Source organism: Pseudorca crassidens, chromosome 5 (assembly GCF_039906515.1).
Source record: "Pseudorca crassidens isolate mPseCra1 chromosome 5, mPseCra1.hap1, whole genome shotgun sequence".
Lineage (NCBI taxonomy): Eukaryota > Metazoa > Chordata > Mammalia > Artiodactyla > Delphinidae > Pseudorca > Pseudorca crassidens.
The window spans coordinates 2,330,366-2,402,454 of NC_090300.1; positions in this window are offsets into that span (position 1 = coordinate 2,330,366).

Genomic DNA, 72,089 nt, shown 5'->3' on the forward strand with positions numbered 1-72,089 from the left:
TCACTAATACACGGAATGTAAACTTGGCTACACAGGAACTGAATTCCAAAAGAGAACAGGGTCTCAAATTTAGAAAACCAACTTATGCTTGCTTAAGGGTAAAGGTGAGTTGGGGTGCTGCATAAAACCAGAGATTGAAATGAGCACAGATAAAGTTCCTTAAGCCAAATATGGAATAGACAAGAGCTACTCCTTGCTCAACGAAATGGACTCAACACCCCATATTAAACGCCTAAGAATGTACCTGACTAGTAAGTATCTTAAAACCTATGGATTGCTATGTCTCCGAAAGAGAATCAAGTGTGTGTACAGGGGCATAAACGCAGCAGTGATAGGATTGGAGAGGTTCGGTGAGCAAATGAAGACCCTTTGAAGTCATATTGCATGGTACCCATTACACGGGTCTCAACTCTCCAGGTTTAAGGTATTCTTCCTTCAGCTAAAACATGCATGTGGAACCCAGAGTATGATCAACTGTGTGAACGGGAGACGTGTTCAAATATGTCTCAGGTTTCCTCCCCTGGTACTCGGGTGCAACATTCCAGACGCTTTACTAACACTCTCCCCACTTGGAGAGTCAGCGCCTTTAACCTCCTGTTTGGCCCAGTTTGCAATTTCTGCGGAAGATGAACAGGAATAGCGAGAACAAATGAGAGACTAGCTGGAGGTGTCTGGACGGGCAAATTTAACTCTCATTTCCCACCAGGAAGTGGAATTAACCAAAGGCTCAGCGTGCCGTGCCGGAACCAGATTAGGGCCTGAAGCCATCCAGCGGTGTTGCGGCCAGGTCACAAGAAAGCGAGTTGAAGAAAGGAGCTCAGGGGCACTGTAATTCACAAACCTGCAGAGTTATAAATGACAGCTATCGTCCAAAAATATACTGAAGTAAGGCTGCCAAGAGGACTTGAAAACGGGGCAGAATTGCAGGAAACCGATTTCAGGAGGTAGACTGGAATTGCATTGAAAGCATAGGAAAAGAGGCAGAACGTCCACCATGATGCACTTGGCCAAAAAGGGCGTATGCGTTTTTTCCTGAATATATTCAGGAAAAAACACATACGCGCTTTTTGGCCAACCAAGCAAGCTTGCAAAGGAAATCTGCACTACAATGAAGTCTCACTTCCCTCCGGTCAAAAGGGCCATCTGAAAAAGTGTAAAATCCAGAAAGGCAGGACAGGCCATGGAGAACTGGGAGCCTTGTTATGCTGATGGGCGGGATGTAAATTGCCAACAGACACTCGGGAGAAGTGTATGGTGTTTCCTGAAACATCTAAAAAACAAAGCAACAGAGACTAGGGCACTTCCACTTATGGTCCTATAGATTAGGGAAATTAAAATCAAAACGACACAGCCACCCCCAAAGTTTGGGACGCCTCTGTTTACAAGAACCTCGTTTACAGTACAAGTTCAACATCGCAGAAAGTGAAAAATGGATAAAGAAGTTGTGGTATTTACTTACAAAGCAATATCACTCAGCAATGAAATCTATGTCATCAGACCCTTAGCAGCACAATGAGTGGATTCAGGTATGATGATTCTAACTGAAATAAGTCACACAGAAAAAGAAACATCATAAGATATCACTAATACACGCAATGTAAACTTGGCTACACAGGAACTGAAATACAGAACAGAACAGGGTCTCAAATTTAGAAAACCAACTTATGCTTGCTTAAGGGTAAAGGTGAGTTGGGGTGCTGCATAAAACCAGAGATTGAAATGAGCGCAGATAAAGTTCCTTAAGCCAAATATGGAATAGACAAGAGCTACTCCTTGCTCAACGAAATGGACTCAACACCGCATATTAAACGCCTAAGAATGTACCTGACTAGTAAGTATCTTAAAACCTATGGATTGCTATGTCTCTGAAAGAGAATCAAGCATGTGTACAGGGGCATAAACGCAGCAGTGATAGGATTGGAGAGGTTCGGTGAGCAAATGAAGACCCTTTGAAGTCATATTGCATGGTACCCATTCCACGGGTTTCAACTACCCAGGTTGAAGGTATTCTTCCTTCAGCTAAAACATGCATGTGGAACCTAGAGTATGATCAACCATGTGATCGGGAGACGTGTTCAAATATGTCTCAGTTTTCGTACCCTGGTACTGGGGTGCAACATTCCAGACGCTTTACTAACACTCTCCCGACTTGGAGAGTCAGTCCCTCTAACCTCCTGTTTGACCCAGTTTGCAATTTCTGCGGAAGATGAACAGGAATAGCGAGAACCAATGAGAGACTAGCTGGAGGTGTCTGGACGGGCAAATTTAACTCTCATTTCCCACCAGGAAGAGGAATTAACCAAACGCTCAGCGTGCCGTGCAGGAACCAGATTACGGCCTGAAGCCATCCTACGGTGTTGCGGCCAGGTCACAAGAAAGCGAGTTGAAGAAAGGAGCTCAGGGGCACTGTAATTCACAAACATGCAGAGTTATAAATGACAGCTATCGTCCAAAAATATACTGAAGTAAGGCTGCCAAGAGGACTTGAAAGCGGGGCAGAATTGCAGGAAACCGATTTCAGGAGGTAGACTGGAATTGCATTGAAAACATAGGAAAAGAGGCAGAACGTCCACCATGATGCACTTGGCCAAAAAGGGCGTATGCGTTTTTTCCTGAATATATTCAGGAAAAAACGCATACGCGCTTTTTGCCCAACCAAGCAAGCTTGCAAAGGAAATCTGCACTACAATGAAGTCTCACTTCCCCCTTGTCAAAAGGGCCATCTGAAAAAACTGTAAAATCCAGAAAGGCAGGACAGGCCATGGAGAACTGGGAGCCTTGTTATGCTGATGGGCGGGATGTAAATTGCCAACAGACACTCGGGAGAAGTGTATGGTGTTTCCTGAAACATCTAAAAAACAAAGCAACAGAGCCTAGGGCACTTCCACTTATGGTCCTATAGCTTAGGGAAATTAAAATCAAAAAGACACAGCCACCCCAAAGTTTGGGACGCCTCTGTTTACAAGAACCTCGTTTACCGTACAAGTTCAATATCACAGAAAGTGAAAAATGGATAAAGAACTTGTGGTACTTACGTACAATGCAGTATCACTCAGCAATGAAATCTATGTCATCAGGCCCGTAGCAGCATAATGAGTGGATTCAGGTAGGATGATTCTAACTGAAATAAGTCACACAGAAAAAGAAACATCATAAGATATCAGTAATACACGGAATGTAATCTTGGCTACACAGGAACTGAATTCCAAAACAGAACAGGGTCTCAAATTTAGAAAACCAACTTATGCTTGCTTAAGGGGAAAGGTGAGTTGGGGTGCTGCATAAAACCAGAGATTGAAATGAGCACAGATAAAGTTCCTTAAGCCAAATATGGAATAGACAAGAGCTACTCCTTGCTCAACGAAATGGACTCATCACCCCATATTAAACGCCTAAGAATGTACCTGACTAGTAAGTATCTTAAAACCTATGGATTGCTATGTCTCCGAAAGAGAATCAAGCGTGTGTACAGGGGCATAAACGCAGCAGTGATAGGATTGGAGAGGTTCGGTGAGCAAATGAAGACCCTTTGAAGTCATATTGCATGGTACCCATTCCACGGGTCTCAACTCTCCAGGTTTAAGGTATTCTTCCTTCAGCTAAAACATGCATGTGGAACCCAGAGTATGATCAACCATGTGAACGGGAGACGTGTTCAAATATGTCTCAGTTTTCGTACCCTGGTACTCGTGTGCAACATTCCAGACGCTTTACTAACACTCTCCCCACTTGGAGAGTCAGCGCCTTTAACCTCCTGTTTGGCCCAGTTTGCAATTTCTGCGGAAGATGAACAGGAATAGGGAGAACCAATGAGAGACTAGCTGGAGGTGTCTGGACGGGCAAATTTAACTCTCATTTCCCACCAGGAAGAGGAAATAACCAAAGGCTCAGCGTGCCGTCCCGGAACCAGATTAGGGCCTGAAGCCATCCTGCGGTGTTGCGGCCAGGTCACAAGAAAGCGAATTGAAGAAAGGAGCTCAGGGGCACTGTAATTCACAAACCTGCAGAGTTATAAATGACAGCTATCATCCAAAAATATACTGAAGTAAGGCTGCCAAGAGGACTTGAAAGCGGGGCAGAATTGCAGGAAACCGATTTCAGGAGGTAGACTGGAATTGCATTGAAAACATAGGAAAAGAGGCAGAACGTCCACAATGATGCACTTGGCCAAAAAGGGCGTATGCGTTTTTTCCTGAATATATTCAGGAAAAAACGCATACGCCCTTTTTGGCCAACCAAGCAAGCTTGCAAAGGAAATCTGCACTACAATGAAGTCTCACTTCCCCCCGGTCAAAAGGGCCACCTGAAAAAAGTGTAAAATCCAGAAAGGCAGGACAGGCCATGGAGAACTGGGAGCCTTGTTATGCTGTTGGGCGGGATGTAAATTGCTAACAGACACTCGGGAGAAGTGTATGGTGTTTCCTGAAACATCTAAAAAACAAAGCAACAGAGCCTAGGGCACTTCCACTTATGGTCCTATAGCTTAGGGAAATTAAAATCAAAAAGACACAGCCACCCCAAAGTTTGGGACGCCTCTGTTTACAAGAACCTCGTTTACTGTACAAGTTCAATATCACAGAAAGTGAAAAATGGATAAAGAACTTGTGGTACTTACGTACAATGCAGTATCACTCAGCAATGAAATCTATGTCATCAGGCCCGTAGCAGCATAATGAGTGGATTCAGGTACGATGATTCTAACTGAAATAAGTCACACAGAAAAAGAAACATCATAAGATATCAGTAATACACGGAATATAAACTTGGCTACACAGGAACTGAATTCCAAAACAGAACAGGGTCTCAAATTTAGAAAACCAACTTATGCTTGCTTAAGGGGAAAGGTGAGTTGGGGTGCTGCATAAAACCAGAGATTGAAATGAGCACAGATAAAGTTCCTTAAGCCAAATATGGAATAGACAAGAGCTACTCCTTGCTCAACGAAATGGACTCAACACCGCATATTAAACACCTAAGAATGTACCTGACTAGTAAGTATCTTAAAACCTATGGATTGCTATGTCTCCAAAAGAGAATCAAGCGTGTGTACAGGGGCATAAACGCAGCAGTGATAGGATTGGAGAGGTTCGGTGAGCAAATGAAGACCCTTGGAAGTCATATTGCATGGTACCCATTACACGGGTCTCAACTCTCCAGGTTTAAGGTATTCTTCCTTCAGCTAAAACATGAATGTGGAACCCAGAGTATGATCAACCGTGTGAACGGGAGACATGTTCAAATATGTCTCAGTTTTCCTCCCCTGGTACTCGGGTGCAACATTCCAGACACTTTACTAACACTCTCCCCACTTGGAGAGTCAGCGCCTTTAACTTCCTGTTTGGCCCAGTTTGCAATTTCTGCGGAAGATGAATAGGAATAGGGAGAACCAATGAGAGACTAGCTGGAGGTGTCTGGACGGGCAAATTTAACTCTCAATTCCCACCAGGAAGAGGAAATAACCAAAGGCTCAGTGTGCCGTGCCGGAACCAGATTAGGGCCTGAAGCCATCCTGCGGTGTTGCGGCCAGCTCAAAAGAAAGCGAGTTGAAGAAAGGAGCTCAGGGGCACTGTAATTCACAAACCTGCAGAGTTATAAATGACAGCTATCGTCCAAAAATATACTGAAGTAAGGCTGCCAAGAGGACTTGAAAGCGGGGCAGAATTGCAGGAAACCGATTTCAGGAGGTAGACTGGAATTGCATTGAAAGCATAGGAAAAGAGGCAGAACGTCCACAATGATGCACTTGGCCAAAAAGGGCGTATGCGTTTTTTCCTGAATATATTCAGGAAAAAACGCATACGCACTTTTTGGCCAACCAGGCAAGCTTGCAAAGGAAATCTGCACTACACTGAAGTCTCACTTCCCCCCGGTCAAAAGGGCCATCTGAAAAAAGTGTAAAATCCAGAAAGGCAGGACAGGCCATGGAGAACTGGGAGCCTTGTTATGCTGATGGGCGGGATGTAAATTGCCAACAGACACTCGGGAGAAGTGTATGGTGTTTCCTGAAACATCTAAAAAACAAAGCAACAGAGCCTAGGGCACTTCCACTTATGGTCCTATAGCTTAGGGAAATTAAAATCAAAAAGACACAGCCACCCCAAGTTTGGGACACCTCTGTTTACAAGAACCTCATTTACAGTACAAGTTCAACATCGCAGAAAGTGAAAAATGGATAAAGAACTTGTGGTATTTACTTACAAAGCAATATCACTCAGCAATGAAATCTATGTCATCAGGCCGATAGCAGCACAATGAGTGGATTCAGGTATGATGATTCTAACTGAAATAAGTCACACAGAAAAAGAAACATCATAAGATATCAGTAATACACGGAATGTAAACTTGGCTACACAGGAACTGAATTACAGAACAGAACAGGGTCTCAAAGTTAGAAAACCAACTTATGCTTGCTTAGGGGTAAAGGTGAGTTGGGGTGCTGCATAAAACCAGAGATTGAAATGAGCACAGATAATGTTCCTTAAGCCAAATATGGAATAGACAAGAGCTACTCCTTGCTCAACGAAATGGACTCAACACCGCATATTAAACGCCTAAGAATGTACCTGACTAGTAAGTATCTTAAAACCTATGGATTGCTATGTCTCCGAAAGAGAATCAAGCATGTTTACAGGGGCATAAACGCAGCAGTGATAGGATTGGAGAGGTTCGGTGAGCAAATGAAGACCCTTTGAAGTCATATTGCATGGTACCCATTCCACGGGTTTCAACTACCCAGGTTGAAGGTATTCTTCCTTCAGCTAAAACATGCATGTGGAACCTAGAGTATGATCAACCATGTGATCGGGAGACGTGTTCAAATATGTCTCAGTTTTCGTACCCTGGTACTCGTGTGCAACATTCCAGACGCTTTACTAACACTCTCCTGACTTGGAGAGTCAGTCCCTTTAACCTCCTGTTTGGCCCAGTGTGCAATTTCTGCGGAAGATGAACAGGAATAGCGAGAACCAATGAGAGACTAGCTGGAGGTGTCTGGACGGGCAAATTTAACTCTCATTTCCCACCAGGAAGAGGAATCAACCAAAGGCTCAGAGTGCCGTGCCGGAACCAGATTAGGGCCTGAAGCCATCCTGCGGTGTTGCGGCCAGGTCACAAGAAAGCGAGTTGAAGAAAGGAGCTCAGGGGCACTGTAATTCACAAACCTGCAGAGTTATAAATGACAGCTATCATCCAAAAATATACTGAAGTAAGGATGCCAAGAGGACTTGAAAGCGGGGCAGAATTGCAGGAAACCGATTTCAGGAGGTAGACTGGAATTGCATTGAAAGCATAGGAAAAGAGGCAGAACGTCCACAATGATGCACTTGGCCAAAAAGGGCGTATGCGTTTTTTCCTGAATATATTCAGGAAAAAACGCATACGCCCTTTTTGGCCAACCAAGCAAGCTTGCAAAGGAAATCTGCACTACAATGAAGTCTCACTTCCCCCCGGTCAAAAGGGCCATCTGAAAAAAGTGTAAAATCCAGAAAGGCAGGACAGGCCATGGAGAACTGGGAGCCTTGTTATGCTGATGGGCGGGATGTAAATTGCCAAAAGACACTCGGGAGAAGTGTATGGTGTTTCCTGAAACATCTAAAAAACAAAGCAACAGAGCCTAGGGCACTTCCACTTATGGTCCTATAGCTTAGGGAAATTAAAATCAAAAAGACACAGCCACCCCAAAGTTTGGGACGCCTCTGTTTACAAGAACCTCGTTTACCGTACAAGTTCAATATCACAGAAAGTGAAAAATGGATAAAGAACTTGTGGTACTTACGTACAATGCAGTATCACTCAGCAATGAAATCTATGTCATCAGGCCCGTAGCAGCATAAAGAGTGGATTCAGGTACGATGATTCTAACTGAAATAAGTCACACAGAAAAAGAAACATCATAAGATATCAGTAATACACGGAATGTAAACTTGGCTACACAGGAACTGAATTCCAAAACAGAACAGGGTCTCAAATTTAGAAAACCAACTTATGCTTGCTTAAGGGGAAAGGTGAGTTGGGGTGCTGCATAAAACCAGAGATTGAAATGAGCACAGATAAAGTTCCTTAAGCCAAATATGGAATAGACAAGAGCTACTCCTTGCTCAACGAAATGGACTCATCACCCCATATTAAACGCCTAAGAATGTACCTGACTAGTAAGTATCTTAAAACCTATGGATTGCTATGTCTCCGAAAGAGAATCAAGCGTGTGTACAGGGGCATAAACGCAGCAGTGATAGGATTGGAGAGGTTCGGTGAGCAAATGAAGACCCTTTGAAGTCATATTGCATGGTACCCATTCCACGGGTCTCAACTCTCCAGGTTTAAGGTATTCTTCCTTCAGCTAAAACATGCATGTGGAACCCAGAGTATGATCAACCGTGTGAACGGGAGACGTGTTCAAATATGTCTCAGTTTTCGTACCCTGGTACTCGGGTGCAACATTCCAGACGCTTTACTAACACTCTCCCCACTTGGAGAGTCAGCGCCTTTAACCTCCTGTTTGGCCCAGTTTGCAATTTCTGCGGAAGATGAACAGGAATAGGGAGAACCAATGAGAGACTAGCTGGAGGTGTCTGGACGGGCAAATTTAACTCTCATTTCCCACCAGGAAGAGGAAATAACCAAAGGCTCAGCGTGCCGTCCCGGAACCAGATTAGGGCCTGAAGCCATCCTGCGGTGTTGCGGCCAGGTCACAAGAAAGCGAGTTGAAGAAAGGAGCTCAGGGGCACTGTAATTCACAAACCTGCAGAGTTATAAATGACAGCTATCATCCAAAAATATACTGAAGTAAGGGTGCCAAGAGGACTTGAAAGCGGGGCAGAATTGCAGGAAACCGATTTCAGGAGGTAGACTGGAATTGCATTGAAAACATAGGAAAAGAGGCAGAACGTCCACAATGATGCACTTGGCCAAAAAGGGCGTATGCGTTTTTTCCTGAATATATTCAGGAAAAAACGCATACGCCCTTTTTGGCCAACCAGGCAAGCTTGCAAAGGAAATCTGCACTACACTGAAGTCTCACTTCCCCCCGGTCAAAAGGGCCATCTGAAAAAAGTGTAAAATCCAGAAAGGCAGGACAGGCCATGGAGAACTGGGAGCCTTGTTATGCTGATGGGCGGGATGTAAATTGCCAACAGACACTCGGGAGAAGTGTATGGTGTTTCCTGAAACATCTAAAAAACAAAGCAACAGAGCCTAGGGCACTTCCACTTATGGTCCTATAGCTTAGGGAAATTATAATCAAAAAGACACAGCCACCCCAAAGTTTGGGACACCTCTGTTTACAAGAACCTCATTTACAGTACAAGTTCAACATCGCAGAAAGTGAAAAATGGATAAAGAACTTGTGGTATTTACTTACAAAGCAATATCACTCAGCAATGAAATCTATGTCATCAGGCCGATAGCAGCACAATGAGTGGATTCAGGTATGATGATTCTAACTGAAATAAGTCACACAGAAAAAGAAACATCATAAGATATCAGTAATACACGGAATGTAAACTTGGCTACACAGGAACTGAATTACAGAACAGAACAGGGTCTCAAAGTTAGAAAACCAACTTATGCTTGCTTAGGGGTAAAGGTGAGTTGGGGTGCTGCATAAAACCAGAGATTGAAATGAGCACAGATAAAGTTCCTTAAGCCAAATATGGAATAGACAAGAGCTACTCCTTGCTCAACGAAATGGACTCAACACCGCATATTAAACGCCTAAGAATGTACCTGACTAGTAAGTATCTTAAAACCTATGGATTGCTATGTCTCCAAAAGAGAATCAAGCGTGTGTACAGGGGCATAAACGCAGCAGTGATAGGATTGGAGAGGTTCGGTGAGCAAATGAAGACCCTTGGAAGTCATATTGCATGGTACCCATTACACGGGTCTCAACTCTCCAGGTTTAAGGTATTCTTCCTTCAGCTAAAACATGAATGTGGAACCCAGAGTATGATCAACCGTGTGAACGGGAGACATGTTCAAATATGTCTCAGTTTTCCTCCCCTGGTACTCGGGTGCAACATTCCAGACACTTTACTAACACTCTCCCCACTTGGAGAGTCAGCGCCTTTAACTTCCTGTTTGGCCCAGTTTGCAATTTCTGCGGAAGATGAATAGGAATAGGGAGAACCAATGAGAGACTAGCTGGAGGTGTCTGGACGGGCAAATTTAACTCTCAATTCCCACCAGGAAGAGGAAATAACCAAAGGCTCAGTGTGCCGTGCCGGAACCAGATTAGGGCCTGAAGCCATCCTGCGGTGTTGCGGCCAGCTCAAAAGAAAGCGAGTTGAAGAAAGGAGCTCAGGGGCACTGTAATTCACAAACCTGCAGAGTTATAAATGACAGCTATCGTCCAAAAATATACTGAAGTAAGGCTGCCAAGAGGACTTGAAAGCGGGGCAGAATTGCAGGAAACCGATTTCAGGAGGTAGACTGGAATTGCATTGAAAGCATAGGAAAAGAGGCAGAACGTCCACAATGATGCACTTGGCCAAAAAGGGCGTATGCGTTTTTTCCTGAATATATTCAGGAAAAAACGCATACGCACTTTTTGGCCAACCAGGCAAGCTTGCAAAGGAAATCTGCACTACACTGAAGTCTCACTTCCCCCCGGTCAAAAGGGCCATCTGAAAAAAGTGTAAAATCCAGAAAGGCAGGACAGGCCATGGAGAACTGGGAGCCTTGTTATGCTGATGGGCGGGATGTAAATTGCCAACAGACACTCGGGAGAAGTGTATGGTGTTTCCTGAAACATCTAAAAAACAAAGCAACAGAGCCTAGGGCACTTCCACTTATGGTCCTATAGCTTAGGGAAATTAAAATCAAAAAGACACAGCCACCCCAAGTTTGGGACACCTCTGTTTACAAGAACCTCATTTACAGTACAAGTTCAACATCGCAGAAAGTGAAAAATGGATAAAGAACTTGTGGTATTTACTTACAAAGCAATATCACTCAGCAATGAAATCTATGTCATCAGGCCGATAGCAGCACAATGAGTGGATTCAGGTATGATGATTCTAACTGAAATAAGTCACACAGAAAAAGAAACATCATAAGATATCAGTAATACACGGAATGTAAACTTGGCTACACAGGAACTGAATTACAGAACAGAACAGGGTCTCAAAGTTAGAAAACCAACTTATGCTTGCTTAGGGGTAAAGGTGAGTTGGGGTGCTGCATAAAACCAGAGATTGAAATGAGCACAGATAATGTTCCTTAAGCCAAATATGGAATAGACAAGAGCTACTCCTTGCTCAACGAAATGGACTCAACACCGCATATTAAACGCCTAAGAATGTACCTGACTAGTAAGTATCTTAAAACCTATGGATTGCTATGTCTCCGAAAGAGAATCAAGCATGTTTACAGGGGCATAAACGCAGCAGTGATAGGATTGGAGAGGTTCGGTGAGCAAATGAAGACCCTTTGAAGTCATATTGCATGGTACCCATTCCACGGGTCTCAACTCTCCAGGTTTAAGGTATTCTTCCTTCAGCTAAAACATGCATGTGGAACCCAGAGTATGATCAACCGTGTGAACGGGAGACGTGTTCAAATATGTCTCAGTTTTCGTACCCTGGTACTCGGGTGCAACATTCCAGACGCTTTACTAACACTCTCCCCACTTGGAGAGTCAGCGCCTTTAACCTCCTGTTTGGCCCAGTTTGCAATTTCTGCGGAAGATGAACAGGAATAGGGAGAACCAATGAGAGACTAGCTGGAGGTGTCTGGACGGGCAAATTTAACTCTCATTTCCCACCAGGAAGAGGAAATAACCAAAGGCTCAGCGTGCCGTCCCGGAACCAGATTAGGGCCTGAAGCCATCCTGCGGTGTTGCGGCCAGGTCACAAGAAAGCGAGTTGAAGAAAGGAGCTCAGGGGCACTGTAATTCACAAACCTGCAGAGTTATAAATGACAGCTATCATCCAAAAATATACTGAAGTAAGGGTGCCAAGAGGACTTGAAAGCGGGGCAGAATTGCAGGAAACCGATTTCAGGAGGTAGACTGGAATTGCATTGAAAACATAGGAAAAGAGGCAGAACGTCCACAATGATGCACTTGGCCAAAAAGGGCGTATGCGTTTTTTCCTGAATATATTCAGGAAAAAACGCATACGCCCTTTTTGGCCAACCAGGCAAGCTTGCAAAGGAAATCTGCACTACAATGAAGTCTCACTTCCCCCCGGTCAAAAGGGCCACCTGAAAAAAGTGTAAAATCCAGAAAGGCAGGACAGGCCATGGAGAACTGGGAGCCTTGTTATGCTGTTGGGCGGGATGTAAATTGCCAACAGACACTCGGGAGAAGTGTATGGTGTTTCCTGAAACATCTAAAAAACAAAGCAACAGAGCCTAGGGCACTTCCACTTATGGTCCTACAGCTTAGGGAAATTAAAATCAAAAAGACACAGCCACCCCAAAGTTTGGGACGCCTCTGTTTACAAGAACCTCGTTTACTGTACAAGTTCAATATCACAGAAAGTGAAAAATGGATAAAGAACTTGTGGTACTTACGTACAATGCAGTATCACTCAGCAATGAAATCTATGTCATCAGGCCCGTAGCAGCATAATGAGTGGATTCAGGTACGATGATTCTAACTGAAATAAGTCACACAGAAAAAGAAACATCATAAGATATCAGTAATACACGGAATGTAAACTTGGCTACACAGGAACTGAATTCCAAAACAGAACAGGGTCTCAAATTTAGAAAACCAACTTATGCTTGCTTAAGGGGAAAGGTGAGTTGGGGTGCTGCATAAAACCAGAGATTGAAATGAGCACAGATAAAGTTCCTTAAGCCAAATATGGAATAGACAAGAGCTACTCCTTGCTCAACGAAATGGACTCAACACCGCATATTAAATGCCTAAGAATGTACCTGACTAGTAAGTATCTTAAAACCTATGGATTGCTATGTCTCCAAAAGAGAATCAAGCGTGTGTACAGGGGCATAAATGCAGCAGTGATAGGATTGGAGAGGTTCGGTGAGCAAATGAAGACCCTTGGAAGTCATATTGCATGGTACCCATTACACGGGTCTCAACTCTCTAGGTTTAAGGTATTCTTCCTTCAGCTAAAACATGAATGTGGAACCCAGAGTATGATCAACCGTGTGAACGGGAGACATGTTCAAATATGTCTCAGTTTTCCTCCCCTGGTACTCGGGTGCAACATTCCAGACACTTTACTAACACTCTCCCCACTTGGAGAGTCAGCGCCTTTAACTTCCTGTTTGGCCCAGTTTGCAATTTCTGCGGAAGATGAATAGTAATAGGGAGAACCAATGAGAGACTAGCTGGAGGTGTCTGGACGGGCAAATTTAACTCTCATTTCCCACCAGGAAGAGGAAATAACCAAAGGCTCAGTGTGCCGTGCCGGAACCAGATTAGGGCCTGAAGCCATCCTGCGGTGTTGCGGCCAGCTCAAAAGAAAGCGAGTTGAAGAAAGGAGCTCAGGGGCACTGTAATTCACAAACATGCAGAGTTATAAATGACAGCTATCGTCCAAAAATATACTGAAGTAAGGCTGCCAAGAGGACTTGAAAGCGGGGCAGAATTGCAGGAAACCGATTTCAGGAGGTAGACTGGAATTGCATTGAAAGCATAGGAAAAGAGGCAGAACGTCCACAATGATGCACTTGGCCAAAAAGGGCGTATGCGTTTTTTCCTGAATATATTCAGGAAAAAACGCATACGCACTTTTTGGCCAACCAGGCAAGCTTGCAAAGGAAATCTGCACTACACTGAAGTCTCACTTCCCCCCGGTCAAAAGGGCCATCTGAAAAAAGTGTAAAATCCAGAAAGGCAGGACAGGCCATGGAGAACTGGGAGCCTTGTTATGCTGATGGGCGGGATGTAAATTGCCAACAGACACTCGGGAGAAGTGTATGGTGTTTCCTGAAACATCTAAAAAACAAAGCAACAGAGCCTAGGGCACTTCCACTTATGGTCCTATAGCTTAGGGAAATTATAATCAAAAAGACACAGCCACCCCAAAGTTTGGGACACCTCTGTTTACAAGAACCTCATTTACAGTACAAGTTCAACATCGCAGAAAGTGAAAAATGGATAAAGAACTTGTGGTATTTACTTACAAAGCAATATCACTCAGCAATGAAATCTATGTCATCAGGCCGATAGCAGCACAATGAGTGGATTCAGGTATGATGATTCTAACTGAAATAAGTCACACAGAAAAAGAAACATCATAAGATATCAGTAATACACGGAATGTAAACTTGGCTACACAGGAACTGAATTACAGAACAGAACAGGGTCTCAAAGTTAGAAAACCAACTTATGCTTGCTTAGGGGTAAAGGTGAGTTGGGGTGCTGCATAAAACCAGAGATTGAAATGAGCACAGATAAAGTTCCTTAAGCCAAATATGGAATAGACAAGAGCTACTCCTTGCTCAACGAAATGGACTCAACACCGCATATTAAACGCCTAAGAATGTACCTGACTAGTAAGTATCTTAAAACCTATGGATTGCTATGTCTCCGAAAGAGAATCAAGCATGTTTACAGGGGCATAAACGCAGCAGTGATAGGATTGGAGAGGTTCGGTGAGCAAATGAAGACCCTTTGAAGTCATATTGCATGGTACCCATTCCACGGGTTTCAACTACCCAGGTTGAAGGTATTCTTCCTTCAGCTAAAACATGCATGTGGAACCTAGAGTATGATCAACCATGTGATCGGGAGACGTGTTCAAATATGTCTCAGTTTTCGTACCCTGGTACTCGGGTGCAACATTCCAGACGCTTTACTAACACTCTCCCGACTTGGAGAGTCAGTCCCTTTAACCTCCTGTTTGGCCCAGTTTGCAATTTCTGCGGAAGATGAACAGGAATAGCGAGAACCAATGAGAGACTAGCTGGAGGTGTCTGGACGGGCAAATTTAACTCTCATTTCCCACCAGGAAGAGGAATTAACCAAAGGCTCAGAGTGCCGTGCCGGAACCAGATTAGGGCCTGAAGCCATCCTGCGGTGTTGCGGCCAGGTCACAAGAAAGCGAGTTGAAGAAAGGAGCTCAGGGGCACTGTAATTCACAAACCTGCAGAGTTATAAATGACAGCTATCATCCAAAAATATACTGAAGTAAGGCTGCCAAGAGGACTTGAAAGCGGGGCAGAATTGCAGGAAACTGATTTCAGGAGGTAGACTGGAATTGCATTGAAAGCATAGGAAAAGAGGCAGAACGTCCACAATGATGCACTTGGCCAAAAAGGGCGTATGCGTTTTTTCCTGAATATATTCAGGAAAAAACGCATACGCCCTTTTTGGCCAACCAAGCAAGCTTGCAAAGGAAATCTGCACTACAATGAAGTCTCACTTCCCCCCGGTCAAAAGGGCCATCTGAAAAAAGTGTAAAATCCAGAAAGGCAGAACAGGCCATGGAGAACTGGGAGCCTTGTTATGCTGATGGGCGGGATGTAAATTGCCAACAGACACTCGGGAGAAGTGTATGGTGTTTCCTGAAACATCTAAAAAACAAAGCAACAGAGCCTAGGGCACTTCCACTTATGGTCCTATAGCTTAGGGAAATTAAAATCAAAAAGACACAGCCACCCCAAAGTTTGGGACGCCTCTGTTTACAAGAACCTCGTTTACCGTACAAGTTCAATATCACAGAAAGTGAAAAATGGATAAAGAACTTGTGGTACTTACGTACAATGCAGTATCACTCAGCAATGAAATCTATGTCATCAGGCCCGTAGCAGCATAACGAGTGGATTCAGGTACGATGATTCTAACTGAAATAAGTCACACAGAAAAAGAAACATCATAAGATATCAGTAATACACGGAATGTAAACTTGGCTACACAGGAACTGAATTCCAAAACAGAACAGGGTCTCAAATTTAGAAAACCAACTTATGCTTGCTTAAGGGTAAAGGTGAGTTGGGGTGCTGCATAAAACCAGAGATTGAAATGAGCACAGATAAAGTTCCTTAAGCCAAATATGGAATAGACAAGAGCTACTCTTTGCTCAATGAAATGGATTCAACACCGCATATTAAATGCCTAAGAATGTACCTGACTAGTAAGTATCTTAAAACCTATGGATTGCTATGTCTCCGAAAGAGAATCAAGCATGTGTACAGGGGCATAAACGCAGCAGTGATAGGATTGGAGAGGTTCGGTGAGCAAATGAAGACCCTTTGAAGTCATATTGCATGGTACCCATTCCACGGGTTTCAACTACCCAGGTTGAAGGTATTCTTCCTTCAGCTAAAGCATGCATGTGGAACCCAGAGTATGATCAACCGTGTGAACGGGAGACGTGTTCAAATATGTCTCAGTTTTCCTCCCCTGGTACTCGGGTGCAACATTCCAGACCCTTTACTAACAATCTCCCCACTTGGAGAGTCAGCGCCTTTAACCTCCCGTTTGGCCCAGTTTGCAATTTCTGCGGAAGATGAACAGGAATAGGGAGAACCAATGAGAGACTAGCTGGAGGTGTCTGGACGGGCAAATTTAACTCTCATTTCCCACCAGGAAGAGGAAATAACCAAAGGCTCAGCGTGCCATGCCGGAACCAGATTAGGGCCTGAAGCTATCCTGCGGTGTTGTGGCCAGCTCAAAAGAAAGCGAATTGAAGAAAGGAGCTCAGGGGCACTCTAATTCACAAACCTGCAGAGTTATAAATGACAGCTATCGTCCAAAAATATACTGAAGTAAGGCTGCCAAGAGGACTTGAAAGCGGGGCAGAATTGCAGGAAACCGATTTCAGGAGGTAGACTGGAATTGCATTGAAAGCATAGAAAAAGAGGCAGAACGTCCACAATGATGCACTTGGGCAAAAAGGGCGTATGCGTTTTTTCCTGAATATATTCAGGAAAAAACGCATACGCCCTTTTTGGCCAACCAAGCAAGCTTGCAAAGGAAATCTGCACTACAATGAAGTCTCACTTCCCCCCGGTCAAAAGGGCCATCTGAAAAAAGTGTAAAATCCAGAAAGGCAGGACAGGCCATGGAGAACTGGGAGCCTTGTTATGCTGATGGGCGGGATGTAAATTGCCAAAAGACACTCGGGAGAAGTGTATGGTGTTTCCTGAAACATCTAAAAAACAAAGCAACAGAGCCTAGGGCACTTCCACTTATGGTCCTATAGCTTAGGGAAATTAAAATCAAAAAGACACAGCCACCCCAAAGTTTGGGACGCCTCTGTTTACAAGAACCTCGTTTACCGTACAAGTTCAATATCACAGAAAGTGAAAAATGGATAAAGAACTTGTGGTACTTACGTACAATGCAGTATCACTCAGCAATGAAATCTATGTCATCAGGCCCGTAGCAGCATAATGAGTGGATTCAGGTACGATGATTCTAACTGAAATAAGTCACACAGAAAAAGAAACATCATAAGATATCACTAATACACGGAATGCAAACTTGGCTACACAGGAACTGAATTCCAAAAGAGAACAGGGTCTCAAATTTAGAAAACCAACTTATGCTTGCTTAAGGGGAAAGGTGAGTTGGGGTGCTGCATAAAACCAGAGATTGAAATGAGCACAGATAAAGTTTCTTAAGCCAAATATGGAATAGACAAGAGCTAGTCCTTGCTCAACGAAATGGACTCAACACCCCATATTAAACGCCTAAGAATGTACCTGACTAGTAAGTATCTTAAAACCTATGGATTGCTATGTCTCCGAAAGAGAATCAAGCATGTGTACAGGGGCATAAACGCAGCAGCGATAGGATTGGAGAGGTTCGGTGAGCAAATGAAGACCCTTTGAAATCATATTGCATGGTACCCATTCCACGGGTTTCAACTACCCAGGTTTAAGGTATTCTTCCTTCAGCTAAAACATGCATGTGGAACCTAGAGTATGATCAACCATGTGATCGGGAGACGTGTTCAAATATGTCTCAGTTTTCGTACCCTGGTACTCGGGTGCAACATTCCAGACGCTTTACTAACACTCTCCCGACTTGGAGAGTCAGTCCCTTTAACCTCCTGTTTGGCCCAGTTTGCAATTTCTGCGGAAGATGAACAGGAATAGCGAGAACCAATGAGAGACTAGCTGGAGGTGTCTTGACGGGCAAATTTAACTCTCATTTCCCACCAGGAAGAGGAAATAACCAAAGGCTCAGCATGCCGTGCCGGAACCAGATTAGGGCCTGAAGCCATCCTGCGGTGTTGCGGCCAGGTCACAAGAAAGCGAGTTGAAGAAAGGAGCTCAGGAGCACTGTAATTCACAAACCTGCAGAGTTATAAATGACAGCTATCGTCCAAAAATATACTGAAGTAAGGCTGCCAAGAGGACTTGAAAGCGGGGCAGAATTGCAGGAAACCGATTTCAGGAGGTAGACTGGAATTGCATTGAAAGCATAGGAAAAGAGGCAGAGCGTCCACAATGATGCACTGGGCCAAAAAGGGCGTATGCGTTTTTTCCTGAATATATTCAGGAAAAAACGCATACGCCCTTTTTGGCCAACCAAGCAAGCTTGCAAAGGAAATCTGCACTACAATGAAGTCTCACTTCCCCCCGGTCAAAAGGGCCATCTGAAAAACGTGTAAAATCCAGAAAGGCAGGACAGGCCATGGAGAATTGGGAGCCTTGTTATGCTGATGGGTGGGATGTAAATTGCCAACAGACACTCGGGAGAAGTGTATGGTGTTTCCTGAAACATTTAAAAAACAAAGCAACAGAGCCTAGGGCACTTCCACTTATGGTCCTATAGCTTAGGGAAATTAAAATAAAAAAGACACAGCCACCCCAAAGTTTGGGACACCTCTGTTTACAAGAACCTCGTTTACCGTACAAGTTCAATATCACAGAAAGTGAAAAATGGATACAGAACTTGTGGTACTTACGTACAATGCAGTAACACTCAGCAACGAAATCTATGTCATCAGGCCCGTAGCAGCATAATGAGTGGATTCAGGTACGATGATTCTAACTGAAATAAGTCACACAGAAAAAGAAACATCATAAGATATCAGTAATACACGGAATGTAAACTTGGCTACACAGGAACTGAATTCCAAAACAGAACAGGGTCTCAAATTTAGAAAACCAACTTATGCTTGCTTAAGGGGAAAGGTGAGTTGGGGTGCTGCATAAAACCAGAGATTGAAATGAGCACAGATAAAGTTCCTTAAGCCAAATATGGAATAGACAAGAGCTAGTCCTTGCTCAACGAAATGGACTCAACACCCCATATTAAACGCCTAAGAATGTACCTGACTAGTAAGTATCTTAAAACCTGTGGATTGCTATGTCTCCGAAAGAGAATCAAGCGTGTGTACAGGGGCATAAACGCAGCAGTGATAGGATTGGAGAGGTTCGGTGAGCAAATGAAGACCCTTTGAAGTCATATTGCATGGTACCCATTACACGGGTGTCAACTCTCCAGGTTTAAGGTATTCTTCCTTCAGCTAAAACATGCATGTGGAACCTAGAGTATGATCAACCGTGTGAACAGGAGACGTGTTCAAATATGTCTCAGTTTTCCTCCCCTGGTACTCGGGTGCAACATTCCAGACGCTTTACTAACACTCTCCCCACTTGGAGAGTCAGCGCCTTTAACCTCCTGTTTGGCCCAGTTTGCAATTTCTGCGGAAGATGAACAGGAATAGCGAGAACAAATGAGAGACTAGCTGGAGGTGTCTGGACGGGCAAATTTAACTCTCATTTCCCACCAGGAAGAGGAATTAACCAAAGGCTCAGCGTGCCGTGCCGGAACCAGATTAGGGCCTGAAGCCATCCTGCGGTGTTGCGGCCAGCTCAAAAGAAAGCGAGTTGAAGAAAGGAGCTCAGGGGCACTGAAATTCACAAACCTGCAGAGTTATAAATGACAGCTATCGTCCAAAAATATACTGAAGTAAGGCTGCCAAGAGGACTTGAAAGCGGGGCAGAATTGCAGGAAACCGATTTCAGGAGGTAGACTGGAATTGCATTGAAAGCATAGGAAAAGAGGCAGAACGTCCACAATGATGCACTTGGCCAAAAAGGGCGTATGCGTTTTTTCCTGAATATATTCAGGAAAAAACGCATACGCCCTTTTTGGCCAACCAAGCAAGCTTGCAAAGGAAATCTGCACTACAATGAAGTCTCACTTCCCCCCGGTCAAAAGGGCCATCTGAAAAAAGTGTAAAATCCAGAAAGGCAGGACAGGCCATGGAGAACTGGGAGCCTTGTTATGCTGATGGGCGGGATGTAAATTGCCAACAGACACTCGGGAGAAGTGTATGGTGTTTCCTGAAACATCTAAAAAACAAAGCAACAGAGCCTAGGGCACTTCCACTTATGGTCCTATAGCTTAGGGAAATTAAAATCAAAAAGACACAGCCACCCCAAAATTTGGGACGGCTCTGTTTACAAGAACCTCGTTTACGGTACAAGTTCAACATCGCAGAAAGTAAAAAATGGATAAAGAAGTTGTGGTACTTACGTACAATGCAGTATCACTCAGCAATGAAATCTATGTCATCAGGCCCATAGCAGCATAAAGAGTGGATTCAGGTATGATGATTCTAACTGAAATAAGTCACACAGAAAAAGAAACATCATAAGATATCACTAATACACGGAATGTAAACTTGGCTACACAGGAACTGAATTCCAAAACAGAACAGGGTCTCAAATTTAGAAAACCAACTTATGCTTGCTTAAGGGTAAAGGTGAGTTGGGGTGCTGCATAAAACCAGAGATTGAAATGAGCACAGATAAAGTTCCTTAAGCCAAATATGGAATAGACAAGAGCTACTCTTTGCTCAACGAAATGGATTCAACACCGCATATTAAATGCCTAAGAATGTACCTGACTAGTAAGTATCTTAAAACCTATGGATTGCTATGTCTCCGAAAGAGAATCAAGCATGTGTACAGGGGCATAAACGCAGCAGTGATAGGATTGGAGAGGTTCGGTGAGCAAATGAAGACCCTTTGAAGTCATATTGCATGGTACCCATTCCACGGGTTTCAACTACCCAGGTTGAAGGTATTCTTCCTTCAGCTAAAGCATGCATGTGGAACCCAGAGTATGATCAACCGTGTGAACGGGAGACGTGTTCAAATATGTCTCAGTTTTCCTCCCCTGGTACTCGGGTGCAACATTCCAGACCCTTTACTAACAATCTCCCCACTTGGAGAGTCAGCGCCTTTAACCTCCCGTTTGGCCCAGTTTGCAATTTCTGCGGAAGATGAACAGGAATAGGGAGAACCAATGAGAGACTAGCTGGAGGTGTCTGGACGGGCAAATTTAACTCTCATTTCCCACCAGGAAGAGGAAATAACCAAAGGCTCAGCGTGCCATGCCGGAACCAGATTAGGGCCTGAAGCTATCCTGCGGTGTTGCGGCCAGCTCAAAAGAAAGCGAATTGAAGAAAGGAGCTCAGGGGCACTCTAATTCAGAAACCTGCAGAGTTATAAATGACAGCTATCGTCCAAAAATATACTGAAGTAAGGCTGCCAAGAGGACTTGAAAGCGGGGCAGAATTGCAGGAAACCGATTTCAGGAGGTAGACTGGAATTGCATTGAAAGCATAGGAAAAGAGGCAGAACGTCCACAATGATGCACTTGGGCAAAAAGGGCGTATGCGTTTTTTCCTGAATATATTCAGGAAAAAACGCATACGCCCTTTTTGGCCAACCAAGCAAGCTTGCAAAGGAAATCTGCACTACAATGAAGTCTCACTTCCCCCCGGTCAAAAGGGCCATCTGAAAAAAGTGTAAAATCCAGAAAGGCAGGACAGGCCATGGAGAACTGGGAGCCTTGTTATGCTGATGGGCGGGATGTAAATTGCCAACAGACACTCGGGAGAAGTGTATGGTGTTTCCTGAAACATCTAAAAAACAAAGCAACAGAGCCTAGGGCACTTCCACTTATGGTCCTATAGCTTAGGGAAATTAAAATCAAAAAGACACAGCCACCCCAAAGTTTGGGATGGCTCTGTTTACAAGAACCTCGTTTACGGTACAAGTTCAACATCGCAGAAAGTAAAAAATGGATAAAGAAGTTGTGGTACTTACGTACAATGCAGTATCACTCAGCAATGAAATCTATGTCATCAGGCCCGTAGCAGCATAATGAGTGGATTCAGGTACGATGATTCTAACTGAAATAAGTCACACAGAAAAAGAAACATCATAAGATATCACTAATACATGGAATGTAAACTTGGCTACACAGGAACTGAATTCCAAAACAGAACAGGGTCTCAAATTTAGAAAACCAACTTATGCTTGCTTAAGGGTAAAGGTGAGTTGGGGTGCTGCATAAAACCAGAGATTGAAATGAGCACAGATAAAGTTCCTTAAGCCAAATATGGAATAGACAAGAGCTACTCTTTGCTCAACGAAATGGATTCAACACCGCATATTAAATGCCTAAGAATGTACCTGACTAGTAAGTATCTTAAAACCTATGGATTGCTATGTCTCCGAAAGAGAATCAAGCATGTGTACAGGGGCATAAACGCAGCAGTGATAGGATTGGAGAGGTTCGGTGAGCAAATGAAGACCCTTTGAAGTCATATTGCATGGTACCCATTCCACGGGTTTCAACTACCCAGGTTGAAGGTATTCTTCCTTCAGCTAAAGCATGCATGTGGAACCCAGAGTATGATCAACCGTGTGAACGGGAGACGTGTTCAAATATGTCTCAGTTTTCCTCCCCTGGTACTCGGGTGCAACATTCCAGACCCTTTACTAACAATCTCCCCACTTGGAGAGTCAGCGCCTTTAACCTCCCGTTTGGCCCAGTTTGCAATTTCTGCGGAAGATGAACAGGAATAGGGAGAACCAATGAGAGACTAGCTGGAGGTGTCTGGACGGGCAAATTTAACTCTCATTTCCCACCAGGAAGAGGAAATAACCAAAGGCTCAGCGTGCCATGCCGGAACCAGATTAGGGCCTGAAGCTATCCTGCGGTGTTGTGGCCAGCTCAAAAGAAAGCGAATTGAAGAAAGGAGCTCAGGGGCACTCTAATTCACAAACCTGCAGAGTTATAAATGACAGCTATCGTCCAAAAATATACTGAAGTAAGGCTGCCAAGAGGACTTGAAAGCGGGGCAGAATTGCAGGAAACCGATTTCAGGAGGTAGACTGGAATTGCATTGAAAGCATAGAAAAAGAGGCAGAACGTCCACAATGATGCACTTGGGCAAAAAGGGCGTATGCGTTTTTTCCTGAATATATTCAGGAAAAAACGCATACGCCCTTTTTGGCCAACCAAGCAAGCTTGCAAAGGAAATCTGCACTACAATGAAGTCTCACTTCCCCCCGGTCAAAAGGGCCATCTGAAAAAAGTGTAAAATCCAGAAAGGCAGGACAGGCCATGGAGAACTGGGAGCCTTGTTATGCTGATGGGCGGGATGTAAATTGCCAAAAGACACTCGGGAGAAGTGTATGGTGTTTCCTGAAACATCTAAAAAACAAAGCAACAGAGCCTAGGGCACTTCCACTTATGGTCCTATAGCTTAGGGAAATTAAAATCAAAAAGACACAGCCACCCCAAAGTTTGGGACGCCTCTGTTTACAAGAACCTCGTTTACCGTACAAGTTCAATATCACAGAAAGTGAAAAATGGATAAAGAACTTGTGGTACTTACGTACAATGCAGTATCACTCAGCAATGAAATCTATGTCATCAGGCCCGTAGCAGCATAATGAGTGGATTCAGGTACGATGATTCTAACTGAAATAAGTCACACAGAAAAAGAAACATCATAAGATATCACTAATACACGGAATGCAAACTTGGCTACACAGGAACTGAATTCCAAAACAGAACAGGGTCTCAAATTTAGAAAACCAACTTATGCTTGCTTAAGGGGAAAGGTGAGTTGGGGTGCTGCATAAAACCAGAGATTGAAATGAGCACAGATAAAGTTCCTTAAGCCAAATATGGAATAGACAAGAGCTACTCCTTGCTCAAAGAAATGGACTCAACACCCCATATTAAACGCCTAAGAATGTACCTGACTAGTAAGTATCTTAAAACCTATGGATTGCTATGTCTCCAAAAGAGAATCAAGCGTGTGTACAGGGGCATAAACGCAGCAGTGATAGGATTGGAGAGGTTCGGTGAGCAAATGAAGACCCTTTGAAGTCATATTGCATGGTACCCATTCCACGGGTCTCAACTCTCCAGGTTTAAGGTATTCTTCCTTCAGCTAAAACATGCATGTGGAACCCAGAGTATGATCAACCGTGTGAACGGGAGACGTGTTCAAATATGTCTCAGTTTTCCTCCCCTGGTACTCGGGTGCAACATTCCAGACCCTTTACTAACACTCTCCCCACTTGGAGAGTCAGCGCCTTTAACCTCCCGTTAGGCCCAGTTTGCAATTTCTGCGGAAGATGAACAGGAATAGGGAGAACCAATGAGAGACTAGCTGGAGGTGTCTGGACGGGCAAATTTAACTCTCATTTCCCACCAGGAAGAGGAAATAACCAAAGGCTCAGCGTGTGGTGCCGGAACAAGATTAGGGCCTGAAGCCATCCTGCGGTGTTGCGGCCAGCTCAAAAGAAAGCGAATTGAAGAAAGGAGCTCAGGGGCACTCTAATTCACAAACCTGCAGAGTTATAAATGACAGCTATCGTCCAAAAATATACTGAAGTAAGGCTGCCAAGAGGACTTGAAAGCGGGGCAGAATTGCAGGAAACCGATTTCAGGAGGTAGACTGGAATTGCATTGAAAGCATAGGAAAAGAGGCAGAACGTCCACAATGATGCACTTGGCCAAAAAGGGCGTATGCGTTTTTTCCTGAATATATTCAGGAAAAAACGCATACGCCCTTTTTGGCCAACCAAGCAAGCTTGCAAAGGAAATCTGCACTACAATGAAGTCTCACTTCCCCCCGGTCAAAAGGGCCATCTGAAAAAAGTGTAAAATCCAGAAAGGCAGGACAGGCCATGGAGAACTGGGAGCCTTGTTATGCTGATGGGCGGGATGTAAATTGCCAACAGACACTCGGGAGAAGTGTATGGTGTTTCCTGAAACATCTAAAAAACAAAGCAACAGAGCCTAGGGCACTTCTACTTATGGTCCTATAGCTTAGGGAAATTAAAATCAAAAAGACACAGCCACCCCAAAATTTGGGACGGCTCTGTTTACAAGAACCTCGTTTACAGTACAAGTTCAATATCGCAGAAAGTGAAAAATGGATAAAGAAGTTGTGGTACTTACGTACAATGCAGTATCACTCAGAAATGAAATCTATGTCATCAGGCCCATAGCAGCATAATGAGTGGATTCAGGTACGATGATTCTAACTGAAATAAGTCACACAGAAAAAGAAACATCATAAGATATCAGTAATACACGGAATGCAAACTTGGCTACACAGGAACTGAATTCCAAAAGAGAACAGGGTCTCAAATTTAGAAAACCAACTTATGCTTGCTTAAGGGGAAAGGTGAGTTGGGGTGCTGCATAAAACCAGAGATTGAAATGAGCACAGATAAAGTTTCTTAAGCCAAATATGGAATAGACAAGAGCTAGTCCTTGCTCAACGAAATGGACTCAACACCCCATATTAAACGCCTAAGAATGTACCTGACTAGTAAGTATCTTAAAACCTATGGATTGCTATGTCTCCGAAAGAGAATCAAGCATGTGTACAGGGGCATAAACGCAGCAGCGATAGGATTGGAGAGGTTCGGTGAGCAAATGAAGACCCTTTGAAATCATATTGCATGGTACCCATTCCACGGGTTTCAACTACCCAGGTTTAAGGTATTCTTCCTTCAGCTAAAACATGCATGTGGAACCTAGAGTATGATCAACCATGTGATCGGGAGACGTGTTCAAATATGTCTCAGTTTTCGTACCCTGGTACTCGGGTGCAACATTCCAGACGCTTTACTAACACTCTCCCGACTTGGAGAGTCAGTCCCTTTAACCTCCTGTTTGGCCCAGTTTGCAATTTCTGCGGAAGATGAACAGGAATAGCGAGAACCAATGAGAGACTAGCTGGAGGTGTCTTGACGGGCAAATTTAACTCTCATTTCCCACCAGGAAGAGGAAATAACCAAAGGCTCAGCATGCCGTGCCGGAACCAGATTAGGGCCTGAAGCCATCCTGCGGTGTTGCGGCCAGGTCACAAGAAAGCGAGTTGAAGAAAGGAGCTCAGGAGCACTGTAATTCACAAACCTGCAGAGTTATAAATGACAGCTATCGTCCAAAAATATACTGAAGTAAGGCTGCCAAGAGGACTTGAAAGCGGGGCAGAATTGCAGGAAACCGATTTCAGGAGGTAGACTGGAATTGCATTGAAAGCATAGGAAAAGAGGCAGAGCGTCCACAATGATGCACTGGGCCAAAAAGGGCGTATGCGTTTTTTCCTGAATATATTCAGGAAAAAACGCATACGCCCTTTTTGGCCAACCAAGCAAGCTTGCAAAGGAAATCTGCACTACAATGAAGTCTCACTTCCCCCCGGTCAAAAGGGCCATCTGAAAAACGTGTAAAATCCAGAAAGGCAGGACAGGCCATGGAGAATTGGGAGCCTTGTTATGCTGATGGGTGGGATGTAAATTGCCAACAGACACTCGGGAGAAGTGTATGGTGTTTCCTGAAACATTTAAAAAACAAAGCAACAGAGCCTAGGGCACTTCCACTTATGGTCCTATAGCTTAGGGAAATTAAAATAAAAAAGACACAGCCACCCCAAAGTTTGGGACACCTCTGTTTACAAGAACCTCGTTTACCGTACAAGTTCAATATCACAGAAAGTGAAAAATGGATACAGAACTTGTGGTACTTACGTACAATGCAGTAACACTCAGCAACGAAATCTATGTCATCAGGCCCGTAGCAGCATAATGAGTGGATTCAGGTACGATGATTCTAACTGAAATAAGTCACACAGAAAAAGAAACATCATAAGATATCAGTAATACACGGAATGTAAACTTGGCTACACAGGAACTGAATTCCAAAACAGAACAGGGTCTCAAATTTAGAAAACCAACTTATGCTTGCTTAAGGGGAAAGGTGAGTTGGGGTGCTGCATAAAACCAGAGATTGAAATGAGCACAGATAAAGTTCCTTAAGCCAAATATGGAATAGACAAGAGCTAGTCCTTGCTCAACGAAATGGACTCAACACCCCATATTAAACGCCTAAGAATGTACCTGACTAGTAAGTATCTTAAAACCTGTGGATTGCTATGTCTCCGAAAGAGAATCAAGCGTGTGTACAGGGGCATAAACGCAGCAGTGATAGGATTGGAGAGGTTCGGTGAGCAAATGAAGACCCTTTGAAGTCATATTGCATGGTACCCATTACACGGGTGTCAACTCTCCAGGTTTAAGGTATTCTTCCTTCAGCTAAAACATGCATGTGGAACCTAGAGTATGATCAACCGTGTGAACGGGAGACGTGTTCAAATATGTCTCAGTTTTCCTCCCCTGGTACTCGGGTGCAACATTCCAGACGCTTTACTAACACTCTCCCCACTTGGAGAGTCAGCGCCTTTAACCTCCTGTTTGGCCCAGTTTGCAATTTCTGCGGAAGATGAACAGGAATAGCGAGAACAAATGAGAGACTAGCTGGAGGTGTCTGGACGGGCAAATTTAACTCTCATTTCCCACCAGGAAGAGGAATTAACCAAAGGCTCAGCGTGCCGTGCCGGAACCAGATTAGGGCCTGAAGCCATCCTGCGGTGTTGCGGCCAGCTCAAAAGAAAGCGAGTTGAAGAAAGGAGCTCAGGGGCACTGAAATTCACAAACCTGCAGAGTTATAAATGACAGCTATCGTCCAAAAATATACTGAAGTAAGGCTGCCAAGAGGACTTGAAAGCGGGGCAGAATTGCAGGAAACCGATTTCAGGAGGTAGACTGGAATTGCATTGAAAGCATAGGAAAAGAGGCAGAACGTCCACAATGATGCACTTGGCCAAAAAGGGCGTATGCGTTTTTTCCTGAATATATTCAGGAAAAAACGCATACGCCCTTTTTGGCCAACCAAGCAAGCTTGCAAAGGAAATCTGCACTACAATGAAGTCTCACTTCCCCCCGGTCAAAAGGGCCATCTGAAAAAAGTGTAAAATCCAGAAAGGCAGGACAGGCCATGGAGAACTGGGAGCCTTGTTATGCTGATGGGCGGGATGTAAATTGCCAACAGACACTCGGGAGAAGTGTATGGTGTTTCCTGAAACATCTAAAAAACAAAGCAACAGAGCCTAGGGCACTTCCACTTATGGTCCTATAGCTTAGGGAAATTAAAATCAAAAAGACACAGCCACCCCAAAATTTGGGACGGCTCTGTTTACAAGAACCTCGTTTACGGTACAAGTTCAACATCGCAGAAAGTAAAAAATGGATAAAGAAGTTGTGGTACTTACGTACAATGCAGTATCACTCAGCAATGAAATCTATGTCATCAGGCCCGTAGCAGCATAATGAGTGGATTCAGGTACGATGATTCTAACTGAAATAAGTCACACAGAAAAAGAAACATCATAAGATATCACTAATACATGGAATGTAAACTTGGCTACACAGGAACTGAATTCCAAAACAGAACAGGGTCTCAAATTTAGAAAACCAACTTATGCTTGCTTAAGGGTAAAGGTGAGTTGGGGTGCTGCATAAAACCAGAGATTGAAATGAGCACAGATAAAGTTCCTTAAGCCAAATATGGAGTAGACAAGAGCTACTCCTTGCTCAATGAAATGGACTCAACACCGCATATTAAATGCCTAAGAATGTACCTGACTAGTAAGTATCTTAAAACCTATGGATTGCTATGTCTCCGAAAGAGAATCAAACATGTGTACAGGGGCATAAACGCAGCAGTGATAGGATTGGAGAGGTTCGGTGAGCAAACGAAGACCCTTTGAAGTCATATTGCATGGTACCCATTCCACGGGTTTCAACTACCCAGGTTTAAGGTATTCTTCCTTCAGCTAAAACATGCATGTGGAACCTAGAGTATGATCAACCATGTGATCGGGAGACGTGTTCAAATATGTCTCAGTTTTCGTACCCTGGTACTCGGGTGCAACATTCCAGACGCTTTACTAACACTCTCCCGACTTGGAGAGTCAGTCCCTTTAACCTCCTGTTTGGCCCAGTTTGCAATTTCTGCGGAAGATGAACAGGAATAGCGAGAACCAATGAGAGACTAGCTGGAGGTGTCTTGACGGGCAAATTTAACTCTCATTTCCCACCAGGAAGAGGAAATAACCAAAGGCTCAGCATGCCGTGCCGGAACCAGATTAGGGCCTGAAGCCATCCTGCGGTGTTGCGGCCAGGTCACAAGAAAGCGAGTTGAAGAAAGGAGCTCAGGGGCACTGTAATTCACAAACCTGCAGAGTTATAAATGACAGCTATCGTCCAAAAATATACTGAAGTAAGGCTGCCAAGAGGACTTGAAAGCGGGGCAGAATTGCAGGAAACCGATTTCAGGAGGTAGACTGGAATTGCATTGAAAGCATAGGAAAAGAGGCAGAGCGTCCACAATGATGCACTGGGCCAAAAAGGGCGTATGCGTTTTTTCCTGAATATATTCAGGAAAAAACGCATACGCCCTTTTTGGCCAACCAAGCAAACTTGCAAAGGAAATCTGCACTACAATGAAGTCTCACTTCCCCCCGGTCAAAAGGGCCATCTGAAAAAAGTGTAAAATCCAGAAAGGCAGGACAGGCCATGGAGAACTGGGAGCCTTGTTATGCTGATGGGCGGGATGTAAATTGCCAACAGACACTCGGGAGAAGTGTATGGTGTTTCCTGAAACATCTAAAAAACAAAGCAACAGAGCCTAGGGCACTTCCACTTATGGTCCTATAGCTTAGGGAAATTAAAATCAAAAAGACACAGCCACCCCAAAGTTTGGGACGCCTCTGTTTACAAGAACCTCGTTTACCGTACAAGTTCAATATCACAGAAAGTGAAAAATGGATAAAGAACTTGTGGTACTTACGTACAATGCAGTATCACTCAGCAATGAAATCTATGTCATCAGGCCCGTAGCAGCATAATGAGTGGATTCAGGTACGATGATTCTAACTGAAATAAGTCACACAGAAAAAGAAACATCATAAGATATCAGTAATACACGGAATGTAAACTTGGCTACACAGGAACTGAATTCCAAAACAGAACAGGGTCTCAAATTTAGAAAACCAACTTATGCTTGCTTAAGGGGAAAGGTGAGTTGGGGTGCTGCATAAAACCAGAGATTGAAATGAGCACAGATAAAGTTCCTTAAGCCAAATATGGAATAGACAAGAGCTACTCCTTGCTCAACGAAATGGACTCAACACCCCATATTAAACGCCTAAGAATGTACCTGACTAGTAAGTATCTTAAAACCTATGGATTGCTATGTCTCCGAAAGAGAATCAAGCGTGTGTACAGGGGCATAAACGCAGCAGTGATAGGATTGGAGAGGTTCGGTGAGCAAATGAAGACCCTTTGAAGTCATATTGCATGGTACCCATTCCACGGGTCTCAACTCTCCAGGTTTAAGGTATTCTTCCTTCAGCTAAAACATGCATGTGGAACCCAGAGTATGATCAACCGTGTGAACGGGAGACGTGTTCAAATATGTCTCAGTTTTCCTCCCCTGGTACTCGGGTGCAACATTCCAGACCCTTTACTAACACTCTCCCCACTTGGAGAGTCAGCGCCTTTAACCTCCCGTTAGGCCCAGTTTGCAATTTCTGCGGAAGATGAACAGGAATAGGGAGAACCAATGAGAGACTAGCTGGAGGTGTCTGGACGGGCAAATTTAACTCTCATTTCCCACCAGGAAGAGGAAATAACCAAAGGCTCAGCGTGTGGTGCCGGAACAAGATTAGGGCCTGAAGCCATCCTGCGGTGTTGCGGCCAGCTCAAAAGAAAGCGAATTGAAGAAAGGAGCTCAGGGGCACTCTAATTCACAAACCTGCAGAGTTATAAATGACAGCTATCGTCCAAAAATATACTGAAGTAAGGCTGCCAAGAGGACTTGAAAGCGGGGCAGAATTGCAGGAAACCGATTTCAGGAGGTAGACTGGAATTGCATTGAAAGCATAGGAAAAGAGGCAGAACGTCCACAATGATGCACTTGGCCAAAAAGGGCGTATGCGTTTTTTCCTGAATATATTCAGGAAAAAACGCATACGCCCTTTTTGGCCAACCAAGCAAGCTTGCAAAGGAAATCTGCACTACAATGAAGTCTCACTTCCCCCCGGTCAAAAGGGCCATCTGAAAAAAGTGTAAAATCCAGAAAGGCAGGACAGGCCATGGAGAACTGGGAGCCTTGTTATGCTGATGGGCGGGATGTAAATTGCCAACAGACACTCGGGAGAAGTGTATGGTGTTTCCTGAAACATCTAAAAAACAAAGCAACAGAGCCTAGGGCACTTCTACTTATGGTCCTATAGCTTAGGGAAATTAAAATCAAAAAGACACAGCCACCCCAAAATTTGGGACGGCTCTGTTTACAAGAACCTCGTTTACGGTACAAGTTCAATATCGCAGAAAGTGAAAAATGGATAAAGAAGTTGTGGTACTTACGTACAATGCAGTATCACTCAGAAATGAAATCTATGTCATCAGGCCCATAGCAGCATAATGAGTGGATTCAGGTACGATGATTCTAACTGAAATAAGTCACACAGAAAAAGAAACATCATAAGATATCAGTAATACACGGAATGCAAACTTGGCTACACAGGAACTGAATTCCAAAAGAGAACAGGGTCTCAAATTTAGAAAACCAACTTATGCTTGCTTAAGGGGAAAGGTGAGTTGGGGTGCTGCATAAAACCAGAGATTGAAATGAGCACAGATAAAGTTTCTTAAGCCAAATATGGAATAGACAAGAGCTAGTCCTTGCTCAACGAAATGGACTCAACACCCCATATTAAACGCCTAAGAATGTACCTGACTAGTAAGTATCTTAAAACCTATGGATTGCTATGTCTCCGAAAGAGAATCAAGCATGTGTACAGGGGCATAAACGCAGCAGCGATAGGATTGGAGAGGTTCGGTGAGCAAATGAAGACCCTTTGAAATCATATTGCATGGTACCCATTCCACGGGTTTCAACTACCCAGGTTTAAGGTATTCTTCCTTCAGCTAAAACATGCATGTGGAACCTAGAGTATGATCAACCATGTGATCGGGAGACGTGTTCAAATATGTCTCAGTTTTCGTACCCTGGTACTCGGGTGCAACATTCCAGACGCTTTACTAACACTCTCCCGACTTGGAGAGTCAGTCCCTTTAACCTCCTGTTTGGCCCAGTTTGCAATTTCTGCGGAAGATGAACAGGAATAGCGAGAACCAATGAGAGACTAGCTGGAGGTGTCTTGACGGGCAAATTTAACTCTCATTTCCCACCAGGAAGAGGAAATAACCAAAGGCTCAGCATGCCGTGCCGGAACCAGATTAGGGCCTGAAGCCATCCTGCGGTGTTGCGGCCAGGTCACAAGAAAGCGAGTTGAAGAAAGGAGCTCAGGAGCACTGTAATTCACAAACCTGCAGAGTTATAAATGACAGCTATCGTCCAAAAATATACTGAAGTAAGGCTGCCAAGAGGACTTGAAAGCGGGGCAGAATTGCAGGAAACCGATTTCAGGAGGTAGACTGGAATTGCATTGAAAGCATAGGAAAAGAGGCAGAGCGTCCACAATGATGCACTGGGCCAAAAAGGGCGTATGCGTTTTTTCCTGAATATATTCAGGAAAAAACGCATACGCCCTTTTTGGCCAACCAAGCAAGCTTGCAAAGGAAATCTGCACTACAATGAAGTCTCACTTCCCCCCGGTCAAAAGGGCCATCTGAAAAACGTGTAAAATCCAGAAAGGCAGGACAGGCCATGGAGAATTGGGAGCCTTGTTATGCTGATGGGTGGGATGTAAATTGCCAACAGACACTCGGGAGAAGTGTATGGTGTTTCCTGAAACATTTAAAAAACAAAGCAACAGAGCCTAGGGCACTTCCACTTATGGTCCTATAGCTTAGGGAAATTAAAATAAAAAAGACACAGCCACCCCAAAGTTTGGGACACCTCTGTTTACAAGAACCTCGTTTACCGTACAAGTTCAATATCACAGAAAGTGAAAAATGGATACAGAACTTGTGGTACTTACGTACAATGCAGTAACACTCAGCAACGAAATCTATGTCATCAGGCCCGTAGCAGCATAATGAGTGGATTCAGGTACGATGATTCTAACTGAAATAAGTCACACAGAAAAAGAAACATCATAAGATATCAGTAATACACGGAATGTAAACTTGGCTACACAGGAACTGAATTCCAAAACAGAACAGGGTCTCAAATTTAGAAAACCAACTTATGCTTGCTTAAGGGGAAAGGTGAGTTGGGGTGCTGCATAAAACCAGAGATTGAAATGAGCACAGATAAAGTTCCTTAAGCCAAATATGGAATAGACAAGAGCTACTCCTTGCTCAACGAAATGGACTCAACACCCCATATTAAACGCCTAAGAATGTACCTGACTAGTAAGTATCTTAAAACCTGTGGATTGCTATGTCTCCGAAAGAGAATCAAGCGTGTGTACAGGGGCATAAACGCAGCAGTGATAGGATTGGAGAGGTTCGGTGAGCAAATGAAGACCCTTTGAAGTCATATTGCATGGTACCCATTACACGGGTGTCAACTCTCCAGGTTTAAGGTATTCTTCCTTCAGCTAAAACATGCATGTGGAACCTAGAGTATGATCAACCGTGTGAACGGGAGACGTGTTCAAATATGTCTCAGTTTTCCTCCCCTGGTACTCGGGTGCAACATTCCAGACGCTTTACTAACACTCTCCCCACTTGGAGAGTCAGCGCCTTTAACCTCCTGTTTGGCCCAGTTTGCAATTTCTGCGGAAGATGAACAGGAATAGCGAGAACAAATGAGAGACTAGCTGGAGGTGTCTGGACGGGCAAATTTAACTCTCATTTCCCACCAGGAAGAGGAATTAACCAAAGGCTCAGCGTGCCGTGCCGGAACCAGATTAGGGCCTGAAGCCATCCTGCGGTGTTGCGGCCAGCTCAAAAGAAAGCGAGTTGAAGAAAGGAGCTCAGGGGCACTGAAATTCACAAACCTGCAGAGTTATAAATGACAGCTATCGTCCAAAAATATACTGAAGTAAGGCTGCCAAGAGGACTTGAAAGCGGGGCAGAATTGCAGGAAACCGATTTCAGGAGGTAGACTGGAATTGCATTGAAAGCATAGGAAAAGAGGCAGAACGTCCACAATGATGCACTTGGCCAAAAAGGGCGTATGCGTTTTTTCCTGAATATATTCAGGAAAAAACGCATACGCCCTTTTTGGCCAACCAAGCAAGCTTGCAAAGGAAATCTGCACTACAATGAAGTCTCACTTCCCCCCGGTCAAAAGGGCCATCTGAAAAAAGTGTAAAATCCAGAAAGGCAGGACAGGCCATGGAGAACTGGGAGCCTTGTTATGCTGATGGGCGGGATGTAAATTGCCAACAGACACTCGGGAGAAGTGTATGGTGTTTCCTGAAACATCTAAAAAACAAAGCAACAGAGCCTAGGGCACTTCCACTTATGGTCCTATAGCTTAGGGAAATTAAAATCAAAAAGACACAGCCACCCCAAAATTTGGGACGGCTCTGTTTACAAGAACCTCGTTTACGGTACAAGTTCAACATCGCAGAAAGTAAAAAATGGATAAAGAAGTTGTGGTACTTACGTACAATGCAGTATCACTCAGCAATGAAATCTATGTCATCAGGCCCGTAGCAGCATAATGAGTGGATTCAGGTACGATGATTCTAACTGAAATAAGTCACACAGAAAAAGAAACATCATAAGATATCACTAATACATGGAATGTAAACTTGGCTACACAGGAACTGAATTCCAAAACAGAACAGGGTCTCAAATTTAGAAAACCAACTTATGCTTGCTTAAGGGTAAAGGTGAGTTGGGGTGCTGCATAAAACCAGAGATTGAAATGAGCACAGATAAAGTTCCTTAAGCCAAATATGGAGTAGACAAGAGCTACTCCTTGCTCAATGAAATGGACTCAACACCGCATATTAAATGCCTAAGAATGTACCTGACTAGTAAGTATCTTAAAACCTATGGATTGCTATGTCTCCGAAAGAGAATCAAACATGTGTACAGGGGCATAAACGCAGCAGTGATAGGATTGGAGAGGTTCGGTGAGCAAACGAAGACCCTTTGAAGTCATATTGCATGGTACCCATTCCACGGGTTTCAACTACCCAGGTTTAAGGTATTCTTCCTTCAGCTAAAACATGCATGTGGAACCTAGAGTATGATCAACCATGTGATCGGGAGACGTGTTCAAATATGTCTCAGTTTTTGTACCCTGGTACTCGGGTGCAACATTCCAGACGCTTTACTAACACTCTCCCGACTTGGAGAGTCAGTCCCTTTAACCTCCTGTTTGGCCCAGTTTGCAATTTCTGCGGAAGATGAACAGGAATAGCGAGAACCAATGAGAGACTAGCTGGAGGTGTCTTGACGGGCAAATTTAACTCTCATTTCCCACCAGGAAGAGGAAATAACCAAAGGCTCAGCATGCCGTGCCGGAACCAGATTAGGGCCTGAAGCCATCCTGCGGTGTTGCGGCCAGGTCACAAGAAAGCGAGTTGAAGAAAGGAGCTCAGGGGCACTGTAATTCACAAACCTGCAGAGTTATAAATGACAGCTATCGTCCAAAAATATACTGAAGTAAGGCTGCCAAGAGGACTTGAAAGCGGGGCAGAATTGCAGGAAACCGATTTCAGGAGGTAGACTGGAATTGCATTGAAAGCATAGGAAAAGAGGCAGAGCGTCCACAATGATGCACTGGGCCAAAAAGGGCGTATGCGTTTTTTCCTGAATATATTCAGGAAAAAACGCATACGCCCTTTTTGGCCAACCAAGCAAACTTGCAAAGGAAATCTGCACTACAATGAAGTCTCACTTCCCCCCGGTCAAAAGGGCCATCTGAAAAAAGTGTAAAATCCAGAAAGGCAGGACAGGCCATGGAGAACTGGGAGCCTTGTTATGCTGATGGGCGGGATGTAAATTGCCAACAGACACTCGGGAGAAGTGTATGGTGTTTCCTGAAACATCTAAAAAACAAAGCAACAGAGCCTAGGGCACTTCCACTTATGGTCCTATAGCTTAGGGAAATTAAAATCAAAAAGACACAGCCACCCCAAAGTTTGGGACGCCTCTGTTTACAAGAACCTCGTTTACCGTACAAGTTCAATATCACAGAAAGTGAAAAATGGATAAAGAACTTGTGGTACTTACGTACAATGCAGTATCACTCAGCAATGAAATCTATGTCATCAGGCCCGTAGCAGCATAATGAGTGGATTCAGGTACGATGATTCTAACTGAAATAAGTCACACAGAAAAAGAAACATCATAAGATATCAGTAATACACGGAATGTAAACTTGGCTACACAGGAACTGAATTCCAAAACAGAACAGGGTCTCAAATTTAGAAAACCAACTTATGCTTGCTTAAGGGGAAAGGTGAGTTGGGGTGCTGCATAAAACCAGAGATTGAAATGAGCACAGATAAAGTTCCTTAAGCCAAATATGGAATAGACAAGAGCTACTCCTTGCTCAACGAAATGGACTCAACACCCCATATTAAACGCCTAAGAATGTACCTGACTAGTAAGTATCTTAAAACCTATGGATTGCTATGTCTCCGAAAGAGAATCAAGCGTGTGTACAGGGGCATAAACGCAGCAGTGATAGGATTGGAGAGGTTCGGTGGGCAAATGAAGACCCTTTGAAGTCATATTGCATGGTACCCATTCCACGGGTCTCAACTCTCCAGGTTTAAGGTATTCTTCCTTCAGCTAAAACATGCATGTGGAACCCAGAGTATGATCAACCATGTGAACGGGAGACGTGTTCAAATATGTCTCAGTTTTCCTCCCCTGGTACTCGGGTGCAACATTCCAGACGCTTTACTAACACTCTCCCCACTTGGAGAGTCAGCGCCTTTAACCTCCTGTTTGGCCCAGTTTGCAATTTCTGCGGAAGATGAACAGGAATAGCGAGAACAAATGAGAGACTAGCTGGAGGTGTCTGGACGGGCAAATTTAACTCTCATTTCCCACCAGGAAGAGGAATTAACCAAAGGCTCAGCGTGCCGTGCCGGAACCAGATTAGGGCCTGAAGCCATCCTGCGGTGTTGCGGCCAGCTCAAAAGAAAGCGAGTTGAAGAAAGGAGCTCAGGGGCACTGTAATTCACAAACCTGCAGAGTTATAAATGACAGCTATCGTCCAAAAATATACTGAAGTAAGGCTGCCAAGAGGACTTGAAAGCGGGGCAGAATTGCAGGAAACCGATTTCAGGAGGTAGACTGGAATTGCATTGAAAGCATAGGAAAAGAGGCAGAACGTCCACAATGATGCACTTGGCCAAAAAGGGCGTACGCGTTTTTTCCTGAATATATTCAGGAAAAAACGCATACGCCCTTTTTGGCCAACCAAGCAAGCTTGCAAAGGAAATCTGCACTACAATGAAGTCTCACTTCCCCCTTGTCAAAAGGGCCATCTGAAAAAAGTGTAAAATCCAGAAAGGCAGGACAGGCCATGGAGAACTGGGAGCCTTGTTATGCTGATGGGCGGGATGTAAATTGCCAACAGACACTCGGGAGAAGTGTATGGTGTTTCCTGAAACATCTAAAAAACAAAGCAACAGAGCCTAGGGCACTTCCACTTATGGTCCTATAGCTTAGGGAAATTAAAATCAAAAAGACACAGCCACCCCAAAGTTTGGGACGCCTCTGTTTACAAGAACCTCGTTTACCGTACAAGTTCAATATCACAGAAAGTGAAAAATGGATAAAGAACTTGTGGTACTTACGTACAATGCAGTATCACTCAGCAATGAAATCTATGTCATCAGGCCCGTAGCAGCATAATGAGTGGATTCAGGTACGATGATTCTAACTGAAATAAGTCCCACAGAAAAAGAAACATCATAAGATATCACTAATACACGGAATGTAAATTTGGCTACACAGGAACTGAATTACAGAACAGAACAGGGTCTCAAATTTAGAAAACCAACTTATGCTTGCTTAAGGGGAAAGGTGAGTTGGGGTGCTGCATAAAACCAGAGATTGAAATGAGCACAGATAAAGTTCCTTAAGCCAAATATGGAATAGACAAGAGCTACTCCTTGCTCAACGAAATGGACTCAACACCCCATATTAAACGCCTAAGAATGTACCTGACTAGTAAGTATCTTAAAACCTATGGATTGCTATGTCGCCAAAAGAGAATCAAGCGTGTGTACAGGGGCATAAACGCAGCAGTGATAGGATTGGAGAGGTTCGGTGAGCAAATGAAGACCCTTTGAAGTCATATTGCATGGTACCCATTCCACGGGTTTCAACTACCCAGGTTTAAGGTATTCTTCCTTCAGCTAAAACATGCATGTGGAACCTAGAGTATGATCAACCATGTGATCGGGAGACGTGTTCAAATATGTCTCAGTTTTCGTACCCTGGTACTCGGGTGCAACATTCCAGACGCTTTACTAACACTCTCCCGACTTGGAGAGTCCGTCCCTTTAACCTCCTGTTTGGCCCAGTTTGCAATTTCTGCGGAAGATGAACAGGAATAGCGAGAACCAATGAGAGACTAGCTGGAGGTGTCTGGACGGGCAAATTTAACTCTCATTTCCCACCAGGAAGAGGAATTAACCAAAGGCTCAGCGTGCCGTGCCGGAACCAGATTAGGGCCTGAAGCCATCCTGCGGTGTTGCGGCCAGCTCACAAGAAAGCGAGTTGAAGAAAGGAGCTCAGGGGCACTGTAATTCACAAACCTGAAGAGTTATAAATGACAGCTATCGTCCAAAAATATACTGAAGTAAGGTTGCCAAGAGGACTTGAAAACGGGGCAGAATTGCAGGAAACCGATTTCAGGAGGTAGACTGGAATTGCATTGAAAGCATAGGAAAAGAGGCAGAACGTCCACAATGATGCACTTGGCCAAAAAGGGCGTATGCGTTTTTTCCTGAATATATTCAGGAAAAAACGCATACGCCCTTTTTGGCCAACCAAGCAAACTTGCAAAGGAACTCTGCACTACAATGAAGTCTCACTTCCCCCCCGTCAAAAGGCCCTCTGAAAAACGTGTAAAATCCAGAAAGGCAGGACATGCCATGGAGAATTGGGAGCCTTGTTTTGATGATGGGTGGGATGTAAATTGCCAACAGACACTCGGGAGAAGTGTATGGTGTTTCCTGAAACATTTAAAAAACAAAGCAACAGAGCCTAGGGCACTTCCACTTATGGTCCTATAGCATATGGAAATTAAAATAAAAAAGACACAGCCACCCCTATGTTTGGGACGCCTCTGTTTACAAGAACCTCGTTTATAGTACAAGGTCAACATCACAGAAAGTGAAAAATGGATAAAGAACTTGTGGTACTTACGTACAATGCAGTAACACTCAGCAACGAAATCTATGTCATCAGGCCCGTAGCAGCATAATGAGTGGATTCAGGTACGATGATTCTAACTGAAATAAGTCACACAGAAAAAGAAACATCATAAGATATCAGTAATACACGGAATGTAAACTTGGCTACACAGGAACTGAATTCCAAAACAGAACAGGGTCTCAAATTTAGAAAACCAACTTATGCTTGCTTAAGGGGAAAGGTGAGTTGGGGTGCTGCATAAAACCAGAGATTGAAATGAGCACAGATAAAGTTCCTTAAGCCAAATATGGAATAGACAAGAGCTAGTCCTTGCTCAACGAAATGGACTCAACACCCCATATTAAACGCCTAAGAATGTACCTGACTAGTAAGTATCTTAAAACCTGTGGATTGCTATGTCTCCGAAAGAGAATCAAGCGTGTGTACAGGGGCATAAACGCAGCAGTGATAGGATTGGAGAGGTTCGGTGAGCAAATGAAGACCCTTTGAAGTCATGTTGCATGGTACCCATTACACGGGTGTCAACTCTCCAGGTTTAAGGTATTCTTCCTTCAGCTAAAACATGCATGTGGAACCTAGAGTATGATCAACCGTGTGAACGGGAGACGTGTTCAAATATGTCTCAGTTTTCCTCCCCTGGTACTCGGGTGCAACATTCCAGACGCTTTACTAACACTCTCCCCACTTGGAGAGTCAGCGCCTTTAACCTCCTGTTTGGCCCAGTTTGCAATTTCTGCGGAAGATGAACAGGAATAGCGAGAAGCAATGAGAGACTAGCTGGAGGTGTCTGGACGGGCAAATTTAACTCTCATTTCCCACCAGGAAGAGGAATTAACCAAAGGCTCAGCGTGCCGTGCCGGAACCAGATTAGGGCCTGAAGCCATCCTGCGGTGTTGCGGCCAGCTCAAAAGAAAGCGAGTTGAAGAAAGGAGCTCAGGGGCACTGAAATTCACAAACCTGCAGAGTTATAAATGACAGCTATCGTCCAAAAATATACTGAAGTAAGGCTGCCAAGAGGACTTGAAAGCGGGGCAGAATTGCAGGAAACCGATTTCAGGAGGTAGACTGGAATTGCATTGAAAGCATAGGAAAAGAGGCAGAACGTCCAGAATGATGCACTTGGCCAAAAAGGGCGTATGCGTTTTTTCCTGAATATATTCAGGAAAAAACGCATACGCCCTTTTTGGCCAACCAAGCAAGCTTGCAAAGGAAATCTGCACTACAATGAAGTCTCACTTCCCCCCGGTCAAAAGGGCCATCTGAAAAAAGTGTAAAATCCAGAAAGGCAGGACAGGCCATGGAGAACTGGGAGCCTTGTTATGCTGATGGGCGGGATGTAAATTGCCAACAGACACTCGGGAGAAGTGTATGGTGTTTCCTGAAACATCTAAAAAACAAAGCAACAGAGCCTAGGGCACTTCCACTTATGGTCCTATAGCTTAGGGAAATTAAAATCAAAAAGACACAGCCACCCCAAAGTTTGGGACGCCTCTGTTTACAAGAACCTCGTTTACGGTACAAGTTCAACATCGCAGAAAGTAAAAAATGGATAAAGAAGTTGTGGTACTTACGTACAATGCAGTATCACTCAGCAATGAAATCTATGTCATCAGGCCCGTAGCAGCATAATGAGTGGATTCAGGTACGATGATTCTAACTGAAATAAGTCACACAGAAAAAGAAACATCATAAGATATCACTAATACATGGAATGTAAACTTGGCTACACAGGAACTGAATTCCAAAACAGAACAGGGTCTCAAATTTAGAAAACCAACTTATGCTTGCTTAAGGGTAAAGGTGAGTTGGGGTGCTGCATAAAACCAGAGATTGAAATGAGCACAGATAAAGTTCCTTAAGCCAAATATGGAGTAGACAAGAGCTACTCCTTGCTCAATGAAATGGACTCAACACCGCATATTAAATGCCTAAGAATGTACCTGACTAGTAAGTATCTTAAAACCTATGGATTGCTATGTCTCCGAAAGAGAATCAAACATGTGTACAGGGGCATAAACGCAGCAGTGATAGGATTGGAGAGGTTCGGTGAGCAAACGAAGACCCTTTGAAGTCATATTGCATGGTACCCATTCCACGGGTTTCAACTACCCAGGTTTAAGGTATTCTTCCTTCAGCTAAAACATGCATGTGGAACCTAGAGTATGATCAACCATGTGATCGGGAGACGTGTTCAAATATGTCTCAGTTTTTGTACCCTGGTACTCGGGTGCAACATTCCAGACGCTTTACTAACACTCTCCCGACTTGGAGAGTCAGTCCCTTTAACCTCCTGTTTGGCCCAGTTTGCAATTTCTGCGGAAGATGAACAGGAATAGCGAGAACCAATGAGAGACTAGCTGGAGGTGTCTTGACGGGCAAATTTAACTCTCATTTCCCACCAGGAAGAGGAAATAACCAAAGGCTCAGCATGCCGTGCCGGAACCAGATTAGGGCCTGAAGCCATCCTGCGGTGTTGCGGCCAGGTCACAAGAAAGCGAGTTGAAGAAAGGAGCTCAGGGGCACTGTAATTCACAAACCTGCAGAGTTATAAATGACAGCTATCGTCCAAAAATATACTGAAGTAAGGCTGCCAAGAGGACTTGAAAGCGGGGCAGAATTGCAGGAAACCGATTTCAGGAGGTAGACTGGAATTGCATTGAAAGCATAGGAAAAGAGGCAGAGCGTCCACAATGATGCACTGGGCCAAAAAGGGCGTATGCGTTTTTTCCTGAATATATTCAGGAAAAAACGCATACGCCCTTTTTGGCCAACCAAGCAAACTTGCAAAGGAAATCTGCACTACAATGAAGTCTCACTTCCCCCCGGTCAAAAGGGCCATCTGAAAAAAGTGTAAAATCCAGAAAGGCAGGACAGGCCATGGAGAACTGGGAGCCTTGTTATGCTGATGGGCGGGATGTAAATTGCCAACAGACACTCGGGAGAAGTGTATGGTGTTTCCTGAAACATCTAAAAAACAAAGCAACAGAGCCTAGGGCACTTCCACTTATGGTCCTATAGCTTAGGGAAATTAAAATCAAAAAGACACAGCCACCCCAATGTTTGGGACGCCTCTGTTTACAAGAACCTCGTTTACCGTACAAGTTCAATATCACAGAAAGTGAAAAATGGATAAAGAACTTGTGGTACTTACGTACAATGCAGTATCACTCAGCAATGAAATCTATGTCATCAGGCCCATAGCAGCATAATGAGTGGATTCAGGTACGATGATTCTAACTGAAATAAGTCACACAGAAAAAGAAACATCATAAGATATCAGTAATACACGGAATGTAAACTTGGCTACACAGGAACTGAATTCCAAAACAGAACAGGGTCTCAAATTTAGAAAACCAACTTATGCTTGCTTAAGGGGAAAGGTGAGTTGGGGTGCTGCATAAAACCAGAGATTGAAATGAGCACAGATAAAGTTCCTCAAGCCAAATATGGAATAGACAAGAGCTACTCTTTGCTCAACGAAATGGACTCAACACCCCATATTAAACGCCTAAGAATGTACCTGACTAGTAAGTATCTTAAAACCTATGGATTGCTATGTCTCCAAAAGAGAATCAAACATGTGTACAGGGGCATAAACGCAGCAGTGATAGGATTGGAGAGGTTCGGTGAGCAAACGAAGACCCTTTGAAGTCATATTGCATGGTACCCATTCCACGGGTTTCAACTACCCAGGTTTAAGGTATTCTTCCTTCAGCTAAAACATGCATGTGGAACCTAGAGTATGATCAACCGTGTGAACGGGAGACGTGTTCAAATATGTCTCAGTTTTCCTCCCCTGGTACTCGGGTGCAACATTCCAGACGCTTTACTAACACTCTCCCCACTTGGAGAGTCAGTGCCTTTAACCTCCTGTTTGGACCAGATTGCAATTTCTGCGGAAGATGAACAGGAATAGCGAGAACAAATGAGAGACTAGCTAGAGGTGTCTGGACGGGCAAATTTAACTCTCATTTCCCACCAGGAAGAGGAATTAACCAAAGGCTCAGCGTGCCGTGCCGGAACCAGATTAGGGCCTGAAGCCATCCTGCGGTGCTGCGGCCAGGTCACAAGAAAGCGAGTTGAAGAAAGGAGCTCAGGGGCACTGTAATTCACAAACCTGCAGAGTTATAAATGACAGCTATCGTCCAAAAATATACTGAAGTAAGGCTGCCAAGAGGACTTGAAAGCGGGGCAGAATTGCAGGAAACCGATTTCAGGAGGTAGACTGGAATTGCATTGAAAGCATAGGAAAAGAGGCAGAACGTCCACAATGATGCACTTGGCCAAAAAGGGCGTATGCGTTTTTTCCTGAATATATTCAGGAAAAAACGCATACGCCCTTTTTGGCCAACCAAGCAAACTTGCAAAGGAAATCTGCACTACAATGAAGTCTCACTTCCCCCCCGTCAAAAGGCCCTCTGAAAAACGTGTAAAATCCAGAAAGGCAGGACAGGCCATGGAGAATTGAGAGCCTTGTTTTGATGATGGGTTGGATGTAAATTGCCAACAGACACTCGGGAGAAGTGTATGGTGTTTCCTGAAACATTTAAAAAACAAAGCAACAGAGCCTAGGGCACTTCCACTTATGGTCCTATAGCATAGGGAAATTAAAATAAAAAAGACACAGCCACCCCTAAGTTTGGGACGCCTCTGTTTACAAGAACCTCGTTTATAGTACAAAGTCAACATCACAGAAAGTGAAAAATGGATAAAGAACTTGTGGTACTTACGTACAATGCAGTATCACTCAGCAATGAAATCTATGTCATCAGGCTCGTAGCAGCATAATGAGTGGATTCAGGTACGATGATTCTAACTGAAATAAGTCACACAGAAAAAGAAACATCATAAGATATCACTAATACACGGAATGTAAACTTGGCTACACAGGAACTGAATTCCAAAACAGAACAGGGTCTCAAATTTAGAAAACCAACTTATGCTTGCTTAAGGGGAAAGGTGAGTTGGGGTGCTGCATAAAACCAGAGATTGAAATGAGCACAGATAAAGTTCCTCAAGCCAAATATGGAATAGACAAGAGCTACTCTTTGCTCAACGAAATGGACTCAACACCCCATATTAAACGCCTAAGAATGTACCTGACTAGTAAGTATCTTAAAACCTATGGATTGCTATGTCTCCAAAAGAGAATCAAGCGTGTGTACAGGGGCATAAACGCAGCAGTGATAGGATTGGAGAGGTTCGGTGAGCAAATGAAGACCCTTGGAAGTCATATTGCATGGTACCCATTCCACGGGTCTCAACTCTCCAGGTTTAAGGTATTCTTCCTTCAGCTAAAACATGCATGTGGAACCCAGAGTATGATCAACCGTGTGAACGGGAGACATGTTCAAATATGTCTCAGTTTTCCTCCCCTGGTACTCGGGTGCAACATTCCAGACGCTGTACTAACACTCTCCCCACTTGGAGAGTCAGCGCCTTTAACCTCCAGGTTGGCCCAGTTTGCAATTTCTGCGGAAGATGAACAGGAATAGCGAGAACCAATGAGAGACTAGCTGGAGGTGTCTTGACGGGCAAATTTAACTCTCATTTCCCACCAGGAAGAGGAAATAACCAAAGGCTCAGCATGCCGTGTCGGAACCAGATTAGGGCCTGAAGCCATCCTGCGGTGTTGCGGCCAGGTCACAAGAAAGCGAGTTGAAGAAAGGAGCTCAGGGGCACTGTAATTCACAAACCTGCAGAGTTATAAATGACAGCTATCGTCCAAAAATATACTGAAGTAAGGCTGCCAAGAGGACTTGAAAGCGGGGCAGAATTGCAGGAAACCGATTTCAGGAGGTAGACTGGAATTGAATTGAAAGCATAGGAAAAGAGGCAGAGCGTCCACAATGATGCACTGGGCCAAAAAGGGCGTATGCGTTTTTTCCTGAATATATTCAGGAAAAAACGCATACGCCCTTTTTGGCCAACCAAGCAAACTTGCAAAGGAAATCTGCACTACAATGAAGTCTCACTTCCCCCCGGTCAAAAGGGCCATCTGAATAAAGTGTAAAATCCAGAAAGGCAGGACAGGCCATGGAGAACTGGGAGCCTTGTTATGCTGATGGGCGGGATGTAAATTGCCAACAGACACTCGGGAGAAGTGTATGGTGTTTCCTGAAACATCTAAAACACAAAGCAACAGAGCCTAAGGCATTTCCACTTATGGTCCTATAGCTTAGGGAAATTAAAATCAAAAAGACACAGCCACCCCAAAGTTTGGGACGCCTCTGTTTACAAGAACCTCGTTTACCATACAAGTTCAATATCACAGAAAGTGAAAAATGGATAAAGAACTTGTGGTACTTACGTACAATCCAGTAACACTCAGCAATGAAATCTATGTCATCAGGCCCATAGCAGCATAATGAGTGGATTCAGGTACGATGATTCTCACTGAAATAAGTCACACAGAAAAAGAAACATCATAAGATATCAGTAATAAACGGAATGTAAACTTGGCTACACAGGAACTGATTTCCAAAAGAGAACAGGGTCTCAAATTTAGAAAACCAACTTATGCTTGATTAAGGGGAAAGGTGAGTTGGGGTGCTGCATAAAACCAGAGATTGAAATGAGCACAGATAAAGTTCCTTAAGCCAAATATGGAATAGACAAGAGCTAGTCCTTGCTCATCGAAATGGACTCAACACCCCATATTAAACGCCTAAGAATGTACCTGACTAGTAAGTATCTTAAAACCTATGGATTGCTATGTCTCCGAAAGAGAATCAAGCATGTGTACAGGGGCATAAACGCAGCAGTGATAGGATTGGAGAGGTTCGGTGAGCAAATGAAGACCCTTTGAAGTCATATTGCATGGTACCCATTCCACGGGTCTCAACTCTCCAGTTTTAAGGGATTCTTCCTTCAGCTAAAACATGCATGTGGAACCCAGAGTATGATCAACCATGTGAACGGGAGACGTGTTCAAATATGTCTCAGTTTTCCTCCCCTGGTACTCGGGTGCAACATTCCAGATGCTTTACTAACACTCTCCCCACTTGGAGAGTCAGCGCCTTTAAACCCCTGTTTGGCCCAGTTTGCAATTTCTGCGGAAGATGAACAGGAATAGCGAGAACAAATGAGAGACTAGCTGGAGGTGTCTGGACGGGCAAATTTAACTCTCATTTCCCACCAGGAAGAGGAATTAACCAAAGGCTCAGGGTGCCGTGCCGGAACCAGATTAGGGCCTGAAGCCATCCTGCGGTGTTGCGGCCAGCTCAAAAGAAAGCGAGTTGAAGAAAGGAGCTCAGGGGCACTGTAATTCACAAACCTGCAGAGTTATAAATGACAGCTATCGTCCAAAAATATACTGAAGTAAGGCTGCCAAGAGGACTTGAAAGCGGGGCAGAATTGCAGGAAACCGATTTCAGGAGGTAGACTGGAATTGCATTGAAAGCATAGGAAAAGAGGCAGAACGTCCACAATGATGCACTTGGCCAAAAAGGGCGTATGTGTTTTTTCCTGAATATATTCAGGAAAAAACGCATACGCCCTTTTTGGCCAACCAAGCAAGCTTGCAAAGGAAATCTGCACTACAATGAAGTCTCACTTCCCCCCGGTCAAAAGGGCCATCTGAAAAAAGTGTAAAATCCAGAAAGGCAGGACAGGCCATGGAGAACTGGGAGCCTTGTTATGCTGATGGGCGGGATGTAAATTGCCAACAGACACTCGGGAGAAGTGTATGGTGTTTCCTGAAACATCTAAAAAACAAAGCAACAGAGCCTAGGGCACTTCCACTTATGGTCCTATAGCTTAGGGAAATTAAAATCAAAAAGACACAGCCACCCCAATATTTGGGACGGCTCTGTTTACAAGAACCTCGTTTACGGTACAAGTTCAACATCGCAGAAAGTGAAAAATGGATAAAGAAGTTGTGGTACTTACGTACAATGCAATATCACTCAGCAATGAAATGTATGTCATCAGGCCCGTAGAAGCATAATGAGTGGATTCAGGTATGATGATTCTAACTGAAATAAGACACACAGAAAAAGAAACATCATAAGATATCACTAATACACGGAATGTAAACTTGGCTACACAGGAACTGAATTACAAAACAGAACAGGGTCTCAAATTTAGAAAACCAACTTATGCTTGCTTATAGGGAAAGGTGAGTTGGGGTGCTGCATAAAACCAGAGATTGAAATGAGCACAGATAAAGTTTCTTAAGCCAAATATGGAATAGACAAGAGCTACTCCTTGCTCAACGAAATGGACTCAACACCCCATATTAAATGCCTAAGAATGTACCTGACTAGTAAGTATCTTAAAACCTATGGATTGCTATGTCTCTGAAAGAGAATCAAGCATGTGTACAGGGTCATAAACGCAGCAGTGATAGGATTGGAGAGGTTCGGTGAGCAAATGAAGACCCTTTGAAGTCATATTGCATGGTACCCATTCCACGGGTCTCAACTCTCCAGGTTTCAGGGATTCTTCCTTCAACTAAAACATGCATGTGGAACCCAGAGTATGATCAACCATGTGAACGGGAGACGTCTTCAAATATGTCTCAGTTTTCCTCCCCTGGTACTCGGGTGCAACATTCCAGACGCTTTACTAACACTCTCCCCACTTGGAGAGTCAGCGCCTTTAACCTCCTGTTTGGCCCAGTTTGCAATTTCTGCGGAAGATGAACAGGAATAGCGAGAACCAATGAGAGACTAGCTGGAGGTGTCTGGACGGGCAAATTTAACTCTCATTTCCCACCAGGAAGAGGAAAGAACCAAAGGCTCATCGTGCCATGCCGGAACCAGATTAGGGCCTGAAGATATCTTGCGGTGTTGCGGCCAGGTCACAAGAAAGCGAGTTGAAGAAAGGAGCTCAGGGGCACTGTAATTCACAAACCTGCAGAGTTATAAATGACAGCTATCGTCCAAAAATATACTGAAGTAAGGCTGCCAAGAGGACTTGAAAGCGGGGCAGAATTGCAGGAAACTGATTTCAGGAGGTAGACTGGAATTGAATTGAAAGCATAGGAAAAGAGGCAGAGCGTCCACAATGATGCACTGGGCCAAAAAGGGCGTATGCGTTTTTTCCTGAATATATTCAGGAAAAAACGCATACGCCCTTTTTGGCCAACCAAGCAAACTTGCAAAGGAAATCTGCACTACAATGAAGTCTCACTTCCCCCCGGTCAAAAGGGCCATCTGAAAAAAGTGTAAAATCCAGAAAGGCAGGACAGGCCATGGAGAACTGGGAGCCTTGTTATGCTGATGGGCGGGATGTAAATTGCCAACAGACACTCGGGAGAAGTGTATGGTGTTTCCTGAAACATCTAAAAAACAAAGCAACAGAGCCTAGGGCACTTCCACTTATGGTCCTATAGCTTAGGGAATTTAAAATCAAAAAGACACAGCCACCCCACAGTTTGGGACAGCTCTGTTTACAAGAACCTCGTTTACGGTACAAGTTCAATATCGCAGAAAGTGAAAAATGGATAAAGAAGTTGTGGTACTTATGTACAATGCAAAATCACTCAGCCATGAAATCTATGTCATCAGGCCCGTAGCAGCATAATGAGTGGATTCAGGTATGATGATTCTAACTGAAATAAGTCACACAGAAAAAGAAACATCATAAGATATCACTAATACACGGAATGTGAACTTGTCTACACATGAACTGAATTACAAAACAGAACAGGGTCTCAAGTTTAGAAAACCAACTTATGCTTGCTTAAGGGGGAAAGTGAGTTGGGGTGCTGCATAAAACCAGAGTTTGAAATTAGCACAGATACCATTCAATAAGCCAAATATGTAATAGACAAGACCTACCCCTTGCTCAACAAAATGGACTCAACAATGAGGTATCACCTCACACCTGATAGAATGGGCATCATGAGAAAATCTACAAACAAAAATGCTGGAAAGGGTGTGGAGAAAAGGAACCCTCTTCCACTATTGTTGGGAATATAAATTGATACAGTCACTACGGAGAACAATATGGAGTTTCTTAAGAAACTAACGATAGAATTACCATATGATACAGCAATCCCAGTACTGGACATATACCCAGACAAAACCATAAATCAAAACGAGACATTCACTGCAATGTTCATTGCATCACTATTTACAATATCGAGGTAATGGAAGCAACCTAAATGCCCACAGACAGACGAATGCATAAAGCTGTGGTACATATATAAAATGGAATATTACTAAGCCATGAAAAGGAATGAAATTGGGTCATTTGTAGAGACGTCGATGGATCTAGAGACTGTCATACAGAGTGAAGTAAGTCAGAAAGAGAAAAACAAATCTTGTATATTCATGCATATATGTGGAACCTAGAAAAACTGTACAGATTAACCATTTTGCAAGGCATAAATAGAGCAACAGATGTAGACAACAAATGTATGGACAACAAGGGGGGAAAGCTGTTGGGGGGGTGGTGGTGGGAGGAGTTGAGAGACTGGGATTGGCATGTATACATTTATATGTATAAAATAGATAACCAATAAGAACCTGCTGTATAAAAATATAAAATAAAATTCAAAATTAAAAAGAAATAAAATTTAAAAAATAAAACAGAAAAAACAATTATTCCCTTCACATACATGTATTTATATGAATAAATTATTTCCATGCTTATATCTGTAAATACAAAAAAGAGGAATAAAATCTACCTTGAAGCAAAAACGAAAAAGAGAAAAAAAACACAGAACCCACCAGTTCCACAGAAGGAAACCGTATCAGGGCACTTGCTCCAGTTGTAAACAATTCTGAAGTTGGCCAGTGGTGGGGAATCGTCTCCCATTCAGCCAGCAGCCCCCACGCAACAAGCGTCCTCATTGCAAAGCTGGGGCACCGTGCCGAGGCATCTGTGAGTAAACGTGAGCTGAGCCCCAGGCCAGTTGCTGCTGAACTATTCCCACCCGTCCCAGGTAAAACACCTGAATATATACAAGGACTTGAAAGCCTAGAGGAAGGGCCATAGAGCCACACGAGTGACAGCATGCCGGCCGACTTGGTGCCTGCAGGCCAGCCAGGATGGTCCTGGCCCTGGGTGCTCTTCTGGAAGATTTCCATTTCCCTGCCTGAGATACCCGTCCTGTCCCTGCCCCCACTGCTTTTTTCCTTCCTCACCTCTGCCCAGGGAGAAATTCCAGCAGCAGGTATGGGTGACACATCCTCTTCTTTAGCAGGTGGCAGCCTGGCAACTGCTGCAGAAAGTCCAGCAGAGCCCCACTCACACTGGGCCACCCACAAAGCCGTGGCCTCTCACTCCCTCCCACCAGCCCAGCCCCGAGACTGCTGACAGGGCAGAGAAAATGGCGTCAGGCACGGCTGCAGGGGCTCTTGCTGCCTGGAGTGGTATTTATATTGATCTCAACCCAGGCACACCTGGGGAGGGCTGGCCCGCACGGTAAGGCTGCCCAGGTCAGCCAATCATCACCCCTCAGGGGCTCACAGTTGCAGAAAATGGAACTTGCTGAACCGGCCAGGTCCAAGGAACAGGTGTGGGCTCCTGAGAGTCAGGATAGACAAGGGGCTGCAGCTTTGGCTTGTTTTCTAATCATTTTATCTGGCCCATGAGTGGGAGACAACTTCAAGAAAACCCTCTCCTTATGAGAGGAACCCAGGAGTCAGGGAGAGGAGGGGTGGGTGGTGGTTGGAGACAGAGGCCTGGTGCCCCGGGTGCAGTGGAAGTCTCTGGAAGACCAGGTGGAGGGAGGCCGCACAGAGTGATGCCCAGGGTCACGGACCTGTCGCAGCTGCTGTTTGTTAGTTCAAGTCCTGCTCTGAGGTGCTCTGTGTCAGCTCTGAGTGACAGGTGAGCTGGGGGTGCTCTGCAATGAGGGCTATGTGCACGGTTCCTGTGTGCCCAGCCCTGCCACGGTACCTGCAAGGGTAGCTCTGTATCCTGGGAAGGGCCTGACCACGAGAGCCCCGTGGGCTGGGGTGGGGGTGGGGTACCTGCCCAGGTGAGCTCCATATTCTGGGATTGGTCTGACCACGAGAGCCCCATGGGCTGCTGGGGACCTGGTAAAGGATGTCAGGACAGTCAGTGAAGACACCGAGGATATACCTCCAGTTGCTCCTAATTCCTACACCCTGCTGGTCATTCTACCAACCACCAGGACATGGTATTCTGTATTAGTCTTCAATTATGCCTTCTTTTGTATTCCATTAGTCCCAGAGTCACAAGAAATTTTGGCTTGTGAGTGGCAGGACTCAACATACAACTAAAACAATACTTCCGGGCCGTCTTGCCCCAAGGGTGCAAAAATTCCCACACCATCTTTGGGGAAAGCTTAGCTAAAGACCTAAAAGTTCTACCTCTGGAAAAGGAAACCCTCCTTCAGTACGCAGACGACATTCTGATCGCCAGCCCTACTAAGGAGGCCTCTGAACTACCAAGCCAATAAAGGATAGAAGTTGTCCAAGAAAAAGCTCAAATATCACAGACTGCAGTGACCTGCCTGGGCTTCATTCTCACAGAAGGTCGGAGAAGCCCATCCCAGGAAAAGGAAGAAACCATTTGCAGCCTTACCCCTTTCTAAAACTAGAAGACAGCTTAGGGGTTCCTGGGGAGGCCAGGGTTTGCTGCTTCTGGATCCCTAACTACAGTCTACTAGCTGGGCCTCTATATGAAACACTGAAAGGAAAAGATGATGATCCTTTTGAATAGAATCCAGAAGTGGCCTTTCAAGAATGGAAAGAGCAGTCAATTCAGACCCTTGCCCTGGAACTCCCTAATTTAGCTAAACCCTTTGACCTTTACATTCCCGGTGAAAGGTGAATCGCCATTGGAGAATTAGTGCAAAAACTGGGACCACTTGAAATGGAACAATGCAAGAATGCCATCCAGGTAGGATAAACTACGGTCACCAAGGGGCTTGGCCCACTGCCGCATCTGGCCAAGATACTGGCGGTATCTAAAAACCTGGAAATCAGCAGCCCAAAAGGCCACCTCCCTCCTAAGGGAAAAGGACCCCACGTGGTGATCCTAACCACCAACCATGCCCTGAAGTTGCAGGGTTCGCTCCGTGGGCACACCGACCTCGAGTGAGGAGGCCCTCCAACTCCAACATCCAGAGAGATAACCGGGGGCAACAGGGCACCATGACGATTCGTGTGAACATCACTTGACCTGGAGTTTCTCTCATAAAACAACAAGAGTGTGTCCCAAAAGAGCAGACTACTGCTTGCAGGACTTACTGCACCCAGAGGGGAGCTAATAATCTTGGCGGGGGAACCGTATATCACACTGTCACCATAGAAAAGCCTACAGACACCGTGATGATGGTGGCCAATAAGACCGGCTGGACTCCTGTTTACTTCAAAAGGCTGTTGACTCAGTGGTCATCATGGTCCTTGATCACCACTGACCCTGGACTGTCTGGGAGTTGAGCGGGCAGGGCTCTGACACCTGGTGCTGTTTGTACGTTAATTCAGGGGCCTAATTGAAGAAAGTGCAGACTACTGGTCAGAGCATCTAGGCTGGCAGAAACGGTCAGCCTAAGGTGGCCGAACAAATGTGGGGTGGGGTGAAACCGGCCCCCACAGCGTCTCTGCACATCTCTTTCCTGGACCCTTAAAGGTCATTAGAATCTATAACACTTCCAATGCTGGTGCTCAGGTGGACGAGCAGGGAGGCAGGGGACCTGGGGACAATCAACATCACCTGGAGGCTGCTGGGGAGAAGCTCTGACCCTCGCCCCCAGGTATTAGGGCTCCCAACTCAGCACTCAGCAGTTACAGAAGAAGTGTCTGCACCCTCAGCACTCCAAGAATGAGGAACGGGACAAAAGGCAGAGGAGGGGTTTGTCCCCAGCAAAGCCCATTAAAAATCCCTGGGAGATAAAAATAGAATCTGGGCAATAAAGTCAAGTCTAACCTTTTTTATCCTTTGTGCTTTGTCTAATTTCACGTGCTCCTAGGGTCCCGCATGCAGAGGTTCCACACCCGGCACTTCAGACCAGATTTCCTAGTGCAGAATGGCTGGGTCGACACCTCAGCTCCTGGGGCCCAGTGCAGACTCCGCGATATAGAGCCTGAGCTGCAGCCAACCTGGCCCTCGAGAGCTCCGCCCCCTCCCTCCCACTGACTCTGACAGGATCTCTACACAGCAGCCCAGCCCACAGCCCACGGGGTAGTGCATGCTCTCACCTCTCCATTCTCTGATCAAAATATAAAGTTTCCTTTGCTTGTGAACCAAACTCAGTCTCGATCTGTTGGCCCCAATGACACTGGGCAGGGGGACACTTGTTGGGGTCCACTCTGGAGGATCAGTAACAGAAATTGAGACTATTGTAACCTCAATGAACAGATGTGTGAGCCAAACTGTAGTTAACATAGAACAGTGTATAAGGCTCGGGTAAAATAAGATGTTTCTAACACTTCCATTTGATATTTCCATCACTTTATTATAAGCAAGTTCAGTGAAAAGGTTTGTCTTATTTGTCAGGTCAATATGAGAGAAACGAAGTGATTTCTTTCCAAGGATGTACATCTAATAATCTTGGTTAAAGCTTCAATCTTGTTTTAAATGCTTTTCCATTGAAAATGATACCTCTCTTTCAGCTCCCCCATTTCTGAGAAGTATAAAATCTTATAATTTATTATTACCAAAGGGGAAAGGTGGGAGGAGGGATAAATTAACAGTTTGGGATTAACACATACACACTGCTATGTATAAAATAGATCATCAACAAGGAACTACTGTATAGCACAGGGAACTACACTCAACATTTTGCAATAACCTATAAGGGGAAATAATCTGAAAAAGAATAGATATTTTTATTGACATCATCTATCAATGACAGTTAAAGTGTAACCTAAGGGAAGCTGGTGGTGAGTGCTTCTGACCCTGAAGACTTCAATCATCTAAAGTTTGGACTCTGCCTACTTCCCAAGGCCCTTAATGAACATATGTGTAGCTGTAGCTTAAAAAATTCCCCAGTTTGGGTTTCGGGGAGACACTGATTTTGAAAAAGCCCTGGTGTTCTCCTTACATGAATGGGACTCTTCCTACTGCTAAAACATGTCTGTCACACCCAGAGGATGGTATACCGTCTGATCGGGAAGAGTTTGGGAAAGGCATCTCATCTCCTCATCTCCTGGTGCTCGGGTTCACCCCTCCAGCGTCTTTATTAACAGTCTCCCCACTTGGAGATGTCAGCACTGTCAACATCCTGTTGCGTACAGTTTGGAATTTGTCCAGAGGATGAAGCGGAAGGATGAGGAACAATGAGAGACAAGTCCTAGGTGTTCAGACAGGCACATGTCACTCTAATTTCCAATCAGGAAGACGAATTGACCAAAGGCTAGGGTTGCCCATGGAAACAGTATAGGGCTTGAGGAAATCCCGCTGCTTTGTGGCCAGTTCCCATAAACACAAGTTGAACAATGGAACTCAGGGGCAGTAAAATTCACAAAACTGCAGAGTTGAAAATATCCATCACTGAAAAATGTCTTGAGGAAAGTCAGAGAAAAGGACTTGTAAGCAAGGGAGAATGGCAGGAAAGGGATTTGAGGAGGTAGAAAGGACTCGCCATTAAGCACAAGAAAAGGAGCTGAACATTGCCAACATTGCAGTTGGCCAAAAAGGGTGTATGCGTTTTTTTCTGTATATATTCAAGAAAAGGGCATACACTTTTTTAGCCAACCAAACAGGTGGGCACTGGAAGTCAATACTACAAAAGATATCACTTCGCATCAGTCAGAAGAGCCATCCTCATAAAGCGTAAACAACAGAAATGCAAGACAGGGCAAGGAGAAGAGGGAGCCCTGTGAGACTTATAGTGGAAATGTATATTGCCAACGGCCATTCTGGAGAAGTGTATTGTGTTTACTAAAACATCTAAAAAATGAGCTACAGAGCATAGGGCACTTGCACTCATGGGCGTATATCTTGAGAAAAACAAAAATCGAGAGGACACAGGCACCCCAATGTTTACCCCCTCTCTGTTTAAAAGATCCTCAACTAGGATATAACTTAAATGTCTCTGGAGGGAAAAAATGGGTAGAGATGTAGTACTTAGGTAGAGTGGAATATTATTCAGCCTGGAAATCAATGAAATATGGCCAGTTGTAACAACTCCGGAGGAGTTACGTATGATCTTTCTAAGTGACATAATTCAAAAAGAAAAAGACACATATCATAAGATATCACTTAAAGGTGGAATCCAAAATGGCTACACATGAAATAAATTACAAAACAAAAACATAGTCAAATATGTAGAAAACACGCATAAGGCTGCTAAACGGGAAAGGTGGGGAGGGGTGAGGCATCACCCAGGAGGTTGAAATTAGCAAAGATACCATTCCAAATACCAAACTGATAATCAACAAGGCCTACACGGTAGCTAAAAGAACTGCACTCAGCACACTCAAGTCACCGGAAAAGAATATATACGACTGGTAAGAATCTGAAAAAGAATTTACTGATGTCTCTCTGTACGTGAATCAAGTGGATGTACAGCAGCAAGAAACAGAGCTTTGAAAATCAGCTGTAACCAATATAGTAATAAATTGAAAAAAATAAACGACAGAGAGACAGAGAAAACCTCTTACAACTTTTCCTCAGGGCCGGTGATGCAACATGGATTGAACACATCTAGACCCACAGCAGGATGAGACATAAGGCTGGAAACTGTTTGCGCTAAGAGAAATGTGAGGTTGGGTGAGGAAATGCACACCCTTTAAAGTAATACTACCTGGTACCCATTCAATGGGTCCCAAATATGCAGGTTCAAGGGATCTTCCTACAGCTAAAACATGCATGGAAAACCCAGAGGACTGTACACCATGTGATCGGGAGATGTGTCTAAAATGCAGCTCATTTATCCTCTCCTGGTGCTCCTGTTCACCATTCCAGCCACGTTACTTAGAATCTCCCCACTTGGAGAATCAGCACATTTCAACTTCTGTTTCACACATTTTGCAAATTGTGAGGAGGATGAACGGGGAACCAATGAGAGAATAGTTGTAGGGGTTTGGACGGGCACATATCACTCTAATTTCCCATTAAGAATAAGAATTGAAAAAAGGCTCAGCCCGCCTCGCCCGAGCCAAAATAGGGCCTGAAGCAATCCTGCGGGTTTGAGGCCAGCTCACAAAAGAGCAACTTAAAAAATGGAGCTCAGGGTCACTGCAATTCACAAACCTGCAGAGTTATAAATGAAAACTAACGTCCAAAAATATGTTGAGGTAAGGCAAAGAAGAGGATCTGAATGCAAGACAGAATTGCAAGAAACAGATTTCAAGAGATAGATTGGACTCGTCTTTAAAGCACATGAAAAGCGGCAGAATTTCGACAATGATGCAGTTGGCCCAAAAGGGCGTATGCGTTTTTTCCTGATTATATCCAGGAAAAAACGCATACGCACTTTATGGGCAACGAAGCAAGCAAGCAATGCAAATGTGCACAACAAAGAAGTCTCATTTCCCACTGGTCAAAAGGGCCATCCTAAAAAATTGTAAAAACCAGAAATGCAGGACAGGCCATGGAGAACAGGGAGCCTTTATACGCTGATGGGCAGTGTGTGAACTGCCGAGAGCCACTCTGGAGAAGTGTATGGTGGTTCCTAAATCATCTAAAAAACAGAGCTACAGAGCATAGGACACTTCCAATCATGGGAGTATATCTAGGGAAGTCTAAAAATCAACAAGACACAAGCACACCACAGTTTAGGGCTACTCTGTTTACAAGAACCTCAACTTCAGTATACCTTAAATATCCCAGGAAAGAGAGCAATGGATAAAGAAGATGTGGTACTTATGTACAATGGAATACTTCTTCACCATGAAATCAATGTAATAAGGCTAGTAGAAGGATAAAGAGTGGATTTAGGTCCGATAATACTACTTGAAATAAGTCAAACAGAAAAAGAAACATATCATAAGATATCACTTATAGAGGGAGGGTAAATATGGCTGCACAAGAAATGAATTACAGAACAGAACAGTGTCTCACATTTAGAAAACACACTTATTTCAGCTTAAGGGGAAAGGAGAGGTGGGGTGATGCATAAAACCAGAGTTTGAAATTAGCACAGATACCGTTCAATAAACCAAATAGATATTAGACAAGATCTACACCTTGCTCAATGAACTGGCCTCAACACACCCTATACACCGCAGAGAAATCTATCTGAGTAATAAGAATCTTAAAACCCATGTATTGATATATCTCCATAAGGGAATCAAGTGTGTGCAGAGCGGCACAAACACAGCAGTGAAAATGAGCTAAACCCCATTATAGAAATAAATTTTAAAAACAAAACGCAGAAACAATGAAAGAGAGAAAAATTCTTACAAAATTCGCTCAGGGGCTGTGATGCAACCTGGATTGACCACATATAAACCCACAGCTGGATAAGACATAAGGCTGGACACTTGGGGCTGAGAGGATTGATGAGCTTTGGTGAGCAACTGCCAAAAGTTTAATGCAATACTTCATGCTACTCATTCCAAGGGTCCCAACACTCCAGGTTGAAGGGAATCTTCCTACAGCTAAACCATGCTTGGGAAACCCAGCGACTGGTATACCATATGATCGGGAAAGGTTTCTAAAACGCACCTCATTTTTCCTCTCCTGGGGCTCCGGATCGACATTCCAGCCGCTTTACCAAAAATATCCCCACATGGAGAGTCAATGCCTTTAAGTTCTGGTATCGCACAGTCTGCAGTTAGTGCGGAGGATGAATGAGAATAGGGGGAACCAGTGAGAAACTAGCTGTAGCGGTTTCAATGGGCACATGTCACTCTAATTTCACATCAGTAAGAAGAATAAACCAAAGGCACAGCAAGGTGCCCCAGAAGAAGAATAGGGCCTGAAGGAATCCTGTGGTTATGAGGCAAGATCACAAAAATAAGAGCTGAAAAATGGAGCTAAGGGCCACTGCAATTCAAAAACCAGCAGAGTTATAAAGGCCAACTATTTTCAAAAAATATATTGAGGTAAGGCTATGAAGAGGCATTGAAAGCAAGGCAGAATTGCAGGAAAACGATTTCAGGAGGTAGACTGGAATTGCATTGAAAGCATAGGAAAAGAGGCAGAACGTCCACAATGATTCACTTGGCCAAAAAGGGCGTATGCCTTTTTTCCTGAATTTATTCAGGAAAAAAGGCATACGCCCTTTTTGGCCAACCAAGCAAGCTTGCAAAGGAAATTTGCAGTAAAATGAAGTCTCACTTCCCCCTGGTCAAAAGGGCCATCTGAAAAAACGTGTAAAATCCAGAAAGGCAGGACAGGCCATGGAGAACTGGGAGCCTTGTTATGCTGATGGACGGGATGTAAATTGCCAACAGCCACTCAGGAGAAGTGTATGGGGTTTCCTGAAACATCTAAAAAACAAAGCAACAGAGCCTAGGGCACTTCCACTTATGGTCCTACAGCTTAGGGAAATTAAAATAAAAAAGACACAGCCACCCCAAAATTTGGGACGCCTCTGTTTAAAAGAACCTCATTTACAGTAGAAGTTCAATATCGCATAAAGTGAAAAATGGATAAAGAAGTTGTGGTACTTACGTACAATGCAATATCACTCAGCAATGAAATCTATGTCATCAGGCCCATAGCAGCATAAAGAGTGGATTCAGGTATGATGATTCTAACTGAAATAAGTCACACAGAAAAATAAACATCATAAGATATCACTAATACACGGAATGTAAACTTGGCTACACAGGAACTGAATTCCAAAACAGAACAGGGTCTCAAATTTAGAAAAGCAACTTATGCTTGCTTAAGGGTAAAGGTGAGTTGGGGTGCTGCATAAAACCAGAGATTGAAATGAGCACAGATAAAGTTCCTTAAGCCAAATATGGAATAGACAAGAGCTACTCCTTGCTCAACGAAATGGACTCAACACCCCATATTAAACGCCTAAGAATGTACCTGACTAGTAAGTATCTTAAAACCTATGGATTGCTATGTCTCCGAAAGAGAATCAAGCGTGTGTACAGGGGCATAAATGCAGCAGTGATAGGATTGGAGAGGTTCAGTGAGCAAATGAAGACTCTGTGAAGTCATATTGCATGGTACCCATTAGACGGGTCTCAACTCTCCAGGTTTAAGGTATTCTTCCTTCAGCTAAAACATGCATGTGGAACCCAGAGTATGATCAACCATGTGAACGGGAGACGTGTTCAAATATGTCTCAGTTTTGGTCCCCTGGTACTCGGGTGCAACATTCCAGACGCTTTACTAACACTCTCCTGACTTGGAGAGTCAGCGCCTTTAACCTCCTGTTTGGCCCAGTTTGCAATTTCTGTGGAAGATGAACAGGAATAGCGAGAACCAATGAGAGACTAGCTGGAGGTGTCTGGACGGGCAAATTTAACTCTCATTTCCCACCAGGAAGAGGAATTAACCAAAGACTCAGCGTGCCGTGCGGGAACCAGATTAGGGCCTGAAGCCATCCTGCGGTGTTGCGGCCACGTCACAAGAAAGCGAGTTGAAGAAAGGAGCTCAGGGGCACTGTAATTCACAAACCTGCAGAGTTACAAATGACAGCTATCGTCCAAAAATATACTGAAGTAAGGCTGCCAAGAGGACTTGAAAGCGGGGCAGAATTGCAGAAAACCGATTTCAGGAGGTAGACTGGAATTGCATTGAAAGCATAGGAAAAGAGGCAGAACATCCACAATGATGCACGTGGCCAAAAAGGGCGTATGCGTTTTTTCCTGAATATATTCAGGAAAAAACGCATATGCCCTTTTTGGCTAACCAAGCAAGCTTGCAAAGGAAATCTGCACTACAATGAAGTCTCACTTCCCCCCGGTCAAAAGGGCCATCTGAAAAAAGTGTAAAATCCAGAAAGGCAGGACAGGCCATGGAGAACTGGGAGCCTTGTTATGCTGATGGGCGGGATGTAAATTGCCAACAGACACTCGGGAGAAGTGTATGGTGTTTCCTGAAACATCTAAAAAACAAAGCAACAGAGCCTAGGGCACTTCCACTTATGGTCCTATAGCTTAGGGAAATTAAAATCAAAAAGACACAGCCACCCCAAAATTTGGGACGCCTCTGTTTACAAGAACCTCGTTTACCGTACAAGTTCAATATCACAGAAAGTGAAAAATGGAGAAAGAACTTGTGGTACTTACGTACAATGCAGTATCACTCAGCAATGAAATCTATGTCATCAGGCCCGTAGCAGCATAATGAGTGGATTCAGGTACGATGATTCTAATTGAAATAAGTCACACAGAAAAAGAAACATCATAAGATATCAGTAATACACGGAATGTAAACTTGGCTACACAGGAACTGAATTCCAAAACAGAACAGGGACTCAAATTTAGAAAACCAACTTATGCTTGCTTAAGGGGAAAGGTGAGTTGGGGTGCTGCATAAAACCAGAGATTGAAATGAGCACAGATAAAGTTCCTTAAGCCAAATATGGAATAGACAAGAGCTACTCCTTGCTCAACGAAATGGACTCAACACCCCATATTAAACGCCTAAGAATGTACCTGACTAGTAAGTATCTTAAAACCTATGCATTGCTATGTCTCCAAAAGAGAATCAAGCGTGTGTACAGGGGCATAAACGCAGCAGCGATAGGATTGGAGAGGTTCGGTGAGCAAATGAAGACCCTTTGAAATCATATTGCATGGTACCCATTACACGGGTGTCAACTCTCCAGGTTTAAGGTATTCTTCCTTCAGCTAAAACATGCATGTGGAACCTAGAGTATGATCAACCGTGTGAACGGGAGACGTGTTCAAATATGTCTCAGTTTTCCTCCCCTGGTACTCGGGTGCAACATTCCAGACGCTTTACTAACACTCTCCCCACTTGGAGAGTCAGTGCCTTTAACCTCCTGTTTGGACCAGATTGCAATTTCTGCGGAAGATGAACAGGAATAGCGAGAACAAATGAGAGACTAGCTAGAGGTGTCTGGACGGGCAAATTTAACTCTCATTTCCCACCAGGAAGAGGAATTAACCAAAGGCTCAGCGTGCCGTGCCGGAACCAGATTAGGGCCTGAAGCCATCCTGCGGTGTTGCGGCCAGCTCAAAAGAAAGCGAGTTGAAGAAAGGAGCTCAGGGGCACTGAAATTCACCAACCTGCAGAGTTATAAATGACAGCTATCGTCCAAAAATATACTGAAGTAAGGCTGCCAAGAGGACTTGAAAGCGGGGCAGAATTGCAGGAAACCGATTTCAGGAGGTAGACTGGAATTGCATTGAAAGCATAGGAAAAGAGGCAGAACGTCCAGAATGATGCACTTGGCCAAAAAGGGTGTATGCGTTTTTTACTGAATATATTCAGGAAAAAACGCATACGCCCTTTTTGGCCAACCAAGCAAGCTTGCAAAGGAAATCTGCACTACAATGAAGTCTCACTTCCCCCCGGTCAAAAGGGCCATCTGAAAAAAGTGTAAAATCCAGAAAGGCAGGACAGGCCATGGAGAACTGGGAGCCTTGTTATGCTGATGGGCGGGATGTAAATTGCCAACAGACACTCGGGAGAAGTGTATGGTGTTTCCTGAAACATCTAAAAAACAAAGCAACAGAGCCTAGGGCACTTCCACTTATGGTCCTATAGCTTAGGGAAATTAAAATCAAAAAGACACAGCCACCCCAAAATTTGGGACGGCTCTGTTTACAAGAACCTCGTTTACGGTACAAGTTCAACATCGCAGAAAGTGAAAAATGGATAAAGAAGTTGTGGTACTTACGTACAATGCAGTATCACTCAGCAATGAAATCTATGTCATCAGGCCCGTAGCAGCATAATGAGTGGATTCAGGTACGATGATTCTAACTGAAATAAGTCACACAGAAAAAGAAACATCATAAGATATCACTAATACATGGAATGTAAACTTGGCTACACAGGAACTGAATTCCAAAAGAGAACAGGGTCTCAAATTTAGAAAACCAACTTATGCTTGCTTAAGGGGAAAGGTGAGTTGGGGTGCTGCATAAAACCAGAGATTGAAATGAGCACAGATAAAGTTCCTTAAGCCAAATATGGAGTAGACAAGAGCTACTCCTTGCTCAATGAAATGGACTCAACACCGCATATTAAATGCCTAAGAATGTACCTGACTAGTAAGTATCTTAAAACCTATGGATTGCTAAGTCTCCGAAAGAGAATCAAACATGTGTACAGGGGCATAAACGCAGCAGTGATAGGATTGGAGAGGTTCGGTGAGCAAACGAAGACCCTTTGAAGTCATATTGCATGGTACCCATTCCACGGGTTTCAACTACCCAGGTTTAAGGTATTCTTCCTTCAGCTAAAACATGCATGTGGAACCTAGAGTATGATCAACCATGTGATCGGGAGACGTGTTCAAATATGCGTCAGTTTTCGTACCCTGGTACTCGGGTGCAACATTCCAGACGCTTTACTAACACCCTCCCGACTTGGAGAGTCAGTCCCTTTAACCTCCTGTTTGGCCCAGTTTGCAATTTCTGCGGAAGATGAACAGGAATAGCGAGAACCAATGAGAGACTAGCTGGAGGTGTCTTGACGGGCAAATTTAACTCTCATTTCCCACCAGGAAGAGGAAATAACCAAAGGCTCAGCATGCCGTGCCGGAACCAGATTAGGGCCTGAACCCATCCTGCGGTGTTGCGGCCAGGTCACAAGAAAGCGAGTTGAAGAAAGGAGCTCAGGGGCACTGTAATTCACAAACCTGCAGAGTTATAAATGACAGCTATCGTCCAAAAATATACTGAAGTAAGGCTGCCAAGAGGACTTGAAAGCGGGGCAGAATTGCAGGAAACTGATTTCAGGAGGTAGACTGGAATTGAATTGAAAGCATAGGAAAAGAGGCAGAGCGTCCACAATGATGCACTGGGCCAAAAAGGGCGTATGCGTTTTTTCCTGAATATATTCAGGAAAAAACGCATACGCCCTTTTTGGCCAACCAAGCAAACTTGCAAAGGAAATCTGCACTACAATGAAGTCTCACTTCCCCCCGGTCAAAAGGGCCATCTGAAAAAAGTGTAAAATCCAGAAAGGCAGGACAGGCCATGGAGAACTGGGAGCCTTGTTATGCTGATGGGCGGGATGTAAATTGCCAACAGACACTCGGGAGAAGTGTATGGTGTTTCCTGAAACATCTAAAAAACAAAGCAACAGAGCCTAGGGCACTTCCACTTATGGTCCTATAGCTTAGGGAATTTAAAATCAAAAAGACACAGCCACCCCACAGTTTGGGACAGCTCTGTTTACAAGAACCTCGTTTACGGTACAAGTTCAATATCGCAGAAAGTGAAAAATGGATAAAGAAGTTGTGGTACTTATGTACAATGCAAAATCACTCAGCCATGAAATCTATGTCATCAGGCCCGTAGCAGCATAATGAGTGGATTCAGGTATGATGATTCTAACTGAAATAAGTCACACAGAAAAAGAAACATCATAAGATATCACTAATACACGGAATGTGAACTTGTCTACACATGAACTGAATTCCAAAACAGAACAGTGTCTCAAGTTTAGAAAACCAACTTATGCTTGCTTAAGGGGGAAAGTAAGTTGGGGTGCTGCATAAAACCAGAGTTTGAAATTAGCACAGATACCATTCAATAAGCCAAATATGTAATAGACAAGACCTACCCCTTGCTCAACAAAATGGACTCAACAATGAGGTATCACCTCACACCTGATAGAATGGGCATCATGAGAAAATCTACAAACAAAAATGCTGGAAAGGGTGTGGAGAAAAGGAACCCTCTTCCACTATTGTTGGGAATATAAATTGATACAGTCACTACGGAGAACAATATGGAGTTTCTTAAGAAACTAACGATAGAATTACCATATGATACAGCAATCCCAGTACTGGACATATACCCAGACAAAACCATAAATCAAAACGAGACATTCACCGCAATGTTCATTGCATCACTATTTACAATATCGAGGTAATGGAAGCAACCTAAATGCCCACAGAGAGACGAATGCATAAAGCTGTGGTACATATATAAAATGGAATATTACTAAGCCATGAAAAGGAATGAAATTGGGTCATTTGTAGAGACGTCGATGGATCTAGAGACTGTCATACAGAGTGAAGTAAGTCAGAAAGAGAAAAACAAATCTTGTATATTCATGCATATATGTGGAACCTAGAAAAACTGTACAGATTAACCATTTTGCAAGGCATAAATAGGGCAACAGATGTAGACAACAAATGTATGGACAACAAGGGGGGAAAGCTGTTGGGGGGGTGGTGGTGGGAGGAGTTGAGAGACTGGGATTGGCATGTATACATTTATATGTATAAAATAGATAACCAATAAGAACCTGCTGTATAAAAATATAAAATAAAATTCAAAATTAAAAAGAAATAAAATTTAAAAAATAAAACAGAAAAAACAATTATTCCCTTCACATACATGTATTTATATGAATAAATTATTTCCATGCTTATATCTGTAAATACAAAAAAGAGGAATAAAATCTACCTTGAACCAAAAACGAAAAAGAGAAAAAAAACACAGAACCCACCAGTTCCACAGAGGAAAACCGTATCAGGGCACTTGCTCCAGTTGTAAACAATTCTGAAGTTGGCCAGTGGTGGGGAATCGTCTCCCATTCAGCCAGCAGCCCCCACGCAACAAGCGTCCTCATTGCAAAGCTGGGGCACCGTGCCGAGGCATCTGTGAGTAAACGTGAGCTGAGCCCCAGGCCAGTTGCTGCTGAACTATTCCCACCCGTCCCAGGTAAAACACCTGAATATATACAAGGACTTGAAAGCCTAGAGGAAGGGCCATAGAGCCACACGAGTGACAGCATGCCGGCCGACTTGGTGCCTGCAGGCCAGCCAGGATGGTCCTGGCCCTGGGTGCTCTTCTGGAAGATTTCCATTTCCCTGCCTGAGATACCCGTCCTGTCCCTGCCCCCACTGCTTTTTTCCTTCCTCACCTCTGCCCAGGGAGAAATTCCAGCAGCAGGTATGGGTGACACATCCTCTTCTTTAGCAGGTGGCAGCCTGGCAACTGCTAAGGAAAGTCCAGCAGAGCCCCACTCACACTGGGCCACCCACAAAGCCGTGGCCTCTCACTCCCTCCCACCAGCCCAGCCCCGAGACTGCTGACAGGACAGAGAAAATGGCGTCAGGCACGGCTGCAGGGGCTCTTGCTGCCTGGAGTGGTATTTATATTGATCTCAACCCAGGCACACCTGGGGAGGGCTGGCCCGCACGGTAAGGCTGCCCAGGTCAGCCAATCATCACCCCTCAGGGGCTCACAGTTGCAGAAAATGGAACTTGCTGAACCGGCCAGGTCCAAGGAACAGGTGTGGGCTCCTGAGAGTCAGGATAGACAAGGGGCTGCAGCTTTGGCTTGTTTTCTAATCATTTTATCTGGCCCATGAGTGGGAGACAACTTCAAGAAAACCCTCTCCTTATGAGAGGAACCCAGGAGTCAGGGAGAGGAGGGGTGGGTGGTGGTTGGAGACAGAGGCCTGGTGCCCCGGGTACAGTGGAAGTCTCTGGAAGACCAGGTGGAGGGAGGCCGCACAGAGTGATGCCCAGGGTCACAGACCTGTCGCAGCTGCTGTTTGTTAGTTCAAGTCCTGCTCTGAGGTGCTCTGTGTCAGCTCTGAGCGACAGGTGAGCTGGGGGTGCTCTGCAATGAGGGCTATGTGCACGGTTCCTGTGTGCCCAGCCCTGCCACGGTACCTGCAAGGGTAGCTCTGTATCCTGGGAAGGGCCTGACCACGAGAGCCCCGTGGGCTGGGGTGGGGGTGGGGTACCTGCCCAGGTGAGCTCCATATTCTGGGATTGGTCTGACCACGAGAGCCCCATGGGCTGCTGGGGACCTGGTAAAGGATGTCAGGACAGTCAGTGAAGCCACCGAGGATATACCTCCAGTTGCTCCTAATTCCTACACCCTGCTGGTCATTCTACCAACCACCAGGACATGGTATTCTGTATTAGTCTTCAATGATGCCTTCTTTTGTATTCCATTAGTCCCAGAGTCACAAGAAATTTTGGCTTGTGAGTGGCAGGACTCAACATACAACTAAAACAATACTTCCGGGCCGTCTTGCCCCAAGGGTGCAAAAATTCCCACACCATCTTTGGGGAAAGCTTAGCTAAAGACCTAAAAGTTCTACCTCTGGAAAAGGAAACCCTCCTTCAGTACGCAGACGACATTCTGATCGCCAGCCCTACTAAGGAGGCCTCTGAACTACCAAGCCAATAAAGGATAGAAGTTGTCCAAGAAAAAGCTCAAATATCACAGACTGCGGTGACCTGCCTGGGCTTCATTCTCACAGAAGGTCGGAGAAGCCCATCCCAGGAAAGGGAAGAAACCATTTGCAGCCTTACCCCTTTCTAAAACTAGAAGACAGCTTAGGGGTTCCTGGGGAGGCCAGGGTTTGCTGCTTCTGGATCCCTAACTACAGTCTACTAGCTGGGCCTCTATATGAAACACTGAAAGGAAAAGATGATGATCCTTTTGAATAGAATCCAGAAGTGGCCTTTCAAGAATGGAAAGAGCAGTCAATTCAGACCCTTGCCCTGGAACTCCCTAATTTAGCTAAACCCTTTGACCTTTACATTCCCGGTGAAAGGTGAATCGCCATTGGAGAATTAGTGCAAAAACTGGGACCACTTGAAATGGAACAATGCAAGAATGCCATCCAGGTAGGATAAACTACGGTCACCAAGGGGCTTGGCCCACTGCCGCATCTGGCCAAGATACTGGCGGTATCTAAAAACCTGGAAATCAGCAGCCCAAAAGGCCACCTCCCTCCTAAGGGAAAAGGACCCCACGTGGTGATCCTAACCACCAACCATGCCCTGAAGTTGCAGGGTTCGCTCCGTGGGCACACCGACCTCGAGTGAGGAGGCCCTCCAACTCCAACATCCAGAGAGATAACCGGGGGCAACAGGGCACCATGACGATTCGTGTGAACATCACTTGACCTGGAGTTTCTCTCATAAAACAACAAGAGTGTGTCCCAAAAGAGCAGACTACTGCTTGCAGGACTTACTGCACCCAGAGGGGAGCTAATAATCTTGGCGGGGGAACCGTATATCACACTGTCACCATAGAAAAGCCTACAGACACCGTGATGATGGTGGCCAATAAGACCGGCTGGACTCCTGTTTACTTCAAAAGGCTGTTGACTCAGTGGTCATCATGGTCCTTGATCACCACTGACCCTGGACTGTCTGGGAGTTGAGCGGGCAGGGCTCTGACACCTGGTGCTGTTTGTACGTTAATTCAGGGGCCTAATTGAAGAAAGCGCAGACTACTGGTCAGAGCATCTAGGCTGGCAGAAACGGTCAGCCTAAGGTGGCCGAACAAATGTGGGGCGGGGTGAAACCGGCCCCCACAGCGTCTCTGCACATCTCTTTCCTGGACCCTTAAAGGTCATTAGAATCTATAACACTTCCAATGCTGGTGCTCAGGTGGACGAGCAGGGAGGCAGGGGACCTGGGGACAATCAACATCACCTGGAGGCTGCTGGGGAGAAGCTCTGACCCTCGCCCCCGGGTATTAGGGCTCCCAACTCAGCACTCAGCAGTTACAGAAGAAGTGTCTGCACCCTCAGCACTCCAAGAATGAGGAACGGGACAAAAGGCAGAGGAGGGTTTTGTCCCCAGCAAAGCCCATTAAAAATCCCTGGGAGATAAAAATAGAATCTGGGCAATAAAGTCAAGTCTAACCTTTTTTATCCTTTGTGCTTTGTCTAATTTCACGTGCTCCTAGGGTCCCGCATGCAGAGGTTCCACACCCGGCACTTCAGACCAGATTTCCTAGTGCAGAATGGCTGGGTCGACACCTCAGCTCCTGGGGCCCAGTGCAGACTCCGCGATATAGAGCCTGAGCTGCAGCCAACCTGGCCCTCGAGAGCTCCGCCCCCTCCCTCCCACTGACTCTGACAGGATCTCTACACAGCAGCCCAGCCCACAGCCCACGGGGTAGTGCATGCTCTCACCTCTCCATTCTCTGATCAAAATATAAAGTTTCCTTTGCTTGTGAACCAAACTCAGTCTCGATCTGTTGGCCCCAATGACACTGGGCAGGGGGACACTTGTTGGGGTCCACTCTGGAGGATCAGTAACAGAAATTGAGACTATTGTAACCTCAATGAACAGATGTGTGAGCCAAACTGTAGTTAACATAGAACAGTGTATAAGGCTCGGGTAAAATAAGATGTTTCTAACACTTCCATTTGATATTTCCATCACTTTATTATAAGCAAGTTCAGTGAAAAGGTTTGTCTTATTTGTCAGGTCAATATGAGAGAAACGAAGTGATTTCTTTCCAAGGATGTACATCTAATAATCTTGGTTAAAGCTTCAATCTTGTTTTAAATGCTTTTCCATTGAAAATGATACCTCTCTTTCAGCTCCCCCATTTCTGAGAAGTATAAAATCTTATAATTTATTATTACCAAAGGGGAAAGGTGGGAGGAGGGATAAATTAACAGTTTGGGATTAACACATACACACTGCTATGTATAAAATAGATCATCAACAAGGAACTACTGTATAGCACAGGGAACTACACTCAACATTTTGCAATAACCTATAAGGGGAAATAATCTGAAAAAGAATAGATATTTTTATTGACATCATCTATCAATGACAGTTAAAGTGTAACCTAAGGGAAGCTGGTGGTGAGTGCTTCTGACCCTGAAGACTTCAATCATCTAAAGTTTGGACTCTGCCTACTTCCCAAGGCCCTTAATGAACATATGTGTAGCCGTAGCTTAAAAAATTCCCCAGTTTGGGTTTCGGGGAGACACTGATTTTGAAAAAGCCCTGGTGTTCTCCTTACATGAATGGGACTCTTCCTACTGCTAAAACATGTCTGTCACACCCAGAGGATGGTATACCGTCTGATCGGGAAGAGTTTGGGAAAGGCATCTCATCTCCTCATCTCCTGGTGCTCGGGTTCACCCCTCCAGCGTCTTTATTAACAGTCTCCCCACTTGGAGATGTCAGCACTGTCAACATCCTGTTGCGTACAGTTTGGAATTTGTCCAGAGGATGAAGCGGAAGGATGAGGAACAATGAGAGACAAGTCCTAGGTGTTCAGACAGGCACATGTCACTCTAATTTCCAATCAGGAAGACGAATTGACCAAAGGCTAGGGTTGCCCATGGAAACAGTATAGGGCTTGAGGAAATCCCGCTGCTTTGTGGCCAGTTCCCATAAACACAAGTTGAACAATGGAACTCAGGGGCAGTAAAATTCACAAAACTGCAGAGTTGAAAATATCCATCACTGAAAAATGTCTTGAGGAAAGTCAGAGAAAAGGACTTGTAAGCAAGGGAGAATGGCAGGAAAGGGATTTGAGGAGGTAGAAAGGACTCGCCATTAAGCACAAGAAAAGGAGCTGAACATTGCCAACATTGCAGTTGGCCAAAAAGGGTGTATGCGTTTTTTTCTGTATATATTCAAGAAAAGGGCATACACTTTTTTAGCCAACCAAACAGGTGGGCACTGGAAGTCAATACTACAAAAGATATCACTTCGCATCAGTCAGAAGAGCCATCCTCATAAAGCGTAAACAACAGAAATGCAAGACAGGGCAAGGAGAAGAGGGAGCCCTGTGAGACTTATAGTGGAAATGTATATTGCCAACGGCCATTCTGGAGAAGTGTATTGTGTTTACTAAAACATCTAAAAAATGAGCTACAGAGCATAGGGCACTTGCACTCATGGGCGTATATCTTGAGAAAAACAAAAATCGAGAGGACACAGGCACCCCAATGTTTACCCCCTCTCTGTTTAAAAGATCCTCAACTAGGATATAACTTAAATGTCTCTGGAGGGAAAAAATGGGTAGAGATGTAGTACTTAGGTAGAGTGGAATATTATTCAGCCTGGAAATCAATGAAATATGGCCAGTTGTAACAACTCCGGAGGAGTTACGTATGATCTTTCTAAGTGACATAATTCAAAAAGAAAAAGACACATATCATAAGATATCACTTAAAGGTGGAATCCAAAATGGCTACACATGAAATAAATTACAAAACAAAAACATAGTCAAATATGTAGAAAACACGCATAAGGCTGCTAAACGGGAAAGGTGGGGAGGGGTGAGGCATCACCCAGGAGGTTGAAATTAGCAAAGATACCATTCCAAATACCAAACTGATAATCAACAAGGCCTACACGGTAGCTAAAAGAACTGCACTCAGCACACTCAAGTCACCGGAAAAGAATATATACGACTGGTAAGAATCTGAAAAAGAATTTACTGATGTCTCTCTGTATGTGAATCAAGTGGATGTACAGCAGCAAGAAACAGAGCTTTGAAAATCAGCTGTAACCAATATAGTAATAAATTGAAAAAAATAAACGACAGAGAGACAGAGAAAACCTCTTACAACTTTTCCTCAGGGCCGGTGATGCAACATGGATTGAACACATCTAGACCCACAGCAGGATGAGACATAAGGCTGGAAACTGTTTGCGCTGAGAGAAATGTGAGGTTGGGTGAGGAAATGCACACCCTTTAAAGTAATACTACCTGGTACCCATTCAATGGGTCCCAAATATGCAGGTTCAAGGGATCTTCCTACAGCTAAAACATGCATGGAAAACCCAGAGGACTGTACACCATGTGATCGGGAGATGTGTCTAAAATGCAGCTCATTTATCCTCTCCTGGTGCTCCTGTTCACCATTCCAGCCACGTTACTTAGAATCTCCCCACTTGGAGAATCAGCACATTTCAACTTCTGTTTCACACATTTTGCAAATTGTGAGGAGGATGAACGGGGAACCAATGAGAGAATAGTTGTAGGGGTTTGGACGGGCACATATCACTCTAATTTCCCATTAAGAATAAGAATTGAAAAAAGGCTCAGCCCGCCTCGCCCGAGCCAAAATAGGGCCTGAAGCAATCCTGCGGGTTTGAGGCCAGCTCACAAAAGAGCAACTTAAAAAATGGAGCTCAGGGTCACTGCAATTCACAAACCTGCAGAGTTATAAATGAAAACTAACGTCCAAAAATATGTTGAGGTAAGGCAAAGAAGAGGATCTGAATGCAAGACAGAATTGCAAGAAACAGATTTCAAGAGATAGATTGGACTCGTCTTTAAAGCACATGAAAAGCGGCAGAATTTCGACAATGATGCAGTTGGCCCAAAAGGGCGTATGCGTTTTTTCCTGATTATATCCAGGAAAAAACGCATACGCACTTTATGGGCAACGAAGCAAGCAAGCAATGCAAATGTGCACAACAAAGAAGTCTCATTTCCCACTGGTCAAAAGGGCCATCCTAAAAAATTGTAAAAACCAGAAATGCAGGACAGGCCATGGAGAACAGGGAGCCTTTATACGCTGATGGGCAGTGTGTGAACTGCCGAGAGCCACTCTGGAGAAGTGTATGGTGGTTCCTAAATCATCTAAAAAACAGAGCTACAGAGCATAGGACACTTCCAATCATGGGAGTATATCTAGGGAAGTCTAAAAATCAACAAGACACAAGCACACCACAGTTTAGGGCTACTCTGTTTACAAGAACCTCAACTTCAGTATACCTTAAATATCCCAGGAAAGAGAGCAATGGATAAAGAAGATGTGGTACTTATGTACAATGGAATACTTCTTCACCATGAAATCAATGTAATAAGGCTAGTAGAAGGATAAAGAGTGGATTTAGGTCCGATAATACTACTTGAAATAAGTCAAACAGAAAAAGAAACATATCATAAGATATCACTTATAGAGGGAGGGTAAATATGGCTGCACAAGAAATGAATTACAGAACAGAACAGTGTCTCACATTTAGAAAACACACTTAT